General features: G+C 45.9%; 1 protein-coding gene across 5 annotated transcripts; it reads right to left on the bottom strand.

Moving 5' to 3' along the window:
- Positions 1–18,339: 18,339 nt before the first annotated feature.
- Positions 18,340–54,458, bottom strand: DUSP10 (dual specificity phosphatase 10). 5 transcript variants are annotated; one of them, XM_030499667.1, is made up of 5 exons: positions 54,449–54,458; positions 44,085–44,088; positions 41,890–43,715; positions 23,783–24,160; positions 18,340–20,661 (listed from the first exon to the last, which is right to left on the bottom strand). In XM_030499667.1, the coding sequence occupies exons 3-5, from the start codon at positions 42,683–42,685 to the stop codon at positions 20,396–20,398; spliced, it is 1,440 nt and encodes a 479-aa protein (XP_030355527.1). In that variant the 5' UTR covers positions 42,686–43,715; positions 44,085–44,088; positions 54,449–54,458; the 3' UTR covers positions 18,340–20,395. The 5 variants fall into 5 exon arrangements, with proteins under 5 accessions (XP_030355527.1, XP_030355529.1, XP_030355532.1 ...); XM_030499669.1 differs by lacking the exons at positions 44,085–44,088; positions 54,449–54,458 and adding an exon at positions 44,110–44,187 and having other exon boundaries at positions 41,890–42,729; XM_030499672.1 differs by lacking the exons at positions 44,085–44,088; positions 54,449–54,458 and adding an exon at positions 43,936–44,053 and having other exon boundaries at positions 41,890–42,729.
- Positions 54,459–72,089: the final 17,631 nt, after the last annotated feature.

Genomic DNA, 72,089 nt, shown 5'->3' with positions numbered 1-72,089 from the left:
ATGTATTTTATGTGCCCAAGTATGCTGTTTCTTGTTAGCATGTTGAATGCCTGCCATTCAGTCTCTGGGAGTGATTTACTACAAAGACCAGACAGACAGTTCTGTAGCCTGAAGAGAAAAAGTCTCATCTGAAGGTTGGGATTCCAGTTCTCATCTTACAGTGATGCTTCTGCTATGTTTTCAGAGATGAGGAAGAGCTCTATTATTTTCTAATAGACTTTGAGGCCCAATACAACAAAAGATGACCACAAGCAGAACTCTTCTCCAAGGGTTTGTGGAGGCCCTCTCCCTGTTCTTGCTGCAGAACCAGAACAGCCACTGCCATATTTAATATCCATTATATATCCTCTGATAGTTCAAGTGAATTAAGTGCCATTTTGGGCAAATGGCAAATACAGCAGTCAGCAGAAAGCAAAATAAAAATGAAGCATGCATCTTTATATAAAGCTTCATTTAACATCCTTTGAAATCAAAGTAAACCCTTGCATTGACGTCAGTGAGCTTTCAGTCAGACTCATACCACTGTAAATGTAAATTCAATCTTTCCAGTAGTAGAACTCATGTAATAAAACACATTTTTGATGTATTGAACAGTGCAATCAGACTTCCCTTTGATCATCCACAGCAATCATCTTCTGTGGGTTTTAAAGCGTGTTACAAAGGGAGGCGAGCATCATCAGCCTCAATTTACAAGCGACAAAGAAGAGGCAGGAGGAGACGAAATGATTAGCAAAGGCTGCCTAATACATCAGTACAGAGATGAGACTATAGCACATGCTTCCCAGCACCAAACTGGGCTCTTATCTAATAAGTTGAACTGATAGAGGACCTAGTTTGTTACCAAGATATCAAAACAATCCTTCCTCTTTATCTTCCTAGGCAGAGCTTTCAGAAAGCATGAGCTCCAAAAGCTTCAGACACGAATTCTAATCGATATGGAGGTTAAAAAACCCCAGCCAACCAAGCAAAAAAAGACACAGCCAAAAGTCATAAACAATAATGAAATGGTGCAAAAGTCCCTGTAAAAACCTCATGTGACCTCTTCATGGTTCAAAATCAGGCTCAGGTCTGCAGTGAAGTTTCACATATGAGGCTTGCATTTAACTGAGCAAAGGTTCATGGGAGCTATAATCTGCGTATCTCCTGGCTCCTTTCTCCTCCTGGGTTGGGCTCCCAGACAAGATGACATCTTCCATGACATACCACTTGGTCCCTTCTTGCTGAATGGGTCATCTCTGTGCCTCATCATATGTTCTCCCAAGAGGAGGTGGTCCCCCATTCCAGTCATCTGGCACTGTAGGGTAGCCACGGCTCCAATTCCCATGCAGAGGTTAACTAGAAGTCAGAGAGGGCAATAGCCCTGTGCACATTAGAGCCCTGCCCAGCTCTGGGGTCTTCTCCTCCCTCAGTGGCTCCTCTATGTGCTTGCCCGCATGATGCTCCTACCCTTTGGGCACCTAAAACCTGCCACTGGGCTAGTCAGTGATGGCACTGTGCAGCACCCCAGGGCCCTCAAAGAGGGGGAGAGGGAAAGGAAAAAAAAAAAAAAAAAAAAAATGAGAGAAGAAATGTGAAAATTCAGTTTCACAATTTTTCACATTGCTGTGGTCAGGTATAACCCCATATGCTGACCTTCCAGTCCACAAGTGTATAAGGAGGAAAATCTGATCAATTCATGTTAGGTCAAAGCAACCAGAGAATTATTCAGTCTTACAGAAAAAAGTAAACCAGATTCATTCAAACAAAGCACCTATTTAATATTTTGCACAATTTCCCCTGCTCAACACCTGTCTTGCACCACTGACAGTGATTTGCAAGTAGTTTGTTTTCCCTAAAATTCAATGGACAGCATGAATATAGCAACATCAGATCGCTTGCCAGAAACCTTCATCATTCATGCAAGGAAAAGCCTGACTAATTAATCGGTCTTTATTTAAGCACAGAGGAGGAAAGGCAAGCAGAGATACAGAGCCGCTCCGAAGGAGACTCTGTAAGGAAATGCTATTCTGGATATAAAAGATCAGCTTGCAGCACAGTGTTCAAAGTCAGAAGGGCTTAAAAACTGTTTTCTATTCCTGTTAGCAGAGCAGTCACAGGAGAGCTGGAGCCCGCTGCTCCCTGTGCATCAGCAGCAAGCCTATTTCTGTAAGCTGCCGAGTGTTAATACACACAGAATCACAGTGAACAGCCTGTAAACAGGCAGACAATGCCGGAGAGCCGGGGACAAATACACACAGTTCATCTCCGAGAGGAGTGGGAAACACCATGCACTCAACTACCTGAACCGTGCATTCAGAGGCACCTCCACAAGTCAAATCCTAAGCTGCCAGATAAATGTTCCCTTGGATGCATCTGCGCACATCTATGTGACATCCTATGGCAGGTTCAGTTAGTCTCAAGCGCTTGCTCTTACCTATGTTTCCCCCATGCAGTACCACAACTAGTGTCCTTCCCCCCTCTCTCACCACACGAGAACAGCAGTGCACATCACATCGCCTTCTAATATTTCACACACTCATCCAGAAAGAGCAGCACATTTTTCTCTGTCACAGGACATATAACACAGGGGCAAGCTACTGTTCCAGACCCTTGCGCTGTTATATTTAATCTTAAAATCCAGTCCCTCTCCTTACGTATTTCCCATTCATCTAGAGGACTGCAAGCAATAGCTTTCCTCTGTGTCAGAGGAAAAACTTCGCTTTGGTTTTTGAGATGTGGCTTGCCCCAGAGGAGGTCTCAGATGGCTTGGAGACCTGGCTGAAATACGTGAGGATCCTTTGTGCAGATGGAATTTAAGATAGCACTGCTTGGTTGACTAGGTCTTTCCCATAAGGAGGTTAACATCTTAAACTACTGTAGAGGCTGTTAAGATGCAGCTGGTGAACTAACAAAGTCTGGGGAGCAGGGCTGTGTCCCTTTCTCGCTGGGTGGTGGTGATGGCCTGTTCACACCTCACAGATGGACAGTTTTTCCATTAAATATAAAAGGCATCTGTATTTATTTGCAGCAGCACTTTCATAAGAGCTGCCTGAAGCAATAGTAGGACTGTGTCTCCACAGAATTTACTAACCATACATAATACACATGCTTTCTTCTCCTGGGACTCATTAACGGGGCTGGGGACAGACAGGGCTGAGACCCCACTTCTTGATGGCTAGGTGGGAAAGGGAGATTTTCCTACTTGAAAGGCTCAAGAATTGCTGCCATAATGTGCTGTGATTTAAGGCTAGGAAAAACTGCATCCCTTCAGTAAATGTACTTGGACTAGATTCTATGTATGTAAACAGAGAAAACCCTTACTCATTCTTATGTCACTAATCCACACACCTCATAATTTGCACAGGGTAGGGGGAGGAGAGGAAAATCAGCACACTGCTGCTTGCCAGCCAAAACATAACACTGATTTCTCACTGCTCAGATTTCATTAACTTTCTACAAGACAACAGCAGAGTATTTACTAATATGCATAAAGCCACACACAGACCCTTGCAGGTATTTATTTCTTTTGCTCTTCTATACCCACTATGTATAACTAGATGTCTATGCATAGTCACAGCCTTTTTTGGCATGCTACATTTTAATGGCAGGAATGAAAGTATGCCAGTGGCTGTTATTTGGGGGCACCATCCCTCTAATTCCTGTATGGTTGAAGCTCAAACATTTTACAGATCAGCATGTAATCTCTTAATGTATTTTCAAGGCAAGTCAGTCTTTCTCTGCATCCTTGTGCCCTCTCTGCTCTTGCAGAGCAAAGACAGCACAGTCATTATCTCCTTCCTCTGCTTTTCCATCCTTCCCTCTACCCACAAACACTTCAGAGGCACTGAGTAATTCTGTCACCGCTCTCTCACAGCTGCCTCCCTACCCCCTGCGAGAGTGTACCTTTAAATAAGAGCAAATAGTGAAAGAGCATCTTTGAGGAGGTGAGGGAGCCTAATGCACAAAGCATAGTGTCCTAGTTGACCAGTAGGAATACATACGCGCATGTCCCAACACACGTCAGATCAACTGAGTCATACTCAGGGACTTGGTAGGCTTCCACTTCATGAAGCAATGGATGTGCTTTAATCACCCATTGGCAGTACCCAAAAGACCGTCCACATAAGCAGAAAAAGAGAATTAATTAGTTACTAAACCTTTCCCAGGAACCACATTACCCTCAGACTTAATGATCTCATCTGCTGGTTGCTGGCTTTGGGGTTCTTAACAACCTCCTATTCTCCTGGTCCTCTCTCCCTGGGAACACTGTCTTTTTCATACACAGGCACATAATCGTCAAGGCCAAGCGGTAACATCCACTCTGCTCAAAGTTATTGCTCCACAAGTACACCATCATGTTATGAAGAGTCCCAGTACCCACAAATCTGTCTCATTCCTCCTTAATCGGGCCACATAAGTCTTTACGACTACAGACAGCAAGAAGGAACTGAACAAATATATCCACTGAACAAGACACACCAGATTTACCAAAATGTTTCTAAATGTTCTTGCCCCGGAGATTTTGCTACCAAGTACCCTGTGGACAGAAACAGATGATGTCCTGACCTTGCTGCCCCAGCACTTCGTATTTGGTAGGAGAGTCTCCCTGCCCCTTCAGCAAAGAGCAGCCAACCACCCAAATTGTGCTCTAGTGATCTCCCTCAACCAACATCTATCTCACCCTATCCAGCAGTGGGAAATAGTCCGCACCATCAGTCCCGACAGGTCCTGTTCACAGCACCACTTCCACACAATGTGGACATCATCATACCCACGCCAAGGAGCCAGAGGCCACCACAGCATTTCAGTTAGTGACTGCACTGCTCTGCTGCCATGAACAGCAAGATAACAGCAAGATCTCCTCCCTGCAAGGAAAGGGGAAGAGGAACATGAGAATTTCTCACTCTGTGGTAATGCTCTGTTGCAACCCTTCAAGAAAACACAGTATAAGCTTAGGAGAGCTTCAGGCTGCATGTTTACCTGTTTAGTCTCTGCAAAGCTGGAGAAAATGTAGATTCGGAATGATGAGAACTTGCAGGAACATGACCAGTGCCCACAGCTCTGCCTAGCCACAGCCAAAACCTCATCGTTTGGAAGAATCATAGAATAGTTTGGGTTGGAAGGAACCTTCAAAGTTCATCTAGTCCAACTCGCTGCAGGGACATCTTGAACTAGATCAGGTTGCCCAGAACCACAGCCAGCCTGGCCTTGAATGTCTCCAAAGGGTCATTTCGAGGAAGCCAGCTCATCGTTTTCTGAAAATAGGCCACTGGTGCCTAATCAAAGCCCCAAACACTTGTGAATAGCCCACACCTTTCTGCCAGGTAGCTCTATGACAGCTGTTTCACCACAGCTGCTGCTTTAGCCACTTCTATCAAAGCATGCATGGAAACTGTCACCAAGTTCCATGAGTTTTAGCCATTCCACAAGTCACAGTCTCCTGCAATTACTGCCATTTTATGATTTTTAATTGCAATGTTTTGATTCTATTCCATCTAATTAGATATGATTTTATGGTAAGACTGTGCTTTACACTAGTCACTGGCTGCTTAGTTTTATGTGACATTCAGCATTTAATGAATTTTAATTCCCATTTAATTTCTGCTTTACTCCAAGTTTATGCCACATTTATAATGAAAGGCTGGATTCCCGCATGCCCTTGGGACTCCCAGCCTGTAGGCCTGGAGAATGCAGCCCTCCAAGAACAAAGGCACATCTCACCATCCTTGTGTCACCAAGGTTCAAGTCAGGAGTGTCTGCAAGCTCGCCACAGGAACAGGAGGCTGAGCACACGGCAATAGAGACTTCAGTAACTCAGCATTAGCACTTCATGCGTGCATGAAAAGGTATCCCTGAGCACCTCCCTTTCCAAGGGAAAGCATCAGGAATGTCAGGATCTCTTGGGAAAACATACGTTAGAATGAACTAGAACAGTTATCCCAGTATTTGGTGAGACATTTTCGGGCAAGGTGCAGATGTCCCAGACTCCAGACTGTTTCCAAGTCACTTTCTAAGCACTGCCTAAGTATTGCATCAAGCCATCATTTTCTCTGATGGAAATTCTCATTTCCAACTGTCTATTTCCACCCTTTCCAATCAGTTAGAAAATGCTGCTTCTTGTGCAATCCCAGCCCTAACCTATGTCCTCTTAACCAAGTCTCCCCTTCATGATCAACCAGGGACAGATGAGGAGAGTAACTGTGGTAAGCTCATTATCCAAAAAGCTACTTCTTTATTTATATGTCTTCAATGCGCTTAGTTCAAGATATTTAATCCAACTCTTTCTCACCCCTAATTTTATGCCACCCAGAAACACGATTCAGCCCCGGCTGCCAGGAATTACTATGGTCCGAGTTTGTTTCAGGATTTATGAAACTATGGATTCTGGCAGCAGATTTGTTTGTTATTTTTATGGAACATTCATAGACTGCAAGTGATGACTGAGGGTGAGAGTGCAAGAGTGGTACTGCTAAAGAACTTCCTCCAGAGTGGCAGTAGCACAATATTACTCTAAAATAAATAAAAGGAAAGGTAGCTCAGTTTCCCTGCCCATGCACACAGACCAAGAACAACAATGCCTTTAAATCAAAACTCTGCAGACTGATCCAACACTCATTAAATTGCTTACATATTTATATAAAGCAGCATATTTTAATGGAAGACTGCAGATTCCAACCTACAGTTGGGTTTTACCAATGTTGAGATCCATTCATAACTGACTGACTCATTTCATATATGCCTCAGGTATCTCAGCTTTTGGAAACTACCTGGTTGGACTGGATAAGTGACCTGCCAATACAGATGGACTTACCTCATCATCCTTCTGCTGAGCCACCCCCAGCTATGGAGTTAACAGTCAAACTCAAACCCAAATTAGTTTCTCAAGTATAAATTTCAAGACCATGCTGTGCATTAGAAACGGGGGAGATTACAGGAACATGGTGCTTCAGAAATTGTATTTGTCAGGTTGGAGTAGCTTAGAAACAAGGAATGAGGTTTACTTCTTTCCAATGTAGAAGTTATTCACTGGGATTTCAAAACCTGGTATTGCTATCAGGATTGCAACGCAGTAAGGATATAAAAACCTCAACACAATTAAGGTAAAAAATGTTGTAAAGTACATTAATAAAGTAACTACATTAAATAATTATCCCCTTATTGGCATTCAAAAAGAAATCCTTTAAAGGATTACTGAATAAGCTTGAAATAAAATTGGTCAATCAGCCAGCTTGTATGTGGTCAGGATGACAGAAAGCAGACTAGCTAATTGTTTGTGGAGGGTTATTTCTGTGGCGTTCGACCTCGGGGTCAGTTAAGGGGAAGATGATGAAGCAGCAAAGCTGAGCAAGAGCAAAATTAACAGCATGAACTACCAGTAGAGGGAAAAACATGCTGTCGGTGGATTGAGGAGGACCAGATTGTACCATGTTCACCACCATCCATGAAGTCAGGGACTAAGTAACCAAGGGACAAAAAGCTGGTGCTAAACACGACAAGGCTTAGAAATCTGGATTTATAAGTAACCGCTTTCAAATAGGTGCACAGATTTAGGCTTGAACTCCCAAAATCAGTGAGTAATTTTAAAAGCATGGGTACAGAGAGGCAGACTTGTTTTGTAATCACTCCAACGCTGTGGCTTTGATAACCAGACTGGAATTTGAACTTTCGACACTTTTTTTCTGGGTTAGAGTGGAGCTGCTAAGGAAGAAAGAATGACCACCTTTTCTGAGAAATATTGCATTCTGTCTGGAACAGGGCAATTGAGAGGTCAAAACATCATAAGGAGGAGGAATCTACAGTGAAAGAAAGAAAAAGGATATTTTTCTTTAAAATTTATCTCGAAGTTTCCATTTACAGAATACAGCCAGAACCTGGGGAGAAGAGCATCAGGAACCAAGTGCGCGGAAGGAGCATTAAAGCTTCCTTTAGCAGAGGAACAGGCAGAGTTCACTTTTGAGATGAGTAGTTTGAGAGGGTCTCACTTTGCAGGAGGTTGGAAGCTTTGCGGACTTCAGCCCTCAGGCAGTAAAGAGAAAAATAACACACTTAAAAGCAGGTTTACAAACTCATCAGTCACCTGGACTTTGGTACAAGACATGGAGCTGTAATGTAGAAGCACCAGACTCTTTCTAGCTACATTGCTTCCCATCACCGAGTCTCACTGGGGTGAGAAACCATGTCTCTTGGAGAGCTGAGGATGCCCGTGCTCCCTTCATTGGGTCACCAGCACAAGAGGTGTCCCTTATCCTCCACCTTCCTGGTTTCTGAACTCGTGTTTGCTCAGCTGTGCCATGCTGAATATTGGACAAGTGCTAACTGGGGTATTCCAAGAAACGACACATACCTTTCCCGAGGTTGCTGTTCAATGTTCCTGTGCAGAAAATGCCATGACACAAAGACCGTGTGTCTCTTAATTTACTCAAACTGCTAATTGCAACGATGCTTTCGAGGAAATCAGGTTGCTAATGCTGCAATCGCAGGTCTGCAAACATTCTGGTAGTGGCTTTTGAAGCAATGCTATAAAGTGCTATAAAGGAGATCCTAGTTTCACCCATGTGAAACCAAAACTGCGCAAACAAAGACACAAAATTCTGAAATTTACATTTTAATAGGGAAATGTTGCTGGAAAATAATTTTAAATGATATCTTTTACCTTATCAGTGGAATTATCTGCGTGAAATGAAACAAATGTCCCTGGCAGCTATCCTGCAAACAACAGACAGATGCTTCTTAAAGAAATAAGAGGTAAATTACCAACTGAAGAATATATATTTGAATTATCAATATATTAAAATCCCTTTTGGGCATACTTTGCTTGCTTCTAACTCGACCTTAGATGGCAGCTTCTCCCTAGGACTGTTTTCATCATAATTATGAACCATTTTCCTCTTTTCAGAACGTTTTCAGCTGATTTTCTTATATTGTATTGCAAGTCTTTGTACCAGCTTTTACTGCTTGTTCTCTTTTATCACAGAGAAACCAACTTCAATGTGTTTTCTTTCTTTTCCAATTTTCTTGACTATGTTAAACAAGCCTCCTTTAATGTAGCACTAATCATCCCTAATGAATACCTAAACCCTTTTGCTGCCTCTCTGCATGGGATAATTGCGCACAAAGGCATGGGGGGGCCATATAGCCAAAAAGATGACAGGAATGTTTTTTCTCAACTTGAATTAAATGCTTTGAATTAAGAAGCCACGTGTTGCCTTTAGCCTGGTATTCAGGCACACCTTGATTTCTTACTAGCATCTTGCAATAGGAAAACTATGCTTTCACCCAAGCTCAGAACAAGCACAGCACTTGAGGTACAAGGCTGTCAGCATGTCCAAGCACTAGGAAAGAGGAGCTGAACAAGTCAATCATGAGCAATCAATTGGCTTTCAAGCATATGAACTTTGATGCTCCCTACATCTTGCTCTTTGGCAAATCAAAGCACTACATTGACTTCAGTTGCATAATACTGTTTCACAAACATATTAATGTTCCTGCTCTCATTAACAAGCATTCCTATGCCCTGACCACATGTAGCATCAAATGCTCTTCAAGCGCTCTCAGAGTGAATCCAGAAAAGTGCACTGGCATCTGCTCTTTGGGCCACAGCTCCTCTTTGACAGCCTCCAACCTAACTTCTTCCATCCAAACTTCTTGCAAGGAGCACTGCGATGTAAGCCATTCCCTCCCTCATTTTACAGGCAAAAATGCTGAAGACCAGCATGTAAATGTCTGCCTGCCTGGAAAGAGGACCAGAAGAAAAGAAACCATCCCTGACATAGCTGTCACAGCCTTGCTCCAGCCACAGGACCACCCTCAGCAGCATGTTCTTGATGTTGGCTTAGACTCAACAGTTTCCAGGGGTCCAATCTGGGCTGGACCCTTAAGTGGAGACCCAACACTGAATGCCCAGCCCAAACACATGCCCAGAGTCCATAGCAAAGGAGGAGTTGTGCTTCCCAAGGCTACAAACTTAAAACCCCAGTAAGGCTTTCTCCTGCTTCTTTCAGCACATCAAGGGAAGGCTTTTCCCAGTAAACAGCTGAGTGCTTCTAGTCCGAGTGCCCCAAAGGGGATCAGGCAAACAAACATTAGGAAGGAAGAAAAGAAAGAAAAGAAATGCTAGCATGGAGTATGTTGTTAGAAACTGTCATCCAGAAGGAGAGCTCCTCTTCCCTCCAAGTCCGGCAGGCTGAAGAGACTGAAGTAGTAGTCTGGGAAAGCTTTACACTCTGGAGATCCTCTGTAAGTAAATATTCTTTAAGATATCTCATGAGTGTAAGAATACATCATTATATTCTATAGAGAGAATTTCACCTTCACAGTAAGACCCAATTCAGGGATACATGTCTATTTGGTCCCCCCTTTGCAACCACATAGTCAATACATTGTCAACCCTCTAGGCAAGATGCAGGAGTCTTGCAAGTGCTGTCAGCCACTGACACAGACCTTCCTGTGCCAACCATAGCCCTCATAAAGCCTGGTTTAGCAATAGCATGACCAGAAGTCCATGCTGCAGAACAAACAGCCTGAAGACAACACAAACAGGACACAGGAGCATCTTTCTGTTGTCTCTCTCCCACCAAGGCCAGGCTGGACCCTTCTCCTACCTAGCTCCAACCATGAGTGAATTCTTGGACTGACCTGGAAGAGCAGCAGCCACATTAAAGGATGTCATCACACTGCTCTGATATCATTAACAGGTCTGGGTCACGCTCATGATGCAGGTAGTGGAGGTGCTGTGCACCAGTGGTCCCACCAGTGACCCACGCCAACCATGGGGAGGCACCTCCACAGCCTGAGGGTGCTTCAAAGTCTAAAACAAACAAGGCACTCTCTCTGCCCACATTTACTATTTGGGATTATTATCCTCTGGGAAATATTGACATTCCTTATTGGAAGAAATGCCATAATGCCATCATTTCAAAAACTGCCTGAACTGAGCCATTTATAAAAACAGTTCACTTACAGATGACCGAAAAGCTGTGACAAAAGTCAAAGCATTTCTTTCCAACAATAACTTCATTTCATTTCAGAAATGCATTCAGAAGATGAAGTCCTTGTTTGGGGTGAGCAGTTGAACGATTTCATGGCTAAAAAGGTCAAAGTGACACACTCTGACCTTATCAAAAGGATTTCTTTCCAACTGTTTTCTGGACAAAAATCTTATTAGAATTATGCCTTCCCTGCGATGCCTTGCTGTTAATGAAATTAATCATTTTCCTAATGAAAACTATTTTAATTTTCCTAATAAATAAAATCAAAACATCTCATTCCCAAAATTCTCCAGTCAGTTTAAGTTAAAAGAGAATTACCTAAGAATGCAACAGAAATACAGTAAATCAGCCTCAGATGAGCGCAGAAGGGTGCTTAAGCCTTGACACCCACCCAGCATGGAAAATTTTAGCCCCAAATAGCTGAAGTTCAGCCAAGTTATAAGGAACTGAAACCTGAGCCTTCTTGCAGTCAGTGCAAGGAAACCACAGTGAGACTAACAGAGCCAGCAGGGCGATGACAAAGTGCCCAGGTCCCCTCCATGAGGGAGCAGAATTTAACCTTCATGGTGAAAGGGCTGCAGGGAAGCCAACAGGGTTTAAAGGTGAGCAAAGCTGCCAATGGGCTGGACATACAGCCTTGTCTCCCAGCATTAGGATGCCAGTTGGACCCAACCGGCACCAGGATGCAGCTAGCATCCCTGGGGAGCTGAGGAGTCCAGGAGGATCCCAATCCCTTGGAGGAGCACGCAATGCCTCCTTTGTCTTCTGCAGGTATTCTACATCAATCAACCCAGCCCTTCCTGGACTAAAGTGGACTTTTGGCCATGTAGAAACTTCCTCTCTGTCTGTGTCACTGTTTCCACCTCTCTGAGCCAGGCCAATGATACCATAAAGAAATACCTGAAGCAAAACTGTTGTTTTGCTCCAGCCGCACTCCCAGGACCCATCTCTTTCCCTTGTCAGCAGCTCATCTCAAGAGGTTCAGCTACCCACTGCCAGAGGTGGTGTTCCTGATTCCTCACCACTCAGTAGAGACCTGGCATCGTCACTCAAACCAAGCCAAGGAGGAACTCTTCCTTCTGCACCCAGTTTTCCCTGTGTGTGCCATCCTTTACTTCTTAGCATCTCCTACAGGTGGTCCTTTCCACCAAGGTGGTTATGCCTTTTCCACTCTACAATCATTAAAAGCCTGATTTATTTTACCTTAAAGGTGAAGAAGGAAGCAAAGTGAAATACCTTCTCCAGCTGAAACAGAAAGGCAAGACATCATTATTCTGTGGGTGTAACCCATGTGCTGGGAGTGCTAGTGAAGGCATCTGGCAAACAGAAACATAAAATAGGAGAGGTTAAGGAAGCAAAAATACTACAGTATATTTCCTTGGGATTTTAGGATGATGCAGAAATCCTTTTGCCCAGTTTCTCCATACATGACCCTTACACTCTGACAGATGGCACTAAATCACAGCTCCTCTGCTTCCTCACATACCATGCGGAGTCATCCTAGCGAAAGCAAGGCAAAGGTAGCAGGAGTTTATTTCCTTATTCCCCCGTGGTTTATCTAGCCATATCTCAGGAATTCAGCTGGGAGAGACATGAGGTCTGATGGATCCTGAATTGGATGGCTTGCAAGAAGCAGCTCTTTGCATGGTGGTAAATGGGAAAGGGCTCTGCAGAAGCCTGTCTTGAACCAGGCTGCGACATTCCCACCAGGTCCACATCAGGGTGTGCTGTAAGATGCTGCTGTCTGGCCATTCAGTCTTCAAAGCCAATAGGATAAACACAATTAAAATGAAGAGAATAGATGAAGAAAACATTCCTAGCTTTCAAAGTGTCCCAAAACCAAATCTCCTGCCTGCACAATACTTTGTGACCTGCATACCATATGGGTGCAGAAGACTAAACCCCCATTTAGCAGCCAAAACAGTGGTACCAGCACACCTGTGCTTGCCCTGTCTCTGTGGTCCTTGTCTTTGCACTTTCCTCCATCCTGTAACACCAGGCAGGCAGCACTCTGTATTCCGTGATGCAGCTGCTGCCCCAAGCACGAATATCTCCCCAGCTTTGGCTTTCTTGTCCATGCAAAGCCCCTTCAAGCCCTGGGTTGTCTCTGCCACCAAAAGGCAGCCCAGCCAAGCAGGAGTCCCTTCAGGGCTGTGCTGGAAGCTTGTCTTTTCCAAATACGTCGAAAACAGAAGGCCAGGGCTGGATGCAGGTTTGCTGAGATCAGGGCTATTCTGGTGCAGACAGGCTATGTGCTCCTGATAGGGAGGATTAATGGGCCAGGCTGCTCATCCGTTGCAATTAGAAACAACGCTATGACTATTTTGGTGCCATTTCTCTGCAGAGAACTCAAACAGCTTATCAGCCCCTTCTGTATCTCCATGTAATCATGGCTTTGTTAGAGGTAGGACAGTAAACTGTCATATGTATGCATTACTTTTCATTTAGAGCCACGGTACAGAGGACCATTTGCTAATGCTCATACAGCAGTAGAAAGGGGTTTAGTGAATGGCACTTAATAAGACTTCAGTATTTTCAGTGCATATAGGACACCTGGACACAATGAGGATCTGATTTGCTCCAGCTTCAAGGAGAAGAGCCTCAGCATCTGAAGCTGTAGCAAATCATCACATTTATCACCAGTTGAAGTTTTAAGAAATGGCTTTGTGACATTGGTAAAGCAAGAGAAGTTCTAGCTCCTAGGCTCTGTTCCTCACTCCCACCTGTGGCCACAGACATCCCTCTCATCCACCCCAGCTGCAAAATGGGATAGACAACAACCTTGTAAAGCATGAAGTCTTGCCTCCTGCTTCCATGGTGTCATTTACAAGCACAAGGTGACACTTAGGGGCACAGAGAACTCCCAAAAAAGCCCAATCCCGTGTTAGAGCCAACATACCATGTTTCATACAGATCCTATAGAGCTCTAAACATTTTATCTGCCTAGATTCCCTGACAAAGTTTCCATATCTGTGATTGTGCACCAAATCCTCAATACACAACAAAACAGCTGGAACACAGCTGGACTCCCCACCATGACCTGGCAGCCCTCACCACTCCGGGAGCACAGCTGAAAACCAAGGAGGGTTTGGAGAAGGAGCACAAACTGTCCATGTGCTCCTCAGCAGCCGTTTGTTTCCTGCTGGAAATGAATCCCTACAAGCTGCTATTGGTAACTGCAAAAGTTTGGTCTCAGGTGTTGGAGTATTACAAGACAGAGCAAAGCAATGAGAGGCAGGTGCACAGCACTGCATCAGACCTGGATGCCTTGAGAGGAGCTTTCAAATGGATGCTAGCAGGGCAAAGCTTTGTCCAGGACTGTCAGACCTTGTTCAGACCTCTGAACACCTAAACAGCTCAAGGCAAGCTGCTGAGCTGCCAATATCTCATGTTTTTCACACCTGCACCCCAATGGATTTAATAAATGACCAGAACATGCTCTTGAGGAAGCCACTGGCTACACGTTTTGTATCTGTACACGACCAGGACCAGAGGTATCTCACAAATCCAGTGTCTCTCTATTAAGAGTCCACAGATAAACCTCTGTCCATCCTTATAGCAACTTACTACTCTGCTTTACAATGTGATCTTCTTTAAACGCTCCACTGGCGTCTGCCAGAACTGCAACTTGATATGAAAACCCCAAGTGCCAGACAGCTCCTTCATCTCTCCATGACAAATAAATCTTCATGATAAATCCAGGCTCTCCAGTGTCACCTCTTATATATAGACAATCAAAGGAGTTAAGGTACAGAAGTGTGAAGACAAAGCATAAGAGTCAGATTACACTTAACCTCTGGTTTAGTGCTTTTATCTATCAGAACTAGTTTGTTACATGCTTTAAACTTTACTCCCTGATTCATGTTAGGGTTTTTTAAGTGTTGCTGTACTGCACTGAACTCTCCTCTCCCAGATACAGCAGTTCTTATCCCCAGGAATAAGATTTCAGGTTATTCTTCCTTGTCACTGAGATGAACCCAGACCTGAGGCAGGAGCTCACAGGCTCACTATGACTAACTCGCATCATAGCCAAACAGACAGGCATCTCACAGTGGAAGATTAAAGCCAGACTGGATCCAGCCAAACTCAACAGGAGCTCAGACAGCTTCTGAGGCAAGAAACCACATCTTTGCAGACTCCAGGATACTGGCTCCATAAAGATGCAAAGAGCAGATCAGTCTCTGAATCAGTAGCAGCATTTCTGGCTGCATACTGGGCAAGCCCTAGTGCACCAACCTCCCACCCTGGGCAGCACCAACACCAGACCCAAGTGCTACCCAGCAGGTGACTGCAATATCCAATTTATCACCCCAGCAGCATCCCTAGTTTCTAGAATAAAGTGGTCGCAACCTTGCAAGCAGGAAATGCTGCAGGAGAAAGTCTGGGGCTCTGGCTTCCCTAGGAGAGATGCTGTGTGGATAATACCCCAATCAAACCAGGAGCCCATCAGAGTCACTGAAAACATTCATCCCACTGGAGTACACCTTGAAAATGATTGGCTTTAAATTGCTTTCCTCTAGCCTGAGGAAGTGCAGAGTTGGGAAAGATGCAGAAGACACCTAAAGCAAGACAAGAAAGAAGGCTGCTCCTCCATCTCATGCTCCAGTGGGACAAGAGTCCAACAGACTGGAGATAGCAGAAGAAACACCTCAGCAAAAGCTGCACTTGACTAAGCAGAGATTAACACTGCACCCAGCAGTGGGAGGATGCTGGGGGCTGGCAGCACCCAGGACCACTCCTGGGAACACCTCCCTTTGCTGCGTACTCAAGGGCAAAACCATCAGCTCTAATTATCAGCTACTGATGTCAGGCTGTGCTCAAACAGCTCGAAACCTGCTCACCACTAACCTCCTCTGTGCTACCTACAGGAGCAGCAGGCAAACATGCCACAGGAAAGCAGATCCCTGCTAATGAGACAGCCACCAACCACTTGTTATCTTTGATTGCCTCCTTAATTCAGTCAAGAGACAGCATGCTTTATTTTTGTCCTCCCTACTGAATCAGCATCTCCAGTTCCCAGAGGCTTCCCTGCTGCTGGGAGACAGCTCCACCATGGGCCAAGGGGGACCTGAGGCCAAAATGCTCCCACAAGTCTGCTCAGCACTTTCCCACACCCCCTGTGTCTCCTATCTCAGTCCCATCGGCTCCTGTGTGCGCTTTTGAACACATCTCCCTAAAACAAGTCAGTGGCAGATCTTGTGACCATAAGGTAACAACACACTTCCTACACAATTGCTTCATCCTGAAACACTCCTAGCCTATATCTGTCAAGCAGCTAGAAAGCAGACCTTTGATTCATCCTTCCCTGAAGGATGTTAGCACATTGGTGAGAGGCAAAGTCATAGGAAACCTCAGAAAATCAACTGACTTGACAAAAAGGGGGATTTGGCTCAATCCCTGGCGTGACCCAGAAGAATAAAGTGTATGTGATACTTAGCACAGAAAGTTAAACCATCTCTTGGCTCTGAAAGTCCAACCTTAAAATTGAGATAGCTTGCAAGATCAATGAATTGAACTGCTTTAGCTTTAATAGAGATTTACAGCGAGCATTAACACTGTCACACACCGACAGTTCACTGTTTGGTTGAGGTCTCAGTTTGTAAGGAGAAGGAAATAGCCAGAAGCGGTGCTTACTCCGAACACCCTGCCATGCTTTGCAAGCTGGATCTCAGGGACCTGCTCGAGACCCGGGTCTCAAGGGCAATGCTCTCAAACAAGCACTCAGGGTCTGTCCCAAGCTCCCGAAGGGGAAAAGCGGAAAACAAGTTATGAGGTAATCCATTTTCCAGGACTGTACCTATTTTAGCACACCTCGCACACAATGCTGATGCTAAGTGGGGACACACTGACACCAATGCATGCACAGGAAGTGCTATGGAATGATCTTCCCAATCTGGGCTTTGATTTAACGGTGCCTCATCTCAGAGAGGCTGGGAGTGCATTGCAGCCAGCAATAAGTGCAAGAGATCAGTGGTCAAGCCTCGATTCTGACCTTACAGTCAGAAATAGCCTTTCGGTAGGTTTCTATGTCAAAGCAACACCAATGCCTGCTTAAACCCCTTCACAACCGTGGCCCCCACCCCTTCAGCCTTGCTTCCTCCTAGAAATGAGGGCAAATCTATTTTTCCCTGACTAGGAGCACGATGCTCAGACAGGGGCTTTCTACTGATACACAGGCACATATTTGCAGTGCATTGTATCAGGTACCTGACAAGGAGGCATTCCCAACACATATGTACACAAACAGGGCTCCCAGGCCTCATACAAACCCTAACTGAATTTCTCCTGCCCTCAGGCATAAAGATGTCAAGTGATCAATCACTAGCTTCAGTAAATTCTGCCTCAATAACAGCATTCCCTTCGTGGGACATAACCCTCCTGAGCTCCTCTCCTCCAGCCCAGCTCCAGTCGCCTCCAATGGAACAGGTCCGCACAAAGTAGAGGTTTCATCCAGACCACCTCTGCTACTGACAGACCCACAGCATACTCCGCTCACTCACAACCTCACATTGCCCTACCCCATCATCTCCAAGTTCATCACACTAGAAAGCAAAACCAGGCACTACTTCTCATCATGATGGGCACAAAAGCTGACAGGGTTTCTGCACAGGGAGCAAGGCTTCCAAACTCCACATCCATGCATACAGCACCAACACTGCTCAGCCCTACCAAGGCAAACACATCAGATCCTCCCTCACCAGTAACTTACTCAAGGCTGTGAGGGTTATTCATTAGCTTAAATAAGAACCAAACACAAGAACTTACATGGCTGCGAACTCGATCCTGATCCAAGGCAGCATGTGGTGGCTGAGGCTGAACAAGAGGATGCTCCGGGTCACATCAGTGAGGCAGTTCCTTACTCCTGCTGGAGATGCTCACATCAGGCCATTTAGCACAGGAACAAGAAAATAGTAGTAATAGGGAAAACCAATTTTGAATCAAGTCCTCCTTTGTGCTTAGGAATAACCTATTTCCCTGGTAGAGCTTATGGCCATGAACACAGGCTGCAAGGACCAACTTTTCACCCATCCCTCAGCCCCACTGCAGCTACTTTTGCTTCTCTGGCAAGAATCAAAGAGATTTTCTAACCTCCTCAAACAATCTGCACCTGCAGTTCATGGGGAACAGCTGAAAGAGGTTGGGTCCTAATGAAAGTAAAGGGGGAAAGGAAGGAGACCATCTTTGCTAAGGGACATCATCCTTCCTCCTGGAGCACCAGGGCTCCCAAACAGCAGCTTCCCTGTCCAGCCACTCAGCCCCACAAATGGTCACAGCCTGAGAGGTTTTGCTATCTGGGCACCACGCTGCCAAGTGCATCTCAACAAAAGGACCAACACTGATGGTATTACAAAACAATTATAAAAAAAATCAATTCCAGTAGAAAAATAATTTAATAAAGGGATAAGTTTCAAGAAAATATCTGTATAGTAACAACATTTTCAGTAAAATGTCCACAAAAATATACATGTCTAGTGTGATCATACATAAGTTTTCTGACAAGTCCTGTTTTAAACTTGGTTCGTCCATCTAAGTTTCCATCTAGGAAAAACCTTCACTGCTACCAGACTTCCTGGGATATATCAGTTTGCACAAACAGAGTGATACGAGAAATGTTTTCTAAGTGACTTTAGGCTCACACAAATAAACTTTAGAGTTGGTAACAGTCCAGAAGAGATCAGGTTATACCATACCATTGAAATAAAGTAAATACAAGGAAAGTAAAAGTCAGGTGTCTCAGGGACACACCATCAGGCAGAAACATCAGCCCTACAATATGCACCACACAACACTGACACAGCTGGAAAAGGAGGGGGATGAAGGAAAGATGGGCAAGAGAAAGGGGAAAATCCCAGGAGGAGGGACCATGGAACTGCTAGAGGAGGGGGCTATAGAGAGGCCAGGGAAAAGCACACATGAGACCAACATACTTCTAGAAACCGGACAGTGTTGTAACAGAAGATAAGCTAATTGCAGGAATATGAAAAGGAATTGGTGGAAGAAGTTTATTTCTTATTTTTCCAAATGGCTACTGAGCTGTAGAAATAACAGGTCTGTCCCAAAGAGCCCTCACCAATAGTGCTAATTCAGCCGAACAGCTCCAAAACTGATGCACTTCCAGGAGAGAAAAATCCGCTTACAGAAAGTGAAGGATGCAGGAATACATGAGGAAATAAAGAGAACACATTCCACCAGCAGAGGACAGGAACGAAACAGGGAAGAGGAGATGCCAAACAAGAGATATCAGTTCTGTCAAAGGGAGATGTACACTGCAACAAAAAAAAAAAACCAAACCAAGAACAACAGCACAAAAATCCATCCCATAGAGAGAAAATGGAAAACTGCTGAAGAAATAAAAGGACACACATTTGCCAAAAGATTTTTTGTTTTATAATCAAATTTTTTGTTTCTTTGTTTTACATAGACAACTGAAGCACACCAATATTTTGTGCGAAAAATAGTTTTAAATAAACTTTGCTCGTTCTCCATTTTTGTACATTCTGATATACATATGTAACAAGGTTTATGGCACTGTAACCAGGATCAAAATCATATAAAGGAACGAAATAATTGCTCTCATTTATCCTTTCTGAACCAAGCCTCTGCCATTACACTAGTAGACTTCAAAAATTATTATCTTCTTATTAGTCGGCAGCCAACTCATAATTGGTTTGAACACTCAAAACAAACCCCAAATTATTATTGCACAAGAAGCCAGTGAAGGCATATGGCATAGAATGATCAAAGTCCCCTTACTGTTAAAACCTTACACCCCAAAATAGAAAAATAGAACTGGAACATGAAACACGCCAAATAAACTTCTTTTTATTTTGTCTTTAGGTTGAGTCAGGAGTGTGAAAAGTGCCTTGCAGACTTTTGAAGCTGTTCCAATTTCCTTTGCATCAGTGAGCATTTTGCTAGGTTATCTTTAGCAATGCCTTTGCAGAACGAAGGCCCTTCTGTTTCAGGGGGGGGGTTTATTTCTGCTTTGTTTTGGCTGTTTGTGTTTTGTCTTCAACTTAAGTTTCTTCAGTCTATGAACCTGCACAGACTACTTAGCCATAAACTCTACAAGTAGCTGGAGAGGAGGGAAAAATAAAAAGGGGGGTGGAGGGAAAGCCCAGTATTTCTTCTTCATCTTGTTTTGATTTTAAAAAGTACTCCTTTTGCTCCAAAACCTCCCTGCTCTGCCGGCATCTGGGAAGGAAATCACAACAGCATCCCAAACACGGCAAAGTTCTTGGATCTTTTAAAAACCTTTCCTTATCAAAAAAAAAAAAAAAAAAAAAAAAAAAAAGGTTTTTATTCACAAAAAGTTTGCCACAAAACCCCCCCTTTGAAAGCTAAAAAGAAAAACCCACTTCCCACCCATCACTGCCCCAAATCAGGTGAAGAACAGGTTAGCCCCTTCCTTGACTGCATCCTCACCGTCACACCACGGTCTCTACGCCGATCAGCTTTGGTGTGAGGATGCGCGGTGTGACACCGTTGTTTAGATCTTCTTCAAACTCCAGTAACTGCCCCATAAAGTTAAGGTTTGGGGAAATGATTGGTCGTTTGCCTTTCACAAATTTATAGGCATCCGTCATGGTCATGCGCGTGTGCTTCATTAAGTACGCGATAACGATGGTGGCAGAGCGTGAGACACCGGCCTGGCAGTGGATGAGGAGACCTTTTCCGCATTGATGAGCTTCCTCTGGAAATGAGAAAGACAGAAGGAAGTAAGATTTCTGCCAGTTTCAAAGTGAGAAAAAGCTCAGTGCAATTAAGAGTAACTTAATGTGAAAAGTCCCGGCATTCGATTACAAGCACAGCATCATCTCTTTCCCTTCCCCTCCAGCTCATCTTCCTTTGGGGCTTCAGAGTTACTGCATGTGAAACACACAGGCCAGTAACACTGAAAGTCCTCATGCTCCCTTTTATCTCTTGATTAGGCAAACTGCACATTGAGAGACACTGCTGAGTTGCTTATGTATGCTGCCAGGGAGCATGAGCAGCAACCCATAGGTCAAAGCCTGTGATGAGGCAGCTCAAGCTCAATCTCCACCTCTGTCAAAATGCTACTGCATTACTTGGACACTACCTTTTCAAAAACCAGCTATTTTCAGGTTCAATTCCTGTTGTTCTTTGAGCCTTTTGCAAAGCTACTCTTGAAGCAGCCTCAACGGGGCACTCTGCTGTGCTGTCTCTGCAAAAGCAGGAGCTAGATACACACAGTCATGCGCTCACATGCTCTTCACCATGATACATCACTTAGAGGGATGCAACCTGGGCAGGATTAGGGAGGACAGAGCCCCTGGAACTATGTGCTAATAGGACACAAGAAAGAGGAGAGTTACTCCACACCATCCTCATCTTCCACAGCTTGCTTCTGGTATCTCCCACAGGAGATAAAACTTCCAAGATTTGACACTTCAATCCATTTCTTTTGTTTTAATCTACAGGAGAAGCATGAATTTAGTTTTCAAGTTTTGGCATGAACCCAACCCCACCAAGAGTATGGTTCATCCTGAACCCCACATGTTCAACCTGCATTGTGAAAGCATAAATGAAGCCAGCTTCCCTCTAGACAGTTTTGCCAGTTACTATTTCAGAAAGATGAAACTCTCTAACGCATTTTGACACACTTTCCCAAAGAGTTTTTGATGATTTCACTTCCTATGGCTTTAGTCTGAGCTAAACCTGGGTTTGGTTGTGGTTGTTTCAAGACATATTTAAAGAAACAGAGGCCAAGGATCTGCTGTTTAAACATTTCCAAATCTTCTCAAATGCAATTTAAAGTTTACCCTGAGGAAGGGAAAGCTTTGACTAGTTACTTCCCCAGCTGGCTCGATTTGCTATGGAGGAAAAACTCTCAATGGAGAAATATTTGTTTATTAAAAACACAGACAGACCCTCAAGCTGTAATTATTTAAATGGAAAGTAAAATGGGGTTTGAAACACTTTCTAAACCTTTACAGAGCAAGGCCGCTTTCTCTGCCCTTGGCAAGGTCACAAGCCAAACACTATCTTCTAGCCGTTTCAAGAGCTCTAATCCTGCGGTTCATAGGACCCTCAAAGGACCTCAACAGAGCTTTAGAGTTTCTTTACGTAAGCTTAGCCTATTGCACCTCCCCATCTTGTTGAATTCAAAGTTTAAGGTTTTACTGGACTTCTTTACCCAGCTTTTCTTCCCAAAGGATCAAAACGAGGTTCCCTCTCCCCTGCCCTCAGAGAGGCTTCTCTTCACCCAAAAAGGGGCGTTCACCTTAGCATGAACATGGCAATCAGCACTACTGGTAAAGCCAAGGTTGTGTTAGGAATACTAGGGAAGATTTGGTTTTAAGTAGAGATCCTTTGGTCCTCTACACTGTAGAGGACAAGCCCAAGGGCTCCTGGTAGAAGCTCTCAGTGGTAAGACTCAAGCTTTAATGCTGCACCCCATCTGAGCTGCACTGTCAGCAGTGATTTGCCTGGTCACCTTCACTGAAGTAGCATGGCTTCAGACTGCGTGCATCAGCGCACAATGACCCCCTGCCAACCCAAACGCAGCCAGAGCTGTGGCAAGCTGTCTGCTTGAGAGCAGAGCGCCCCTGCCCAGGCATATGGCAGGGGCAGACGGGCTCAGAAGAATATGCTGAGCTTGGACCTCCTGCCCTGGGACCCAGTCCCACAGCCGGGGCACAATCCTTGCCGAGCCCAACAGCACAAGCAGGCTTGAGTTTCAGGAGCCCTGTACCCACACGCTGACTCAAGTGCCATAAACATTAATGGTCTGAGAGCAGGGAGGAAGACAGCTCTGCACCCACTTCAGCATGGGGTCAGCTAAGGACTTAAGCTGTGATCTAGCACAGCACACTTCCTTAGTTTAGCCCTCCACCATCGAGCCTGAAGTATTGGTAAAGATGTGAGCCAAGCCTCAGCCAGCACAAATATATATGCTGATATATAATTTTATATATCAATTTTATATTCTAAAACTCACATATTTCAGAAAACCTCTCAGGACACATACTTGTGCTGGGGAAGCGCAAGTGGACATTGATTATACTGCAAAAGCTGTGCCCACAAAGACATATAAAGGAGCAAGGGAAGGTCCTCAAAAGGTTTCAGTATTACAAGCTGATGTCCTCATCAACCAGCCTTGCTCAAAGAGGCCACCTGGCTTTCGCCTAGACGACCAACCAGAGATGAATGCACCCCTAAAGTTGGCTGAGGGTTGTGCTGTGTGGGTCACAGCGAGGTTCAGAGCAACATGGGTAATGTTGCTGGGTTATTTCTTCAGCAATCTCCCCAGCAAGCTGCATGTCTGTGGTGAACTCTTTCACATAGCCTACAGGGTTTAGGAGTTTACTAATACAAGTTTTCATCACAATCCACTCACACACACACTCTGGAGTTATAAATCCAATGGTAGAAACAAGTGAAGTGTGAAAGTTTGTCAGTTACTCATGCAATTAAGTTAGGAAAGACTCAGCCATCATTAAGAACAGTTACTATGAAAAACTGGCTGGAAGCCACCATGAGAACTAAGAATGCAAAGGAATCAAGAAGAGGGGATAAGAAAAGTGACAGTTTTCTGGTGTTTCATGGATTTGGAAGCCTGGAGGTAGGCATCACTATTGATGATGTACCCCCACACTACTTCACAAGATATGCCAGAGATGAGAACAAGGAGAAACATGAGGTGCTGATCAGCATTTCTGACAACCTAAAGAAAAGCAAATCTGGCCTCACAGAGCCTTCAGGGTAGTCAGTGAAACATGAAATTCACTCTAGATCCTTACAACAGGTAAAAAAAGAAACCACCAAGAGTATTTCCAGTGAAGGGTAATTACCAATGAACTCGAAAGCCTCTTCAAAATACTGCCTGAGATTCTGCTTGTTGCTGTCAGTGGCCGGGAGCCGCTTGTAGTTGAACATGCCTTTCTCGTAGTGGTACAGGGGCAGGTGGGTGGTCACGTTGATTACGTAGCCGATGTTCATCCTCTGCATCTTCTCCAAGTCCTGAGCATCGTGCTCGTTTCCAAGGAAGAGGAAGGGCAGGATGGGGGTGAGCTCAGCGTTCTCGATGTCTGGTGTGGTGGGGATGGACTGAGGTAGCGTGGGGGGCACGGCGGATGCACCGACCCCGCCTCCCCCCTCCGGGCACTCTTGGAGCTGGAGGGAGTTATCGCAGAGGTTTTCGTGGTTCTGCTTGAAACCGCTGAGTCCTCCTGGGAAGAGAGACCAAGCAGATATGTTGGTTACATACCCCGAGGTCAGCAGCACTTTGGAGACACCTTTCATGAGAGCACAGGACTGGAGCTGGCTCTGCTGTCCCCACTACCACTGTCACAGTGACTGGTGCTGGGCACAGCTGCCAGCGATAAGGGTGGCATGAATCAGCAGCACACATTGTCCTCCCCGCCACGAGGCTGATGGTGCCAAGGAAGAGGCAAACACCCTTTGTGCAACATCAGACAGGACCAGGGGAAAAGGCTTTGCGCTGACAGAGGGGAGTTTAGGTTAGACAGAGACTGAGATTTAGGTTAATGACTCTTCATCAGGGAGTAGTGATAGAACAAGGGGCGATGGGTTCAAACTTAAACAGGGGAAGTTCAGGTGAGATATAAGGAAGAAGTTCTTTACTGTGAGGGTGATGAGGCACTGGCACAGGTTGCCCAAAGAAGTGGTGAATGCTCCATCCCTGGCAGTGTTCAAGGCCAGGTTGGACAGAGCCTTGGGTGACATGGTCTAGTGTGAGGTGTCCCTGCCCATGGCAGGGGGTTGGAACTGGATGATCTTAAGGTCCTTTCCAACCCAAGCTATTCTGTGATTAGGAAGAAATTATTCATTATGAGGGTGATGAGGCCCTTGCACAGGGTGCCCAGAGAAGCTGTGGCTGCCCCATCCCTGGCAGTGTTCAAGGCCAGGTTGGACACAGGGGCTTGGAGCAACCTGCTCTAGTGGAAAGTGTCCCTGTCCACGGAAGGAGGTTGGAACTGGATGAGCTTTAGGGTCCCTTCCAACCCAAACCAGTCTATGACTCTATAATCAGTGTGCTGAGGCTGCCTCACCTATGAGCCTGTGGGAGAGGCAAAGAGATGTGACAAAAGGCATTTTCCAAGAAGGAAATCACTAAAACGACAAGCAAATGGGCTAGCATCACAACAAAGCAGCCCAGTGAGCCAGCTGGGACAGGCTTTTAGCTTTCCCTGTCCACAGCAGACCTGCCTGCCGGGAGCAGCCCTGCAGGGCATCCCTGAAGGGGGTTGGAACTAGACGATCTTAAGGTCCTTTACAACCCAAAGCCATTCTATGATTCTATGACAGGTGGGCACAGTTCACACTGGCATCGGTCCAGGCAACAGGACATATGTATTTGTGCAGGAGAACAAAAGAAAACCTCTTCTCCTAACCCAACAGCAACTGAGGTGCTCACTTCACATGTGGCAAACATCTCTCCTTTTTCTGTTCTCATTGCCTGAAAATATCTAGCTAGAGTTATTTTTAGGACATTAATATGGATTGGGAAATGGATCTGAGTGGAGAGGGAGAAGTCACTTCTTTACTCTTTTGGCTCGTGCCTCCCTGGCTCTATTGCACATCTTGCTGGCTTTTTAAAGCAGCATTTCCCCCCTCCCTCTCCTTTTGCCAGCTCGGCAGAGCTGGAACACCAGGACCAGACCTTCTTTCTACACCTCATTCCGCAATTACATCAGCCTCGGGCTCCCCACCTGCCCGGTTCCCATAGCGATCGCAGAGAGCACACAATGACATCAGCTGGCACGACATCAGCTCTTTGAGCACAAACAATACAAGAACTACTCTGTGTAACGCCTTTTGGTAGGAGAAGAGTTCCTGGGAGCCGCTGATGTAATGCTAACAGGTGGCTCCTCCAACAGAAAAAGGCGGAAAGAGGAGAAATGCAGTGATATATCCATCCCCCTCCTCCCTCCTCGCCCACAAAAGCGCACGTTTCTGCTCTACCAGGATACTTGGAGTCATGCACCGCGTCGGGACGGGCCAAGTGTTCAGACTCAATTGCACTTTGTTAAATGCAAGCCAAAAAAACACAACCCAGAAGCGGAGGGAGAGCTACGCTGAAGTTACTCGAAAGAGCTACGCTAGCCAAAACAAATGTGAATGTCACCATCCCGATAGTGTTATTTTTAAAATAAATAAATAAATAAAGGGTTATTTGTCTTTTCCAGGCTCTTTCACAGCGATTTAGCAAAGGATTATTTTAAAACAGAGCAAAACTCGCTGTCTCAAGGACTCTGACTCAGACACAGCAAAAGGCTTTGACGGCTATGTCTTGAGTGCTGCATCTCACCGTGTCCACACACCTGCCCATAGAGTGGGCATCTCGGTGCTCTGTGCAGTACTCAATGGGTACTCACAAATACAAACATCCAATGGGATTCCCAAGAAAACCCCTGAAAGATAATTTCCTTTAGTGACTCCACAGGCAGAGGTAGGATCCCACTGGTTCATCATTCAGGTGGACACAGTGGTGGTGCAGCAGACACCATCCTGCTTCACCAGCTGCCTTGTAAGATACAACAGACCTAGGGAGCCTAGAGCAAGCTCTTTCCTCGCCCCCTATGTCCTCTCATCAGGGCCTCTGTCTGTCCTGTTGGCCAGAAGGCACCATTAGTCTTGTTATCAGCTCTTCCTTAGTGTGAGCTTTGGTCCAGTAGATGCGAACAAGGAGGACAGGACAAGAGACCATACATCATGTACAGCTCCTCTGTTATCACTATGCCCAGAAGAGACCAAGAAGTGCAGGGCAGTCCCCACCACTCCAGCAGGAGCATCAGGCCAAAGGACAAGAAGGCAACCCCAAATATGCCATGTAAAAGGTGCCTGAACAAATGGGACAGACAAACACTCAGTAGCTTTACCCACAATTTCTTTCCTGACATTCACCGGTGAAGACATCACCTTCCCTAATGCGAGTCCATGTCCCCCCCTCCTTGTTCTCCTCCCTCATGTAGGTAGGGAGTTAAAAAGTCAATTCAAGCAATATTTAAAGTACCATACCCAAGCAACTCTCAGCATGTCCCTAGAACAACACATTACTGAGGAGATGATTACTAACCTGAACTGGCTCAGACATGTGAACAAGGGAGGACTAGACAAGAATACTGGTACCCAAAAGATGCAGTCACAGGGAAGCTGAACTCCAAAGCCAACAGCAGGATCTTAGCTTGGACCTGCACTGCCATAAGAGTCATGCACATCTCGTGAGTGCTGTTCCCTTAATTCACTCTTGTCATGCTCACCATGCATGATCCTTGCTCCTAGCTGATTTATGAGGCACTAGTGTAATTTAAGTGGAGCTCACATATGCATAACATTCTGGTTTTTCTAAAGTTTGAGACTACTTCCCAAAAAAGGTCCAAGCAAAGTACATTACAACCAGTCAGAAAGCGTCAAAGAGGGATGGACTTTCCACGGGAAGGTAAATACAATGTACACGGCATTCAAGTGCATCTGTATTGCTTTGTCAAACACCTCCTATTTCAGCATTTAAGTCTTCATGCAGTGGAGGAGAGGAGGTGGGAGGGAAGAGGCTGTACCTGGAGAGGAGGCCAACACATAGCTACTGCAAGCCTGGTCTAAGAGTAGATTCATTAAACTCAATATCACTGCTCCTGACAGCAACTTCAGATCACAAGGAAGCTTAAGAGAGACATTGAGGTGCTGGAGTGGGTCCAGAGAAGGACAACGGAGCTGGTGAAGGGTCTGGAGCACAAGTCTCATGAGGAACAGCTGAAGGACCTGGGGACCCTTAGTGCCATGGTTTAATGATGGACTTGGCAGTGCTGGGGTAATGGTTGGACTTGATGATCTTAAAAGTCTTTTCCAACCTAGTTGATTCTATGACACAGAGACTCCACTCTGTTGTAACAGAAGCTGTTTCGTGGTTGAAGCTGCTCAAGCCTTCCCAAACCAGGGGCATGAAGGAAGCATTACAGAGGGCTGTAATAGGGAGAGTGGAGAAACACAACCTGGCAAAAGCTTCTAACTCGCACAGAAGTAAGCTGCACTTTAAAAGCAGCTTTTCAGCTGTTATTTTCATCTACGCAAAAAGCCTTCACCATACACAGGCAGCATAAGCAGAGAGGCAATACGATATATCCACCAGGAAAGACCATTAGCATACATAGCAGTGCAGTTTGAGCAACAGCCATGAAGCCTAGATTCAGCTCTGTAGCCACCTTTAGGGATAAAACAACAGCTAGATAAGCTGCCAATGTCCACTTCTACAGAATGTCATGCTTTAAACATACCACACAGCTTTAATAACCAAAGAACAGCAAAAAGCCTGACCGCCCAGCCAGTCTGACACAGCCCACACATGGATGCAGGTTAACATCAAGTGCTTTTGTGCACACTCTGCTCCAAAACAGCTGCTGGGCAGGCTTTCAAGTGGAGGCTGAACCTACTCAAATCCTAATGAAGATGGACATGCAAGGATGCGCAGCACACTGGGGAACTCAAGGTATTTGTTCCATAAGGAAATGATTCAATGAAGCAGGACACTTCATGTGGCAGATGGCTTTGCCTATGTAGCAAAACACAACAGAAGACAGAGAGCTCTTGCTTGCCACTGATGTGAAACAGATATTTTTGCAGTTATCACTGCATGACATCTTCTAGCATCCTGCCCTGCCAAAACAGCGAGTGACAACAGACTTTGGATTGTCCAAGACCTCAAAACTTGTAGGAAGTTTCAAGTCAGCACTGCACATGCTCCAACTATTCACACTTGTTTGTTCAAGTCCTTTGCAGCCATCTGCCCATAAATATCTCTCTTAATGCTCCTCAAAATCCCCTGCTGAACAGCACCCGGGCAGCAGCTGGGCACAGATCTCCCAGCATTAAAGCCACCCAGGGGCCCAGAGCTCACAGCAGCGCTACGAGGCCAGGTGAGCAGATGAACAGGAGCCAAAGCAGCTCTGAACAAATAGAACAAGACAAGCAGCATGGTGCTTGCATAAAAACCATGCCAAACATAGTGTCTGTCATCTGCCATCAGAAGAGGGCAAATAGGATGCACAACTGACACAAAAAGTATGGCAGGAACTAGGCACCCAGCTTTTACAGAGACCATGACCTTACAATAGAAACAGTCATATTTGAAGAAAGCAAGAACAATAAAGCTTACCTGCACAGGTTTTATACAAGTGTTTTAGGGTTTTTTGTTGGTTAGTTGTGGGTTTTTGTGGTGATTTTTTTTTCCTTGTTTTTAATAGAAGATTGAGAATTACAGTACAAGGAGTACAGTACCACCTGCCTCTCCTCTGTATCTTCTTTGGCACCTCTCTCAACCATCGCTGCTGCTCTGTGGCAGTGTGACTACAAGCAAATAGGATGTGGGTTTACAATACATTCTGGTAGATCTGCAATATGTTTTCTACCTGGAAACAGGCTCTAACCCCACAATAAAGGGAGTAAGTGACCTTGTTCCCTCTGTGAGAGCGCTCTAGAGAGGCAGTTAACCATGCAATACCCTCACCATAAAGCAATACCTTTGCATTACCTCATCGGCATGGCCACACTTTGTTCTGAGCGTGGCAGGTACTGGGTGTTCCCACTACAATTGCAAATGGGAACATATTTTTAATACATGACAGGCTGCAGATGTGGGATCCACATTTAGACAGAACACGTGGTCCCGGGAGACAAATAGACCTTTTATACAGCTTTCAAAGCTGTCCAGGCGGATTTCTGGATCCACTCATCCTCGATTACAACACCACAAAGCCAGCTGGAAAAAAATAAAACCAACAGACACACATGCACATGCAATTGCAGGATGCTGTGAAGCATCAGCAGAAGAGATGTTTGGTCTGTAACTTCCCCTCCTCTTGCACTGCTGGGGTCTCACAGGGGGAGCAGCAGAGAAATCAGGATACTGGGGTTCTGGCCACCAAAAGCTTCACTCAGGAACGAAGCCAAGTGTTAAAACACCCCCTCAGCATGCACCCTGTCAGTACCAACAGCAAACTGAGCCCCTATGGCTGTGTTTGAGTGTGTGTAAGGTCAACATGTTACAGTGAGCATTTGGGGCACAGGACGGAGTTATCCAGACAATTGGTGCGTATCTGTTTAAGATGACGCTTTGAATTTGTGCAAGTACAGCCTGTTCCTTTAAACCTGTGACCTCATTTATTTACATTACTGCAGAAAATCACTGCCAGAAGCAACAGCTGATGACAGTCTCATGTATTTTTCCACTAAGACAACAATTAAACTGCTCCTGTGTTATTAATGAACAGATGACTTTGTGTCAAGTTGATTCAAAGTGCAGGATGCCTCGAGATTAAGCAAACGTGATTCCAGCATGTAAAAATAGAGGTCAGGTACTGCCCAGATGCTTTGCCCACCAAGATGCTGTGCCTTTCCTCAGCCTGGCAGAATGGTCCAGGGCCTATGGCCACCCTCCTGCTGTGCCACCATCAGTGCCCAGAGGTCCTGCTGAAAGGTGACACACTGGGTGCTGAGCCACCATCGCTTTTATGTCAGTACTCAGGCTGCTCCTGTACCATGGAAAGTAGTACCAAGTGAGATGCACTTACCTTTGAGCACCATGTTTGCATATCTTTTTTTCCTTACTGTCACATATTCTTCCCCTTTGGCTCAGGCTACAGTCCTCACTGGCTTCGGCAGGTAGGTAGCATTGCTTTCCTTGTGCTGACCTTCACACGGCAGGTTTATGGAGGGGTGAGGCTGACTGAGCTTATTTGGAGGCAATGACTTGTCCCCAGGTCACACATCTATGGTAGGAGTGCTTTCCCACGCACGGTGAACCAGCGCACTCCAGCACAGAGATGACCCAAAGGACACCACTCCCCTCCGACATGGGTAGGCTTGAAGCATCACAGCTTGCTTCCTTCCACCAAGGGAAAAGGGGCTTTATAGGCTGAAGCAGAATTCAGCCAGTATAGGCCTAATCCACTCCGAGGATATGGGCAACCACCCAGACCACCTCTACATACACCAACCAACACACCCATGTCTGCAGAAGTTTATGGCTGTGCACAACAAACCTTGTATCTCAGCCATAACCAAACAGAAGGCCCACTACCTTATCTCCACCACCACCAGATAACATTGAAAGAGTAAAAGCAGGAGAAAAGCACCTAATACTCCCTCCTTCTTGAGCATGGGTAGGACTACTGGGTACTAGCAGGGGGGACATGAAGGCAATGGGGTTGCATGAGAGACAAGACCACCTTTCAGTGAAGATCTAGCCATCACACTCTCCCACTGCTGCTGCTGGCACCATCTTATGATGGTTCACAGTGCACACTGGGGATCATTCTCTGTTCATCCCAAGGTTCCGAAACAAGAGATGCTCAAATTCCCTGAACAACTCAAGACAGCTTCTTCCCTTGTTCAAGCAAGGCTTTGCTTCCCACGCCTCTTCTAAAGCAATGGGGCTAATCCAAGCAGGTCACTGTAGGAGTGTTCCTGCTCTCCAAGGCAGATGTCCTTCTCACCACAGCTGCTGCTGAACAGCGCTCAGGGCTTGCCCACACTGCTGTAGGAAGCTCTGCATGGTTGAAAATATTGTGTTTGGCCCACACAGCAGGAAGCTGAGATGAGAAGGGCAACTCCCTTCTGTCAATAGAGGTGGGGATCTATCGGACAACACTCACCCAGGTGACACCAGGAGTTGCTCCTTTGATTTCAAGGAAATTGTGGTTTGGGGGGTTTGTTTGCTTGGTTTTAGAACACTGGAGGGAGATTTATGTAAGGTCAAGCCCACAACAGAGGGAAGCCCATCCTCTGCAGTACAGGGAGACCACAGTGACACCAGCACTGGTTTACACACTACCATTCCTGCTGTTAAAGAAAGGGGGTAGGGGGAGGAAGGAACAAAAAAATCCATCCTTTAACAACATAAGCCTCCACATTCTCCTTAACAACCCACATTAACCCCATTTCCCAAAATCAAAGGCATAACTAAAAGTTTTTCTACTTCTATTGCTGCTAGCAAGTAAAACAGGTCTGACTTCCTGGTCCTGGGAGTGTATTCCTCACCTGTTTGCAGGAGGTTTAAAAGACCCTGCACAGGGTTTCCTTCCCTGTTGCCCACATGGCATTCAGCATCAGCCTTGCTGCAAAAGATTAAGCTTTAACCAAACATAAAGAAGTAAAAGTAAACATAGCTCACAAAGCACAGCTTCCACCTCGACACACTCAATCTAATCTAGGCTCTGCCTCTAACCAAGCCGCCAACGGCACTTCAAAACCAGGCAAAACCCTGCGTTCCACACAGCTTGCAAGGTCAGTTTTTTTTCCATGTGGAAACTATCCCGAGAGGTTGGTTTGTACACAAATCCTGACCTAGAGGAGTTACAAGCACATCCTTGACACAACTGCTTTGAGGTCCCTGTAGAAGTCAAGAGTGTGACGCCGGATAAAGAGGCAAGGTTTCCCCTCAGCACCAAGGCACGTGTGCATGTATTTGCATGCTGTTTCTAATTCCATCTCACTATGGCTCACACCCTTTGCCACAGCACATCCTCTCCCACTGGCCTTTTCAGCCCCTTCCCCTGCCAGGCTGTACCAGCGATGCTGGCTCTGCCCAATTCCACTCTCAGCTCCTCTCTCCACCACATTGTCACCCCCAACAACTCCCACACCTCAATGCATGACTTCTTTCCACCATCAGCTCTCATCCCTTCACTCTTCTTCCTCGGAGGACCACTACATCATCCAGATTAGCTCAAATTAGAAACAAACAATAATTAGTTTTTTTTAAACCTGTAATTAGGAAACCCGTCCTGGGATTTATTTCTATTTTTGTGCCTTAAACTTAGTTTTTCCTCAGATCCTAAGTTTTGGACCCATGCAAATCCCACATGTCTCTTCCCTACCTTACTCACCAGTTTTCCCAAGAGATGTCACCACCTTCTGGCCTACTCACCAGCCTGTCCAGAAGCTGCTGTGAATACTTCTGGACCACATCTGTGAGTTCAAGACAGTGGTTCCAGCTTGTAACTGGAAATTCCCCTATGCTGAGTCTGCCCATTTGAAAGGAAAGGAAAAATAACACCAAAAATATATTAACAGGAAAATAAACCACAAGTCAGCATCCTTCAGAGTGCTGTGTTATCACTGGGGAGCAAGTCAGGAAGGTGAAAGGAGAAGACCTGCTCTCAATTTTGGTACAAGGATTAAGTTATACAGGAATGTAAATAGAAATACGACAAGAAACCCCGCATCCCAAACACACTATGATGACAATTCTGCAGCCACAGTCAAGGACTGGACTTGCCCTCCCTGGAGGGCAAGCGTTTACAGCAGAAACTCAAAATTAGACACATTACAACTTCTCATAGCAAAAGTATGCATTCCCATGAGGATGTAGGCTAACATGAAGTCCAATTAAATAATCGCTGGAAATGTCAGCGTAAACCCTGAAGGAATACATACTTCTACTGTGAAATGCTCCCACTGGAAATCATATTAACAAAAAGGTCATCAAGAAATGCTAAAGCTATGTACAAAGGAGGCAGGGGAAGCGAGGGGGGAGGGAACAGAAACTATGTTAATGCAATAAAGATACCACAGATGGTCTTATATCGACAAAGAGCTATGGGTCTGCTTTCACAGACAGAGGTAGAGCAGACCAGATTTGTCCAAGACACCAGGTTTGTTTTGGTTTTTAACCTATTCCTAGTTTTCTCCCTGCCCATCACCATGTGCATCCCTCAAGCAACTGGAGACAGCCAGTTGCAGTGCGGTGCAAAGGGTTTTGGCTCAGGACATCCGAGCAGGGAGAATGGTCCCAGCACCATGTCAGACATCTGTAATCCTGGATGCGTAGGAGTGGATGTTTCTGTTTAACTCACATGTTTTAGAGAACACTGACATTTTCATGGTTCAGCCATCCATTTATTCACTTTACCCTTTTAAGGGCAACCTCTTCAGGACACATTACCATCGTTTCTAACGACAAAGAGCAGGCTGCTTTGCTTCTCCTGAGGATGAACACAGGCTCTTTCCTGGTCTAAACCACTGCCCCTCCACATCAGAAATACCAGCAACACTTGCATTAATACGAAAGGAAAACGGGGTGCTGATATACCACACCAGCACTTGGGAGTGCCATCCATTCCTAATGGATCTAAACTCTTTTTAAAATGAAAAGTTTCTATCCTCTCGGCTAGAAATAATAATAGCATCTGGCTCTGATCTGACCCTTTCCAGCAAGGTATTTCAAAGTACATGAAGAAAACCCAGAGAAAATAAAGAGTGCTCTCTTGACATAGCAGCAAACTACTGGAACTAGCATAGTGCCAGCCAGGCCCCACTCTGACAGCCCTGCCAGCATTTAAATCCCAATCCTAATGGTCAGGGACGCAAGGCTAGATCCTAAAAATCCCAAAGGGCAAAACAAAGGTGACCCAGTTTGTTTCCACATACTCCAGAGTCAAGGGGGGAAGAAGAAGAAAAAAAGACATGTTTACAGAATCCAGAGCTAAATAACAATCAAACAAAGAATCTATTCAGCCAGATTAAAAGCAGCCCAGGTCTCCTCGTCTCCACAGGTGAGTTAACACTAATGTTTCCCAGGAAGCATAAGCACCGTGTTATCCTTCAACAGCAATTCCATGCTGCCTTGAAGGACAAACACAAACACTTGGGAAGCTAAGACTAACCTCATCTTAAACGATCACATTAAGTGGTTTTGTACCTAAAATATGCCAGCAAATTCTAAGTGGCAGCAAAAGGTTTGTTTTTAGTTTCCACCAACTAAACAGACCCCCATTATCTCAGCAGACACCGAGCACAATTACAGCCCATCATCAACACAGTACATGTTAACTGCTTTAACAACAGCTTTTCCTTTAAAACATCAACTGCTTACATAAGGCTTAACATCACACTTTGGCATAGTAAGCTGGAGACAACCAATTCAACTGATGTGACAGAAGCTTGCAAGTTATTTTCTAGTTTCCAAATCTCTTTAAGCCATTGTCAAAAATATCTATATATGATAATTCATATGTGTACAAGCAGTAACGTTTGTTCTTTTTATCACCTTTAGCTAGAAGCAGTTGTCTGTTGCAGTGAATCAAGTGGGAATTAACCCAGGCATGCTGTACACTTTAAAGCTAGATCATAATAAGAGTTAGAGACAACATGTTCACATCACTTTATTATTATTCTCTGAATTTATTTGTCCCAATTTCCTTCTTCAAATCTATTATCTTGGCAACAAAGCGATGCACATGTACAAAGCAGCACAAAATAATAGTACAGGTTGGAAGGGACCTTGATGACAAGAGGGACTAAGTGCCACCCAGACCTACAAGGTCCCGGTTGCTCCCCCCAGACTTGCTGGCTCAGGTCTCTCTGCACACACTCCCCTGGGACATGCTCTATGGGGCACCTCTAAAAAGAAGTGCCAGGAGATCATAAGCTTGTGCCCCTTCTGGACCTTGATCTCTCCACTGGGAGTAGAGCTTTCCTTCAGAACAGAGGTAACCTGCTCACCCAAGCAGAGAAAGGCATGAAAACAAACCTTAAAAGAACGAAAACCACCTACAGTTTATCACTTTAGCAAAAAGAGAAGAGAAAGGAGTGCTCCTAAGTCTGTCTTCCACTTTCTGCAACAGTCAGTTGTGTTGTTCCCAAGGGAACACGGTGATGGCGGGTGAACCTGGGTCAACTACACTTCACACTGATTGCAACAAGAGAGATAAGCTCAGTGTAACAAACAGTGCAAAGTACAGAAAAAGAAAACCCAGACAGATTAAAATAACTTATCCATGGCCTCACAGCAAGTCTGCTGTGTGCGCTGTCACAGAGCAAGAGAACAACTATTGCACAGCCTTGGCCGGAGCTCCCCTGGCCAGACATCTAGGCACAGTTATCCCTCTAGCCAGACTACCCCCTTTCTGCACTACAGGGGAGACAAACTTACTTCTCCCACCTCCCCCTCTTCTCCTTCAAGCCCTAAAATGCTGCTGTACAGTTCCAGAACCAGGTCAGAGACCACCTTCTGGAGGGACACATGCTCCTGGGGAATCAACAGCTTTCAGAGCAGGGGAGGACACACCGAAACCAACCTCCAGTGGGCAGAGATGCTTCCGGACAGGAGGATGCTTTAATCACAGATATTAACTGAAGCAAAGAGCTTCCTGTACTAAAAAGTCACAAGGCAGTAGGGAAACACAACTACAAAACCCCAGCTTACCAAACACCTTGGTGATAAGCAAGAACCTCCACAAGAGTATAAGTTTTACGGTACAGAGGTGTTTAAAAAGTGCTGAAGACGGGTTCAGGTGAGTACCAGGAAACAAAGCTCCAGGCCAACAACTGCTCACGACAATTCAGCCTTGTGATTGCTGTAGCCAGCGCCCTCCCAGGCCCACCAGACTTCCCAACAAGGCTATGGCACCACTCATAATCTTATCTCACACGCAAAGGGACAATGCATTAGGTCATCTTCACGGATTCCCATACTCTATTTCTTTAAACAGCATGACTTCTATAGCCCTGCAAGCCTCTGCTGAGTATTTGAGATATACTTCCCCCCTGGTTAGCTGCTAAACATGCAAAACAGCCAAATGTTAAAAGTGTGTACACGCTGCTCCTATTTATGGCATTTCTTCACTTCAGAGTTGCTTGCATAAATAAAACCCTAATTATAACATGGCTTTTCACACAGTAAACAGTCACAGTCTAAAGACGAGTGGCTGATCCCCACTTCAAATGCATTGTAAAGCCAAGGTAATCTCACTACAAACTTTTGTGCTCCTAAGCATAGTAAAAACATTGGCTGCTGCTCTGGAAGGCAAACAACCCACGTGTATGTCTAGTAAAAAGGTCCATCTGTATTAGCTAACATTCAGCTTCCATTCAAACTTCACATACAGCTTCTCTACCACCTTGAGCCTCTCAAAAAAGCCGTGCTCACCTTCATAATAGAAAGGCAGAAGACACAGCAGCAATCAACTCTATAAAGATTTTACTAGTAGAGAGTCTCACCTCCATCAGGGTAAGGGCAGCACATGAGGCATCCAGGTAATTCTAACCCAACATCTACCTACCAGGAACATCGTGGGAGATGTCCCTCCAGCTTAAACAGAACTGGGGATAGATTTTTCTTTACAAGCCTCAGAGATACTTGCCTAATGCAATAGTTTGCTTCTTGACTCTTAGTTTGGTTTCCAAGGGTATGAGAAGCTGAAGAGCTTAAAAAAAACCCCCACAACCAAACACCAAAACAAACCTCCTTCCTGTTCCTTCCTTTCCAAGTCAGTGTCATTGCCCTCTTCCCCCCAAGGACAGTTAAAATGTGACGGGCACTGTGCAAGCCACCACTTCCAACTCTCAGATGCCATCATCTGGGAGGAAATGCTACACCTTCCATTCTATTACTGTTGAATAAGCAAAGTTTAGAGGTACACTCCTCTGCAGAAGCATCCCTTCAAAATACAGAAAAGGCTGTGGTGGTCTACAATCACAGTATTGCTCCAATTTATCTAAATGCGAAAGGTGCAGACATACGCAACTGATTTTCAAGTGTCGCAACCAATGCAATCATTTATTCCAGTGGAGAAAGATACTTTTTTAAGCTCCAGCAATCAGAGCCTGAAAACTGAAGGTGAAATCTCAGCCCTAATAGAGCCAGCAGAAGTTTTTCCCCCAGTGACTGATGGGGCCAGATTTCCTCTGCAGCACAGAGGGAACACACTTTAGTTTGAAGCACATTGGACGCTTCACACGCATTGCTTAACACTTTAAAATACACACTTCCCTATTAGAACCATGACCTAATAATTATTCAGTGGAGATCTCTGGTGGAAATAGGTGCCAGGCACGTGTTTCGTTGGTCAGCTGGATTTGTTGACCACTGCGTCAAGTTCTGGTCTCCAATACACTTGTGCAGTGTCATCCAGTTAGGTCTTAAAGTAACACCAACACCGTTAAGTTACATAATTATAATTAATGATGTCCTTGCAACAGATTATGACCAGGTCAGGTATTCCAGAAGGCAGTATTTTACATGAACATGGGACAACATAAGCCAGGTACTTATTCCTTTTACAGCTGTCTCGATCTCTCTACAGTTGTTCCAACTTCTGATAATATGACTTTGGTGTGGTAAGAGATCTGAAGCTATTCTTAGACCGTGGCAGAAAGCATGAAGTGGTTTGCTGGCAGGTCTTATACTCCCTGCTGTAATGAGAGCAAGTCACTTCGTTTATTTCCCTGTTAGATGAGCTATGAGAAGACTGAAAGCCAGAGCATAAATAAGCTCCTGAGACCAGGAACAGAGAAGCAACCAGTTGTTATCACCATCAGCCGGTTGCTCCCTAACCCCCTGCAGCAGTCCAGTCATTGCTTTAAAGCACATGGCAGGGGGGAAATGGATTATTTCCCTAATTGCAATTTGCACCTCTGCTTTTGAATTTGCTGTTTCCCTGCAGTTAAACTCAGAAGCCTTTAAAAACTAACCACAAGACTTCAGCAGGTTCACAAGGCTCCTGCTGCTGAGGCTTGAAGGCAGAGGAGGAAGGGCAGGATGAAGACAATACCAATAGACACTGGCCAGGGAGACAAAGGCAAATGCTCTTGTGTTAAAGGCTGTTGAAATGCATGGGCACAGATGCTTCAGTTTCTCTTTTTTGTTTCATTTGCAGATTCTATTTAACTTGGAAAACAGAGATGTTCAACTCCAAACCTACGCATCTCATTCTAGGAAAAATACTACTACTTTTCATCTGAATGCAAATGAATTTTCCACTTCCTACTTTTAAATCCAGTGGCAAACTCAAGCACACAGACCCCCAAGGCTCCAGGTCACTTTTGCGTTGAGCTGGGGTGCTCTGGGAGGGCAGAGATGCCTCCCCATTGGGTTTGCAGGAAGGAAAGGGACACAACCCCTCCAGGGAGAGCCAGGGCTGCATTGCCATGCTCTGCCTCCCCAAATTCAGCAACAGCTTTGCTACTGGCCTCAGGCAGAAGGAATGCTGGGCTCACACCAGTAGTTTTTTCTCCTCTCCTTCCCTAAAAAAGAAGAAAAAGCACCACAAAAAGGGAGGCCTTTAAGTTTCATGCAATATCATGGTCTTGTATGAAGGTGTGTGGGTATGGGGGGAAAACCTAACTTCTTCCTGTTTTGTATACAAACAGACTGAGGAGCAGCAGCTTCAGCCTTGACAGCTTAGCCTGCTGCAGCCCATTTAGCAGCACTGTGAAACAGATATTTGTTTCTTTGTTTTTTTTTTTAATAGGGGGTTTATGCCTGTCTCAAGTGCTATTGGTTGTGAACAAAGAAATGAGCAGATCTTTGCTTCTAAGGAGCTGAAATCATAATTATGCAAACGTTTTATTTATGACAAAAAAAGCACTCCATGTTAAAGGAAACAGCAGAGACACACAGGATAGGAAGGGAGGAACACAGGTCTTAAAATACCCCCATAGCACAGCATACATAAAACCCCAATGCTCTCTTGTCATAGCGCTAGTTTATATATTGGTCTACTACATTAAAAATAAATCAGGCCACCTCTTTTTAACTTGAGCCTAATAAGGTGCTCCATACATACATTTATCTATAGATCACAGCCTGGCCTTTGGAAGCAGCGCAGGGTTTCTCTGCTGCTTAAAAAGACCCAGGCACCCAAACCCAAAATGCACATGGGGCCACGTTGCTCCCCCCAGCACGCTGTAACTCAACCCTTGGCTTCACTGATCGGATTTGCCCCAAACGGCAACAGGGCTGACAGGCAGCACCAAACATGGAGAAGGTGGCACCGGATCAGGGGGACATAAACTTGGACAGGCAGGCTAGCAACCAGTGTTTGCAAACACAACACAGGGAGGGGATCAGATGGGCTGGCAATAAATTAGGACCAGATTGCAGCGAGCGAAAGAAAGCACTGGAAATAAGAGACGGAGGCAAAGAGGGCTCCCCAGCTACTGCCGGCTTCATTTCGGAGCCTGAACACAGCCATGCGCTGAAGCACGATGGAAAAATCCCTATCTGACAAGTGAAACTAAACAATGAGGGCTTCCAGCACTGCTCCCCTGCTTGGAAACTTCACCACAGCCTTCCTAAGTGCTGCTCTGTACTGCACTCAACTCTATCCGACCCCAGAGTGAGTCCTGCTCCAAAAGAGGGGAGGGGAGTTAAGGTGATGGGGATTCTCCTCACTCCACGCTTCCCCATGTGAGGTCTGCTCTGGCCCAGCCGAACACTACATCCAAAAAGCAAAGGATTTGGGCTTCCTCTATATTCTACCATGTGTCCATATCTGTCGGCAGAACAGTTTGGGGAGGGGATTTCTGCTAAGCAGGTCTTTGAGGCAGATGCTAACATTTCTCAGGGTTGAGAACCAAAAATGGACCAACCAATCCTACAAGGACTCGGTTAAACCCAGTGTTGGAAGGTGGGAGAAGGAGCTGCCCACAGCCTGCCTACAGGCCCAACAGCTCGGTGCTGCCCAACTACAGATCTGCAGCTCCATCTCAGCCAGGGTCTTACTTCAGGCACTGAAAAACTGCCAGTTTGAGGTCTATACAAGTTCCAGTGTATTCAGAGAAACACAGAGTAAAAACACCCTCAGCATCCCACTTTTCTAAGAATAGGAAGGCTTGCAGACTACAACCATACACCTAGTTGCAAGGCTGTACAACAGAATGATTACCACCAGAAATGTAGGACTCCAGCAGTAGCCTCACTCTGCAAAGCACCTCCTCTCCCTCTTTTATGGATGAAGGGCACCATCATGACCCAAGACACTCAATAAAAGCAGACGAGGAACCTATAGCAAGTATCAAAGCAAGCCCAGCATGACCATACACTTGCTGGGAGCAAAGAGAAAGCACAGTGCAATTTTAAGCTTCCACAAGATACACACACAGTGGAGGATCTCACAGGACCCTTAGCGTCTATAAAGCTATGAAGAAAAGGGATAAACTATCAGCCTGATCCACGTTACACAGGCTGGAACAGAAAAACTGAGTGAATTAAATAAACACAGTACAAGCTAATCAACAAATCACAGAACCATAGATTGGTTTGGGTTGGAAGGGATCTTAATCTTCCACAGTTTCTCAGTGCCACAGCCAGTCTCTGCCAACCATGCATGCCTCTGAATGGCATTAACACCCAGGGGAAAGGAGATTCAATCTAGAGGGCAGCATTGTGATAAATAGGAGCTAATGAATAAAGAGAAGAAAGGGAAGTGTCCTTGGATGCTGCCTTAATGGGCTTGTTTCCTCCAAGGCACTAAGGGATAGAACAAACACCACATTAAAACAGGAGCCTTTACAGGAAAGCCATATACACACACATACATGTAAGTGCAACACTTTCAGATCGCTTTTTAGATGAATTATCTCTCTCTGTCCATTATTCTGACCCCATACCACCAAAACAAGGCTTGAGTGCTCCTCAAGTTTTGCTGACTGGTCCATGATGCAATGCTTCAGACCAAGTGGCCTCCTGACTCTTTCCTCCTCACTTCTACTCTCCCACTGTCCATCTCCAGCACCTACGCGTCCAGTTTTACATGGACTAAAATAAGGCTGCTAAGTAAAGGTCAGTCTGACAAGCTAAAAGAGAAGTATACCCTCCTGGACCTCTGCCCCTTGGGCTATAAATACTCGGAGCAAGCACGGGGGGGGACATTCTTTGTCTGCACAGACAGACACCAGGAAGCACGTTTCCTCCTCCTTCCAGTTCCCACCCCCTCTGCTACTCAAGGACAACAGTCAGAGAAAAGCAAGCATCTCCTGCTACTGGCTCCATGATTTATCCACGGAAAGCATTTGCTTTGCCATTGGTGACTCAAGGCATGCAGGCCTTCCTAGAGGTAAACACAAGCTTTCAAAGAACAACCATCAGCAAGGTTGACACCAGAGGACACACACTGCAAAGGGAACCATGAGACAACGTGTGGGCAAAGAGGAGGATTACCTTTTAGGACTAGGGGTTCCTTGCCTTCTCGCTTGAGTGACTCCAGCACTATGTGGAGCGGCTGGGAAGGCATTACTCTGCTTGGCTCATTGGTATTCTCATCATAAACTATGATTTCTTTGGAAAAGATCCTCTTGAAGGAGTCCTTGCCTTCCCGACAGGAGATCAAGTCCAAGACGGTGATCTTGCCCTGCTGGAGCCTTCTCCGGCTGATCTTGTCAGAACAGTTAATGTGGACAGCCCCTTGAATGTGGCTCTTATTATACTCCATGAACGGCCTGCAGTCAATGATGACAGGGCCTTGGTTCTGTTGGTGGCTCTTGCTGCATTTGGTCATCTTCTTCGCCAGGTCGTTGGGGTAAATGATTTTGATGCTAGCGAGTTGCTTGGTGGAGCCTGAGACTGGGCTCCCCACGCTGCCCAGGGGGCTCAAGCTGCCGGCGTTATCATTGCTGTTGACCATTTGGTTGGCAGGGCAGGCGGTAGAGGCTGCGGCGCTGCTGGTGCTCGCTTGAGTTTGGGCCTGAGTGTCCTTGTCGTACGTTGCCACAGTGCAGCAACTGGCACTGCTGCATCCACAACTCAGGGAGCGTGCAGAGCCGTTAGATGAGGGCATATACGTGAGATTAGCAGTCTTTAGGGACACGACAGCTGTGCCGAGCAGACTGGAATGGCTCTCACCGGCAGAAGAGGCAGATTCAAGATAGCTAGAGTCTAAACAAAGGTTGAGATCCTGAGGTCTCACTGGCCTCGAAAGTGCCACTACTACCCTGTCGTCTAAAGGAGATGGAGGCATGAGGAGGCTGAGCACTAGCAAGTTAAGAAGAACTCAAGATCACCCTGCAAAAGAGAAAAGGGAGGGGGAATGGGAAGAAGAAAAAGGTGATGAAAACAGATCATGAAATCACATAAGCCCACAAATACAGCAACTTACTTTACCAACACCTCTTATCCATAGGTAACAACTCATCAACCCCTCTGACAGTTACCAGCTCACAGTAGTTGCTAAAACCCCTTTTCCAATCCTGAAACAAATACTTGAGCTATCTGCATGCGTGCACATGGCATGCAGAATACACGCGCCTCGCCGGGGCTGTGCAGCTACACCCAGGAGGAGGCATTTGTCTACATGCAGATGGTGCTGAGCTATTCTGAAATCCCGGGCTGCAAGCAAGGCATGCAAACTGATAATGACAGAGAGGCACGTTCTCTTGTTCCCCTGCTTACTGCAAGGGAAGCAACCACAGGGCTGACTCTACAACCGGGAGGAACACACAGGAGAGGAACGTGTCAGTGGTGATATGCAACTTTTCCAGCAAGCTGGAATAAAATTAGCTTGTGAATAAGTTTGCTGAGATGGTTACAAACTTGAAAACATAAAGCGAAACAAAAAACACCCAGGAGAAAACAGGAGATTTAGGTTCTGGAGATCTTTACAGAAAGTAAAGCTTCCATCCCCCCTGTTAGAGGTTAATCCAGTCCCAGTTAAGCCCCCAGCTTCAGGCCCAGGAAGGCTGTTCTCCAGCAGTCCCAGTGAGAACACGTTCCCCCCTCCTCAGCACATCTCACAGCTTCTAGAAAGAGGGGTCCCCTGCGCCCCAGCAAGGTCACAGCCTGCCCAATCTTTGACAAGAGACAGCACACGGGATGAGAACCCCCTTTCCATTCGGGAGGGCAGCAGGACGACAAGAGCCACACAACCTAAGAAAGCCCAGACACTGCTTCTCCGTCCCCGGCAACTTTCAGAGCAGCTGCGGCTCCCGCTAGAAAACACATCCCAGCACCAACTTCCCGAACTCCGACAAATCCCTACAAGCGGACAGACACTGGTCCCCTCCATCCAGCCCCGCTGATACGGGGCACGGAGATACCCCATCCCGCCCAGCAACACCCTGTCCCGGGGCAGCCCGGAGGCAGCCACCGCGACCCACCGTGCTGCGGAGGTCCGAGGGGCCGAGCGGGGCTCACCGGTAGGTTTTCCATCCCGTTTTTCCCCAAAACCTCCCCTCGCCCTTCCCACTGCTTAGAAACCGGATAAACACACACCGGGAGCGCCTCTGATGTGATGCTACTAATACAACCGAGGGAGACAACCCGGCTCCTTTTACCGGGCGGGGGGACGAGACGAGCAGCACACGGTGAAACTCAAGTTTCACCCCGGGACCGTCACTCCCCGGCCCCGGGAAGGCAACGACTCGGCTCGTCCCCTTCCGCACTCACCGGCGGGGCGCGCTGGGGCCCGGTCCGTCGCGGCTGTGGCTGAGGCGGCTGCCGCCGGTGCTGCGCGTCCCGCCCGCCGCCCCGCGCCGCCCGCACCATCCTCCCTACTTTCTCTTTTGCTACCGCGTAAATGTACGGCCCGGAGGAGGGGCGGGGCCTGGAGATGACGGGCAGCCATGATGACCAATAGCAGCGCCGCCGAGGGGCGGAGGGGCGGGGATAGAGGCGTGGCCGTCCCGCCCGGTGATGTCATCGGCAGCCAATGGGGAGCGGCGCCGGCTGGTTGACTCGTTGATAGGCAGCGGCAGCGCCCCCCGCAGGTCACTGGAGGCGGCGCAGCGGAGCGACCGGTCACCCCGATCCGCACCATGGAGCGGCACAAACCGGCCGCTTCGGCAGCGAAAGGCGGCAGTACCCCGGTCACCGAGCCGCACCGCCCCCGAGGAGCCTCTTAGAGCACTGATAGAACCACTGCAGGCTCCCAGAGCCCGCGGGCAGAGCTTCCCACAGGGTATTTACACCGACCGCCTTCAAGCAGGACAGGGAGAGCAAAGCCCCGGAGTGCCGGGCACTGCAGGACATGGGACTGTCCTCCCCAGCCCCGCAATAAGCACTTCGGTGCCGTACAAGTGGTGTCACATCAAGGAGGCTGCTTTTTAGATGCTTTTCTGAGACGTCCTCTAGCAAAAATAAGCTTACACAGATAGTTTTAATAGAAAAACAACTTCCAAAAATACGCCTGCACAAGATACTTTAAGTATAAAACAATTAACTTCCCTGCACAGCAGCTCTAAGTCATGGGAAAAGAAGAAGATGCCCCCCACATGCAGCTTGGGGCTGGCCAGGTCTGTAGGTCCTCACCTGCCTGACTTCTCCATCTTAGAGATGGATCCAGTTGGTCTGTGTTACACAAATTCAGATCAAATCCATGCTGCCAGTCCATCTTTGTCCGCTCATCTAATCCATGAGCGGATTAGACTGGACTCTCCCCCACTGTAAAAAGGGAAGCAACACAAGCCTGAGGACAAGATTTTAGGGACCTCTTATGAGGACAAGTATAAATCCCTTTCATCCTTTCTCTCAAACCTTGACCTGGGTGAAATAGTAATGAGCTCTCACCCTTGCGACGGGTACACTACAAGGCAAAAGGTGAAAATTGATTTTCCAGCCATATGGATTAACTCAGCAAACACTAGGAGGGTACCTGGCAGCAGCACAAGATTTCTGCATCTCTTCCTTCTCCATTGTGCAATCTATTTGAGCATTTTCTGGTTCAGCAACCACATCCCATTACGTATCAATCCATCACCCATCGATTCACCAAGCCAGAGACAGGAAAGTGGCCTCACCAGAGTGATGCATCCCACCATGTCCTGCCTCATGGAGGGAATGCCGGAGAGTTTCACCTACAATGGGGAATGCAAACCCTTTGAGCTAAAACAGCAACAGTGAAGCTGAAACAGATAGGATGTTGGCAGAATGATAAGAGTCCAAATTAGCTTCCAAACATTTTGATTCTGGGGCGTACCTGGAGAATTCGTATTTCAAGTGGGATTTTCAAGTTGTGTCTACCAAACCAATGGGAACTCTTACAAAAAAAGTGTAAAATGCAGCAATATCAGCATTCAGCAACTCAGAGCAAAAAGATCTCATGAAAACAGGTAGCAAGATTTCAGAAGCATTGAATACTTGATTTTTTGATGAATGGTTCTAACAAGCATGTTACTAAACAGCAAGTTGAGTCTTTCTCACAGCCATCCCTCAAACTAAATGTTCCTCGCAGGACAGTGACTCACCCAGCATAAACTGAGGCTTGTGGTTTCCAGTGGTGTGATGCCCCAGCAGGGCACCAGTTCTCCTGCATGCTGGAGAGGAAAGGGAAGCCAGGGGAAGGCTCTCACATGCAACAGCTTCAGCTCCTGCTCTCACTGAGAGCAAACATGAAGGCAAAGACTTGGAGCAAGTCAGTCATGGAGTGGCTTCATCTTCACACCAAGACCACAGTCTGGAGACACTGCCTTCTGAAAGCTTGCAAGTCACCCTGATACCCAGCACAAAGGTAAATCAGGCTTCTCATACCAGCGTGCAATTGCTACATAACAGGGACACAGCAAACAAGCTGATGGAGAAATACACCAGTATTGAACTCTCCCCACAAACATGGTTCATTTCCCCGGAGGTGCCAGCGTGAGACACCACATTTTCATGCTTTCTATTCCTCTTTGTCCGTGGCTTGCTGAGGTTGGCACTGGGCTCACTGCAGAGAGAAGGGTTAGCTCATGCTGCTCTCAAAACAGCCCTTTCAAGCCACGCTTGGGCTTGGGGAAGGAGCTCCCCATGGGCTTGTGTTCAATTCACCACCTGAAATGGTCCTTCCAACCAGGGGAGCTGGAAAAGATGTTTCTGTGTTTGGGCATCCTCCTAAAGCAAACATGTGCTAGAAAACACTTAGAATCATTGATTTAGCCATCTTCTGCTTTCTGACCAAATTTCTCAGCACTAACAGTGCGCTGAGGAACTGTGACTTGTTTATGGAGGGGCTCACCTCGCAGAAGAGCCGTGCAGAGCTAACCCAAGGCAAGCAGCACTCTCTTCTGAAGGATACTCAGCCTTTGCCAAGTTTTCTTGCAATACAAAGGGAGGCCAAATGTAATTTTGTCTCATATTTGACTTAACTTTCTATTTTTCTAAGAATGTTGACTACAAGTTGCTATTCATCCCCGGTTTCAGAGGATTTCCTACAGAACTTTCACTGACTTCATCCTTAATACATTTTATTAGCCTATGACATAAGATTGGCCTTTTTCCTGCTCTCAGAAACCACAACCCACTGTGATTTTCTTTTTCCCTGAGCATATTGAATGAACAGCTTTCTAAATGCTTGCGCTTTCTGTGATTTAACACCCATAAGAGACACGACTTATCTATCCCCAAACAACTAAACTTCTGTTTTCTGAAAAGCATACAGGAATTCTTACTCTGAAAGCTGGCAGATCTCAGTTAAATTCCCATTTCCCACTGGATTTTGACTTCTATTTTCCTCAAATGCTTTTGCCATCAGGGTGCACTTGCTCGGTTATTTGTAGAAAACCACAAGCAGACAAAGAGAAATCATCTCCGAATTGAAGCAAATCCTCACAGTATACTAATTGCATGAAATCCAATCAAACCCGTTCAGCCTCGCAGAAAGGGTAAAGATTGCTGGAAACACGTGCTGAATATTTAACAGATGTGGAAAAGGAGCCATCAAAATTCTCGCCAATAATGCAGACATCCCTTAAGTGCTCTCAAAGCAAAGAGTCCCTTGTTACTGAAAGATTTATTCCACGTCAACCATTCTTATCTTCCGCTCTACAATCAGGGACCTTTTCTCTTGTTTAGGATGAGAAAAAGATATATATATAATTACCTTCACTAACACAGCCATGTACTGCACCCGGCCTGTGTCTGAGCAGAGGGAGATCTGCTGTCCTGCCCCCCCAAACATTCAAATCTCCTCCAAAGTGATGTGTGGAGAAAGGATTTGACCCCATGTATGAGACGGTGCACCCCTCCACCATGACCACCACAAGCTCCAGACTGGGCACCTCCGTGTCTGCTGCTGTCAGCACCACCTTACCATTGGTAGTATTACTTTGATTTTAGGAGCAGAGTAACAACCAAAGGTAGGTGTTCAGCATAACAGGCTATGGAAAGACAATAAAGGACAGTCGCCTGCCCCTCCTGAGAGTGGGATTAAACCAAGCAAAGAAAGTTCCCGATTTTACCAGCAGAAATGGGAAGCAAGAGGTTGAACAGCTTGCCCAAACAGCTGACACCATGGAACAGTAAACTGGGAAACCCGGGGAAAGCAAAGGTGCCAACCAGCATGGTATTTAAACTGCAAACCAGTATCTTGCACTTCACCAGGTATCACATGCGCTGACTGAAAGCAGATCTCCCTGGGGCCAGACTGAACTTCTACCTGTTCACTGCTTAAAGTTTGCCCATTGGTATTTTAAGCGCTCTTTGATTCTTGGTAGGTTTTAATGCACCACATCACACCTTCCTCTGTGAAACACAAACATTTCTCTTAACTGATCCTCTAGCACGAAAGGAAACATAACCCCTTTTAGACAAAGTGTTAATCTTCTAAGGAAGGGGGTGGGTATAAAACTGGGCAAAAAATGAGTTTATAAGGAAAATGAGATGCAGTAGTAAATATAAACATGTATCCCTGCACTCCTGCTTGCTTTTTATGGTTTAGCGCCAGCAGGGAAGCTGCTATAAAATGACCTAGGCAAGAAATTAAAACGCAATAGCTATAGCACCGTAACTCCAAGCTAACCCAGGAGAATGCCCTGTGAGCATCCCTGTCACCCTAATGCCAGCACAGCATGGGGATGGCTACACGCTGGGAGGAGTGGGAAGTGGTTCAACACCTTCAAGACGTGGTGCTGAAGTGAGAAGATGATCTGTGCTCACAGCCTTGTTTATTAAACAAAGCCTTGTTCCATTAAACAAATGCAGCTACAGATTGACATTTTCATTTCTCTACACGACATTTACCCAGGGCTCCAAAACAAACATATTTCCATTTACCTGGCAGTGTATGCCACCTTGAAAGCAACAGGGGAATGGTTAAAAAGGAGTTTGCTTCAGTTAAGTCAAACACCTGCTTGGGTCCAACTTGCTCATTTGTATTTAAGTTTCAAGCCCCCCCTGGCTGCAGCCTGGCCAGGAACCTCAGCAGGACACACATAGATAGTTTGTTTACAGTCCTTTTACCCTTATGATTTCCCTGTTGGGTTAGCACAGTTACCAAACTCTGCAGGGTACATGTACCATAGGGAGCAGAACACACTCCGGTCACAGTAAGTCCTCAGGTGTGCTCCTGGAGCTTCCACACCACCAACACACAGCAACAGCAGGAGCATGTGGTGATAGAACAAAGGGTAATGGGTTTAAACTTAAATAGGGGAAGTTCAGGTTAGATATAAGGAAGAAATTCTTTACTGTGAGGGTGGTGAGGCGCTGGCACAGGTTGCACAAAGAGGTGGTGATGCTCCATCCCTGGCAGTGTTCAAGGCCAGGTTGGACAGAGCCTTGGGCGACATGGTCTAGTGTGAGGTGTCCCTGCCCATGGCAGGGGGTTGGAACTGGATGATCTTAAGTCCTTTCTAACCCAAACCGTTCTATGATTCTATGTCAACAGAAAGAGACAGGCAGCACATGTGTGCTGCACAGGAGGGGACATGAGGGCCAGGGAGGGGAGAAGTAAAAGAGTTGAAAAGAAAAAGGGAACTGCTTTCTGAAGGTCTTTATTATAAACTGTGTTCAGGCCAGACATGGTCTAACTTCCTTTCCTTAGAGATTGGTGAGATCCCTCACCCTGTCTTTCCTTAGGAGAGCCAAAGGGGAAGACACCAGTGATGGGGAGCAGAGTGAGAGGACTGGAGGAAGTCCAGCTGGAGTCACTCCTACAGCTCTGTTCAGCAATTTGGGGTCATAAAGCCTAGTCCCTCCTGGCTTCAAAAAGAGATCAGGCAAGGTGAATTATTCACATCAGCTCTATTGGAAAATAAGCACATGAATAGTTGCTGCCCTGACAATAACTGTGAGCTGAGAAAGCTGCAGCGCTATTGACAGCCAGCTGGGCCAAACACTGCTCTCATTGCACCCAAACCGCCCTATCGATTCAGTGAGAGCACACTGGTACAAGGTCTCCTTCCCAGGAGCAAATATCTGATTGTCCTGTCCTGGCAGGCTGGGAACTGCAGATGGACATGCACAAGGGTAGGTGAGGGCACACCACAGCTCACACCATGGGACAGGAGGCTTCTGATGGTCCTTCCCAGCCCCTGGTGAGAGATGCTGTAGGAGTGCTCCCGGGTAAACCTGAGCCCTGCAAAGCTGGGTAAGGCCAAGCACTCTCCTCCCTGTGGTGCCTGCCTGCCAGAAGTGACAGCTCTTGCCTTTTGTGTGCTCTCTGTCCCGGTTTTTCTTCCATGGGCCAATGCAGCTTCTCCCTCCTGAGCCACAGGGGTGAGAATACTGTGTCTTGCATATTTCTGCTTCCACCCCCATGTACAAAGGGGAAACAGGATGGGAAGCAGGATGGGAATATGACCTTTACAGCTTATACACACTTGGAAGCGTACCAGAACAGATCTTCAGAGATGCTTGTTTAAACTGCCACTGTAGCTGCTTCAGCAATGGTCCCCATAAAGCCCCTCCTCACGAAAGGCAGCTCCTGTCTTATGTTGAGAAGGTTCTTGTCTTCCAGAACAAGCTTCCACATCAGACCTTCCACCCAGACCTCAGTTTGGCTGCAAACACCAGCTAGGCTTTGAAGGTCAGGGCTCTAAATGCTGTGCAGCCTGATGAAGCCCTGAAGATACACACCTATAGGAGAGCCGAGCTCTTACCAGCTCCACTCACTGCCACGAGTAACCTGATGACAGGTGAAATCACAGCCCAAATAACCAGCAGTAGCAGTCCTGGTTTGCAAGCAACTTTTTAACCCATCATTTGGTGGCTGAGTCACCTCCAGCTGTGTGTCAGATATGGGGAGCTCATCCCACCAAGACAAGAACCATCAGAAGATGCACGGATCCCTCTTGTTCTCCTCACACCAGGTCAGTTCTTGCCTTTGCACTTGTGCCAAAACAGCAGAGGGGCAGTGGTGAGCAGAAGAGCTTCAGTGGCAAATCACCACCCATGCAGGGAAACCATCAGAGCCTGCACCAGCCTTTCTCAGGGGCACGAACGACAGGGCACACTTGCCTGTTTAACCTGGGGTCCCATCCCTCCTTCCAGCCCATGGGAAGTGAGGGGCTGGAGGACACGCACAGGCAGGCAAAGCGCATCAGTCAGCAGTGCTGTGCTTTGGCATTAGTGGGTGTTTCGCAGGAAACTAATTGAACGATCATAAAATCACTGAGTGTTTGTCCTAAGAGAAAATCCTAACTAATCTGTTTACAGCAGAGGCTTTGTATTGGAGGTTGCTGCTCATTTAGATTAGTATTCAGTTCCAGCTTCCACCCCACCCTATTTCCATCTGTATTAGATGGAGCTGTCAGCATCTTGCCTCCAATGAAAAGAGCATCAATATTCCTTGGCAGCGGGCAGGGAGGCTCTGCACAAAGCCACAGTTTTAACAGTTTAGTGGATGTGCAGACTCATGAACCTGGAAACTTTTGCTCATCCAGACTCGATGGTTCAGCCCAACCACCTCCCTCCTTCGGTGTAGTCACCAACAGAAGGGAAGAACAGGTCCTGGTATGACCCTTGTTGCTTCTGCATAGCCACACCTATGACTGGATGGGAACAACTCCTGAACCACACCAGGCTCTCCCCACAGGCTAGAGACTCATTTCTCATAGTACATCTTCAAGTGACTCCTCTCCTCCTGCCTGGGCTTCAAGCAACTTGCTTTCCATGGGATAAATGGCCTCATCCTCAGCTTGGTAACAGAAATCTTGAAACTGGAACTTAGAAGTCAGTGGGAAGAAAGAGCTGGGATCTTATCGAGATCAACTCTATTTCTGTCATGTTGACTGAAATAGGCAGTTGACCTTGTTCTACTTATGACTACCACAGCACAAGCCACAGCTTGCTTTATCACCAGCACAGGGCAATCCAGGTGCAGCAGAGGCTCCTCAGCACCCTCTGGCTGCTTCACAAATCCCATGCTTCCCACCATGGTTGGTCACTCCCTGCGCAGCCAGAGTCAGGCAACAGGGAAAGTGGAATTCATATTAATGGTCTCCAAACTTTCGTCTCATTAGTTATTGAGCAAAGTGCTCTTGGTCACAGGACAAGCTTGTTTCCCTCCTCCTCTGCTTCCCTGGGGCAGTGAGCAGTAATTATACTCACCATCTTCCTTATGCTGATAAAGCAAACCAGTTTAACTACAGAGTGTGCTTCCCTTCCCATTCTATTGTACCAAATGAGCTCCAACAAGGGTTTATGCAGCTTTCACTGCAGAGATTTTCCCCTTGAAAGGATGACAGTTTAATAAAAGCATCTCCTGGCTCCACAGAGCCTCTCTCCCATTGGAAAACCACTCCTGGCTTCCTTCTGCTCTCACAACTCCAGCTGGGTCCCACAACACACCTGGGATCCCCCTTAATTTGATCCCATTGACCACAATGGGTGATGGGACTTCCCATAGTGGGTGCAGGAGGCCAAGCCCTTGCTACTCCCTGCAGGAGAGGTGATGGGGGACACCAGCTCACAGGTTGATGGTGCCAAGTTCTTCCCTGGGAGGTCACCACCACTTTAGGCTTAGTGCCATGCATTGGCCTTGCTGAGCCTCTGAAAAGGTGTTGTACCAAGGGGAACAGCACATTCTCTCACCATGGTTCAGGTGTCCTCTCTTGTGAGGTGAACATATTAAAGCCACTGGGAGATGAAGGAAGGACATTGAGGGTTAAAGACAGTAGGAGAAAACTACAGATCAATTTGGCTTTTACTGGGTGAGCCTGTCTCTGTGACTCCTGCTTGTGACCAAACTTTGAGCAGGCAGACTACACTCTTACCATACAAATCAGTAAGAGCAGTGAGACAGTATAATCAGCTAATCAGTGTAATTGATGCTTGCAATTGATAAAGATTTTAAGGCAGATCCTGCTCAATTGGCTCATGGGATTGAGAGACTTCCTAAGAGACTTCTACCACTCTTGGCAGAAAGAAAACAACGTGATGTAACCAAGAGAGAAGAAGGAAGCTGGCTCCCTTGTGTCCACTTGTGAGAATACAGCAAGCAGTATTTGGCCATAAATATAGAACTTGTGCAAAATGCTTATATTTGCTTGGGAAGTAGATGACCCATGCTCAGATTAGCCTGGCTGCTCCTAATAGGAAACGGCAGTGCCCTTCTCTTACATGACAAGGTACTAAAAGTAAAACCCAGATTATTTAGGGTTAATATTAACATCCCAGGCGTTACTTACAACTTCTGTTTTCCCACGCTGATGATCCTGCAACTGATGGATTGTGAAACCACAGCGCAAGGACTCACACAAGAGATGTCAGCAGCAGAGATTACACACTATGGGCTTGCTTCCTCAGCCCACTGAGGATTACCACCACACCTACCATCTACTTACATACCTCCTTGAGAGATTCATTTGTTGGCTGGACCAATAATCATTTTCCCCCCGCTACCTGCTGAAAGCAACGTGGCATTCAGCTAACAGCTGACCAGTCTTTTGCTTATTCCAGTCCAATTCCTGCAGTTCTCCTCACCTCTAATGAGATCCTTGTGTCTTTATAAGTATCCTATTCTCACTAATCAGCCACATGGCTACAAAATCCCTACCAGCAAGCAGTGGCCTTAGCTCCAGATTCCAGATCACCCTGCAGCAGGTGCAATGTATTGTGAAAACATCTCTTAGTAAGACATTCATGCCATAGTTTTGGGTTATGTGGCTCTGCTGAGGAAGTCTCTCAAAGAGCATCACTGTAGCTTCACTTGTGTCTGCTGGTGGCTTTGGTGTGCTCAGCCCTTCTTTCTCTCCGCAGCAACAAACTGCAGATATTAAGAACTGGATGGGCAAGCTTTAATCACAGCCCCCTCCACATTCACAAAGCAGCCTCTGAACTTGTGGTATTCAGGGAGGCGTGGGACAGGCTCACTACTGTAACGATCATTAGCACACACCACCGTATTGCTCCATCACTTCGCTGTGGTGATCACTGTAACACATGGCTGTGGCTGGAAAGAGTCACTCCAGATGAAAGCAGTGGTAGTGCCAGTCCCCCGCAGCTGAGTCAGCATTGCCCACAGCACCCACATGGCAACAACCCCACAAACCCCCAGGCTGGCCTCCTTCCTCACCAGTGAAGAACAGAGTGAGCTCATAGTAATGGATCTTGTATGTCCTCAGAGCATTAGCAGCACATTGACCAGACCTCCATGCCACCAGCATGAGGTGAGGAAAATAGGACCCGGCACTCTGCAAGCCAGTCAGATGGTGCCATAGTCTGGAATTGGCCCTATGGGCTCCAAAGAAACCATCTGAGAGACAAGACCCCATCCAAAGTGGGGGTCACTGCTGGCATTGAGATCCCAGGTGACTTAAAACCAGACTCTTTAGGTCATAAAAGAGCAAGGAGCAGACCCAGAAGGAAGAATCCAGGGCAGATGTCTCTCATCCCCCAGATCAAACCAGTAAGAGTGTGCCAAGACACATATCTGAATTCCAGTTCTTTGTGAATCCTGCATCAGCACCAACACGCTGGGAATGGCTGATGGCAAAACCAGCGCCTGGGTGTTTTTCACTATTGTTTCCATGTTCTGCTCTTCTTCCTAAAGCCCCGCTGAGCTTTGCTTTTATAAACATGCTTAAAGAACACTGCTTCCCCTCCCTCTTCTCCAAAATAAGGCCATTAATTACACAGATCTAATAATAAAGATACAGTAAACTTGCAGGGCTTTGTATGTTATTTATGAGGTGGTGACTCAGCCTTAAAGCACCGTGGAAGCCAGTGTAAGCGGCTGTAACCTAGCAGAAGAGAAAGGTTTGATAGCAAAGGCAAGTAAAACATTCACCTGTACACCATGACAGAGCATTGTGCAAATATTTCTAAGCCGTGCCAATCATTTGTGCTGCATCAGACCAGTCAAGCGGATTTCCTCAAAGATGAGAAGGGTTTTTTCCTGGCTGAGTGAGTACATTTACTATTAGTCTGATTAAAGTAGTTTTCAACTATGACTAATCCCATCTGGCCAGCAAGAAAGTAAATAACAGCTTGCTTTTTCCCCCCCATCAGATGCTGTGATATTATGGTAAACACCATCACTCCAGGTATAACATGGGGCTGCTCTGAATCCTATCAAGGGACTTTCATTGAGGATTTTAGTCCCCTTCCTTTCTAGGCAGCAATACCATGTGGCTGAGGCACCCTAACCACCCGGATGAGGCACCCGACTGTCCCTGCCTAAATTAGACACTGCCCCCGGATCACTCCCGTGCTCTGAGTCAACCCCCTGTCCAGTGCTTATCTGCATCTACTAGAAGATGCAGAGCCAACACAGCGAGTAATTACTCATGATGTTAATCAAAGGAGTGTAAAAATAAAAAGTGATGATATAATGAAGTGTAAGATTCTTTCTTGGTGAGTGTTAAATAAGTCATGGTCACGCAGCCCCTGCAGGAGCTGTGAGTAGATCAAGGTCTTCAGGTGGGGCAACAGATACGGGTGTGCTGAGCCTGTATCCATTGTGGGATCCATGTTCAGCAAAAGGCAGTTACCATCCCTTTCAGAAAACTCTCTTACCATCTCCCTGATCCCTTTTGGTTCTTCTCCTTCCCAAAGAGAGGATTACACCCTTCACCTGGTGTAAGATATCCCAGTTCCCCTCCACATCCTGGCCACAGTCTGTTTCGCTGCTTGGCCAGGGAAAATCTACCCAATAAGCTGTGATCAGGCACACGTGGTGCTTCAGAAACACCACACAAAATCACTAAGGAAGAACAGTTCTTCCAAGAGGTATTTCCAGAGGCATTGCATAGACATATGCATTGACAACAGCGGCTGCCAGATCCCTGCATGTCTGTACAGGAGCAACACGTGTTCAAGAAGATTTATCTTCTCTATTTCTTTACTTCCTACAGTGCAGAATGACCTCTTCAGAAATAAGCACTCCAAAGGGACTTTTCCTGATGTATTACTGAAGATGTACTTCCCTGCCCACATGGGCAGCCTTACATCATGATTCTACTTCTATTTGCAGTAGCAGCACTGCCCAGGGGCTGTTGGAGGACAGAAAGGGATGGGAACTGGAGTTTCATTACCCTTTTAAGGGCATAGATCATTGACTAAACAGGTTCCAAAACTAAAAATGTGAAGGATTGAAACTTATGGTAAAAAAATAAAGTAAGATAAATTCTCTCTGGCGTCGAGGCCAAAGAGGGACCAGCAAATGTCACAGCTCAGCCTGGCTACGTGTCCCATTAGGCACAACTGAGTACAATGGTGTGTTTGTGTGCTGCTCTCTCTGGCACACAAGCTCTGGGATGTGTTATACACTCAGTCTGCCCGTTTTGAGAGCAGAGAACAAGCTCTGGGGCCACACCTGCATAATTTCCCTTGTAGCTCTGTGCTGGCTATCTGCAAGCTTCATGCGTAAGTCTATGCAGAGCTAATAGATGGGGGCAAATCTATTTACTGTAGATTTTGCCAAGAAAGGGGAACTTACACTATAAAAACGTTACCTTGTGTGTGTCCAGTGTTGGAAATGAGCAACTCAATGTCAGTTTTTAGCTCCAAACTAATTTTAATGGGTGAACTGTAAGCACTCAAACAACAGGGTAATGGGAATCATTACAAGCCCTTATCTCAGCAGCTCTGCCAGCTGCTGCTGTGATGCTCTGCCTCGCTTCTAACATTATTTTTTCTCCAAAGAGTCTTTGCCTGTCGCCTAGTTATCTGCAGGACAAGCAGAACAGGGATTGAGAAACGTGCAGTGGAATTGTTTCAGCCCCATGGAGGCTCTGATAATGAATCACCAAAGCTTTCCCTGCCAGGGAACGTATTTCTAATCCCAAACACAGCCTGAGCACTGCTTCTTCTCTGCCCTCATCCTCCTGCTGCTCTGTCATCAGGGTGTCAAGCCCAGAAGAGAAGAGGCGTCCTGCAGTTCCCAGGCATCCTGGTTTTCTGTCCTGTCCACTGGCCTGACTCTTGAATCACACCTTCATTCCCAGTAGGGGCTCAGGTAGCACAGGTGTCTGTAATAGGGATAACTCTGCTCCTGGAGAAGGAAATAGTGATGTTCCCACCTATAGTTTTAACAACTATAGCACCCGTTTGGCTTCTGATTTAGATACTGTCTAAGCCTGACTGCACTGCCTGTGATTAGCACTAATTGTAAATGTCAGGGGAGTGAGCAATGTCCCCCCCAGAGCAAACACAAACAATTAGCACTCAATACACACATAAAGAATTGCTTCATCAGGCGAAGGATGTATGCAACTCACAGACAATAAACAACAGGTCTCTTCATCTGTTCCATTTGTCACTGCGAATATAAGTCATCCACAGCATTTCTTAAAAGACTGCATTGTATTGTAAAATTATACATCCTTTAAAAAATAGATGAAATAAAAGCTTAGGAAGGCCGTTGTGTGATCTTATGGATATTTCATTCATGACTAATGCTATTCTGGCAAATTTAGTGTAAATAAAACTTCAGCTCGGGCTCAGGAGAGTGATAGGAGCTTCCAAACATGCTGTCATCCTGGCTGGATCGATGTCCTGTAGCCTGGCCTGCTGGGCAACAGCAGGAACCTCGAGCTCAGAGGACGGGGACATGCACATTCCACTGAGGTGTTCCAAAGAAACACGGGTATCAGGAAAAGCTCAGAGATTTTAGTTTAAACTGCAAATTTTGGTGTATCATACACAGTGCAGATTTGGGGAGAGAACAGGAAAGGAAAAGGAGGTTGTTTTAACCTGAATGCTTGTTCAGCCTATTAGAAAGAAAAGGTCTTGCAAAATTCAACCCTAGCTCAGTGCAGGATTTGGGAACATGCATGGGTAAGCAGCTGGGAGGCTTTGTTTTCAGTTTTTTTCCTTGATACTGCTGCCTTCATTGCTCTATTTGCTGAGGTCAGTATATAAAATGGAGCCTGCAAGCAAAAAGGTGATAAACGCAACTTTTCTCCTTGACAATGTCATGCCTTCAGACTTCTCAGCCATAAAACTCAGTAAGGTCTGAACAACTATGCATATTAAAAAGTTTCAATTTACATAGTGCATATAGGTGTGTAAATAACACACACACACCCCCCTTTTGTTGCTATACAAACCCCTCCATGCTATACAAACAAATTGGCATTACAGGCAATCCCAGTGACCCTCTAATACTGATACTGAGCCTCTGAGAGCAAAGAGATTCAGCAGAAGACTGAATGAACCCCTCAGTGGACAGCCAAGGAACAGCTACACTATCCAAGCCTTGGCAACCACTCCTGAAGGCGACTCATTAGTGCTTGTGATTCCTTCTAACAGAGTTGGTAGGAGCAGTCTCATTAGCCCTTTAAGTGTTTCATTCACTCTCTTAATCCTGCTTACCTCCTGACCTCAAGACTCTCTCTGAAAGGAACTTCCACGTGTTAATTATGCCTGGTGTAAAACAGAGTGTTATTACTCCTCATGCGTTTGCTGCCTCCTAATTTCTCTGAGATGCTCCCACACTGTGAGAAGCACTGTAAAAATCTGGTGACCTAACCTCACGTGCCTGTTAGCCAAGTGAAAAGGGCTGTGATAATCTCAGGCGGGTTTCAGTGAGCCATTTCCTAATCTTCTGGTTTGATCTTTCCCATTACAGGATCCTTCCTGCTCCTCTGTGACTTTATTCCCCTGCTAATGACAAAAAAAATGCCTAGGAGAAGAGTCACATTCTGGTCCCAACATGAGCTCACTTGTCCCCGTCAAGGGACAATGTTGCACAATTTGCAGTCATTCAGGATGGCGCTGACTGGAGCTGATCACTCATGGTCAGACTTTTGCAGCACAGGAAACACTTTAAGGGAAAAACATTTGTTATCATGCTGTGGAAAAGGGAAACAAAAGGTGATTCATGAGCTTTAATCATTTATAAATCAAAACTGACACTGAGGTGGTAATTTATAGACTCATAGAATGGTTTGGGTTAGAAGGGACCTTAAGATCATCTAGTTCCTATCCCCTGTCATGGGCAGGGACACCTTCCACTGGAAAAGTAGTGCAGCATATTTGAAGTGAATACTTCCAGCACTCCCCTTCAACCTGCATGCAGCTCACATCCTGTCAGCTCCCAGAGAGAGGATTTTCTATATATAATATAGAAAATACTATAGATAATACATAAATAATAATAATAGATATGAGATATATAACTACAGATAAATAATATAGAACTATACATAAGCCTTGTGGGGCAGTGGAAGAGAGGTTTTGATGAAGTGCCACCACCAACAGAGGGTATAACATGCACCTAAAGGTTTCATGGTGCCACAGTTTAATAGCAGTCAGATGAATGTGCTATGAAACATGGCCATGCCCTATGACACTGCAGTATCCCCTGGGTCTTGAGAGATTTTGGGCTGCAAAACACCTTGCTGGTGCAGTACCACAGCTCCACCACCCCTTCAGCTTACTGCTTAGACAAAGGATCTGAGCGCAGGCTATAGGTAACTATAAATGCATAGGCAGGATATAGGTCTCTCAACTTTTCAGCTCAGATCTACTTGACCAAATCAGCCAGTTTAGTTTTGTTTTCCTCTGAAGATACCTCTTTGCTGGCAGAAAACCGAAGGATTCACACACTTCTATGCTGATGAATTATTTTTTCCAGGCTTGCAGGCTCTCAGATTCAAACGGATACCAGAGAGCAGTTACCACCAAGGGTGTAAAGCCAGGCATTGGTATTCCAGGTCCTGCAGAGTCAGAGGAGCATGATAATCCAACAGTAAGTAATCCAGTGCTGCACACCCACTGACAGTAGGAAGACCGGGGACAGTACTTCTTGGGACTGTGAGTGCTGCCAAATGTCTCAGACTGCTCCTTTCTGCACAGACATCGGGAGCTAAATATCACAGTGCATTTAAAAGCCTTTTTTGCCTCCCAGTTCCCTTGGTGCATCATTTTGCATAGCCCTGTGGAGCATTAAATCCAATTCAATACAGCTGCATGGAAAATAGTAAGCCTGCCTGAAAGTTGATGTGATATTAGGAGAGATCTCTGTACATGGTAAAATACTCAACACCCCCCCCCCCCCCCCAATATATACACTATCCATAAATCAGTACATTAAAAATAACAACACGTGTTAGTATAAAGAACTATGTTAGACTCATCTGACCCCGCTTAGTCACCACACATACCCCATTTGAAAAACTGGTATGAGTAACTGGATGGAAACCTGAAAAAATGAGTAACCAAGGCCAATGGTAACAATGAGGCCACTGTCCCCTGTCATGCTGGTCAGAATAGCTCCAATGACCCCAAGGGAGTTCTCCATCTTTATGCCACTTGAGGCTCATGCCCTTAATTACAAAGGGAGAGTGGAAGCTATCAAGAAATCCCTTTACAAATCCCAAAGAAGATATTTTGCCATTACTACCAGACCCTGTAGTAACAACCTACTGATTGAAGGCTTCGCTCCACATAAGCACATGCCTTGAGCATTTCTGATGAACCAAGGACAGAGCCATTGCCTCCAGCTTACATGTTGCATTAGTATCTGCTCAGGATATGTGTATCTGGAGAAGACAAAACCTGGGAAAATAATTACAAGGATTATATTCAATGGTGCATGAGTGGTGCACAGCGTTCAAGAACCTGTCTTCCAGGTCTGGCAATGAAATAAACATCCTGGCCCTACTGAAGATACCAAAGATTTGCCACTGGTCTCCATCCGAATGGAAGAACTGAACATCATGCAGGAGCAAGGCAAAAAGGAAATGATAGTAAGGGTCATGCTGGGGTTGGAACTAGATGATCTGAAGGTCCTTTCCAACCCAAACCATTCTATGAGATCACTATGTCAGAAGCCTGGCTATAATCCTGACTTTCAAGTGACACTTTTGTTAGCGCTGTGTGGCCTGCATTACTGTTCTCCCGCTTACTGGAACACCAGGAGCAGAAGCACCCTCCTGAATGAATGAGACATGGAGGATGGCAGATGACTGAGCAGCCTTCTAAAATAACTCTTTATATATAGATATACACGCACGGATGCACAGAAACCAGCGGGGTGGAGCGCTGAGGGGTTTGTTCTTTTTTTAATTGCAAAGTTTCCTTGAGTGCTTAAAGCTCAGCATGGACCAATACTCACTCCACATCCTTCTCCAAATCTCCCTCCACCTTCTTCATGCAGCTGATCCACATGGACTTTTCAGGCTCACAGAGTTCCCTGTTATGCAGAGACCCAGCACAAGGTCCATGTGGCACCTCTGTCCCATCTAAGCTTTCAGCTACATCTAATGTGAGCCTGAAACTGTGACGAGGGCTCCCAGCCACCCAGATTTACCTGCAATCACCACCACTGTCCATCCTTATCTGGGAGATATTAATAAAGCTGCCTAAAAAGCTCAGTGCTTCCTGATACATCATGCACCAGAGTGCAAGAGTCGTGCAGCACTTGCATCACCCAGGCTCTTGCCACACCATCCCCCTTCTATCCAGCGTAAAAACCCTGCCAGTCCCGCAACACCTCTCTGATGTGGTCATGGTCTTGGGACACCCCATGTCTGAGTCGTCCTGGCCTGAACAGTTGCCTCAGGAAAGGTTCATGGATGGAGGAACAACCTCTGAGTCCATCAGATGTCCTCCAGCCCAGAGAACAGCCCACGAAAGCACGTGGGAGGTGGCAGGGACACGCAGATGCATTTCTCATCATAATTTCCCTAGCAAGTACATTAGCTTCATAGCTCAGCTGACTTTCCCCAAGACAGGTCTTTAGAGCAGCATAAACAGGGGTGGCTGCATTTGTAGGCAGAGACTCTGCACCCATTTATCTTCTGGTGTGGATGTGGCCCCTCTCTATTTATCCCTATTTTCACAGAGGGCATTTCTACACCAGCACTTCAGTCACCTCTTTGCACCAGCATTGAGCAACCATGATCAAGCATACCAAAGAGGACAATAAAAGGAAGAAATCTACCTCAGAAGAGAAAAAGCACACCAAACCTCTGAATCCAGAACACTAACTTTTTCCTGCAGTGCCTTGTGATACATGGGCCGTGCAATGCAGCCTAGCCAAATGGATGCCATGAGGTCTATACAAGGTTCCGCTTTGGATCATCCTTCTTGGAAAATCCCCAGTAGCTACAGACGAACCTGCCTCTGGAAATCCCCTGCTCACTGCAGTTCAAACCCTTTTGTCTATGGACAAAACCCAAGCTGTGTGCTTCTCTCTCCTACATGGGTACCATGAGGCCAACCCTGCATCCTGCATGAACAACTTTTGGAAGGGAGATAAAGCAGAGGTTATTTTTGGCCACTCAGATAAGAAAAGAAGTACAGGCAGAGGAAGATAAGGAAGAATTATACATGCCTCAGCTGGTATTTATTGTCCTACCAGGGGCAGGGGGAAGATCAGATTGAAGAGGCAGCAAGCAGAAGAATCACATGCATCAGACCCAGCTCTTCCCCATGCTCCCAAGCCCTTCTGCAGCCCACGCCAGGCAAAGGGGACATATCCTGACCACGGGGACCAATGCTAAGTTCTCCACTATGGAGAAGTTGCCTTAACCAGCACAGTGCTGGCAGGATCATTCCCTCATCCCACTGGGCTGACTGGAAGGAGCAGTTGCAGCCCTCCACATCCTGGGTGACCTGGTAGCTGCAGCCATCAAGTAAATGTCATGGCCATTCACAGACCAGCTTTAAAAACTACCAGCAAACCTCAGGCATAGCTGCAGTCGCTGACAGATGCCCCTCTCCCCTGTGCCAAGCAGATCTTGGCACAAAAAGGAGCTTGGCCTGATAAACTGAGGGCTTCCCTTCAATGAAATCAATACTGGCAGCCACAACGAGCGTGTTTGAGGGCAGACACGTGGCTGGCATCATGCAGCACTAACGTGTTAGCCTTCAGCAGTGAGGAGAGCTGCCTCCTCCCCTCATGAAGGGTTAAAGTGATGTGACCTTATGCATGGAGGGGAACCCAGCATGGTGCCAAAACCCAGGTCCCTGCTGCCAGCCTGACACTGCCCTGCATCAGGGACCCAACTCCTCCTTGGCCAAGCTGCTGCACAAGTGGATCTGCAGGAAGCTTTCCATCACAGCTCCTAATGGGACATAAGGAGAAGCAATTTTAACTCAGAACATCAGTCACGACTCGTTTGCCAAAACTGGAGGAGCGGTGGTGTTTCTGATGCCCACTGCAAGGAGCTCACGACAGGCTCTTCTCTTGCTGCCTCATCAAAAATGGAAACTGAAAAAAACCTAGAATAGTGTGCAGGCACATCCAGAGACCTAATGGCTTGCAAACTGCTGAGACTCTCCCTCCAAATCCTGGGGAAGACGGTTAAGGAAGAATACAAACTGTCCTTCCTGGCAGGGTCTTGCTGAGTGGTGGATTGAATGCAACCTCTTTGCACATTACATGATGCTGCCACTCTCCAAGCTCTTTCTAAGCCTCAGCTCTTTGAGCTATTTAACATTTTGATAAGATAAGTCAGTACAATCATTGCCACTTTCTAGAGGGAGAAAAGGGGACAAAAAGTGGGAAGCATCAGTCCATGGCAGTGGAAATGGGTCTCAGCAAGACTGAGTTAGACCTTAGACTTGCCATAGAAGCAAATCCAGCCTTTTCTCTGGTACTTCTTACAGTTTTGGGCTTGGATTTCCGAAGGTAAGTGAAAATGAAAGGAGGTTGTGGTCCTGTAACTTGAGCAGAAAGAGGAAGCGATGCTCAACAGACAAAGCTTTTATTAAATAAGCTCTAGGTCAGACCAAATTCTGCATCATGTGGGTGCTTGAATAGCACCATTTCCTTTATCAGAACACTGCCAGTCAAAAAATAACACTGGCAGTTTTACATGACTGATGGTGGGGAAACACTAACACTAGTCATTTACTGGTCATTTAGCAACTAATGGGGATGGAAGTGAAAGGGGTGAACTCTGACCGAGGCAGTGCACAGGCAGTTGAGCACACCTGCAGCCAGCCCTGCACTAGTGTGTATGATACCACTGCCACGCTGCTATAACCCTGCTGGTTTTGGTGATCCAGGTGGGATCTCGGGGTTACCCACTACAACCACCCGCTCACCATCTTGCCTCAAAGATGCAGCTGACCTTGAAAGCAGGATCCCATCGCTAGTATTAGTAATTACAGAGGGGAAGTGGGTGGGAAGTTGGAAGCAATTCCCAATCCAGCCATCAAGCTGCAGGGACTTCCAGGTTCTCCATTCACCACCCTGGAAGGGATGTGATGAAACACTGGTGCTGTACAGGCTGTTTCCTGCTGAGCTGCTGCCTGCGCACTCAGCACGGTGTAAAACCCACCACCGCAGCATCACGGATCTGGGTCAGCATCTTGACGCACCCCGTGGAAACGAATCCTCCCTCCTTCCACATGGGATCTAGGGTATGCATTGACATTGCCTTTTCTTCATATCCCGTTGTTTGACAGGGATTTCCACCCACTAGCCGTGACACACACCCACCACCACTTTTTGGATGCGCTCCCAAATTCATTTCCAGACCCCAGGAGCCATGGAGCAGACATTCTGAAATGCAGAAGAGAATTCACATGGCACAACATGCCTCGCAGCCAGCATCTCAAGTGAAGGAAATCAGGGCGTGCCCCAGATTTGCTGCAACTGCCCTGGGAAAGGTTTTCCAAAAGCTACCGTCATGAGAGTGCTTCTGCTGCACTGAGTTTGTTAAAGCCTCCTCCCAATCTCCAGTAAGTATTTGCCCAAGGTCCACTGTCTGTGTCTTAAAATTGATGCGAGGCTGGAAGACTCTGATAAAGGAAGCATGAGATAGCAGCAGCAACAGATATCAAAGGTCAGAGTTAAAATATATTGCAGGCCCAAGCAGATTTAGCCAGTTCATTTTCAGCTGCTTCCCATCGGCACACCACACTTCCCCCTAAGTACTACAGCCAGAAAATAGACACAGGCTCCGGTATCCATGGAGCAAGGTCAGTGCAGAGATGAGACTCCACTGTGGCTGTGCCTCCCCTGCAGGAGCCTTGGGGAGGATGCACTGGAGCATCCCAATGGACATCAGGTATCAATGCACCAGGGATGCAAAGGCAACCCTGCTCCCTTCCCCAGTGTCCAGAGTCTCGTGGCTCCACTACCATGGAGCATTTTCTCACTCAGCCAAAGGCCTGGTGGATTCGTTTCTATCTAAACCATCTCACAGCTGGAGAAAGATCTGAAATCTTTCTTCCAAACTTTCAACAGGCTCATAGATTAATTTTCAGCTCACAGCCATTTCCATCTCTTGTCTCCCTGCTCTGCATCAGAAACAACAGTTACATGGGCAACCACCTCCCTATCATTAAGAGCTGCATCCTGCTCAACTGGGAAACGCAAATGGCAGGGCTAATTAAGTCTAGATAGTAACAGGAAAGGAAAGCAATTCAGGGGAACATTGTACCTCATTCCCCACTGCCCCAGATAAAATGTTCTCCAAAGTCACTACTTTGGATAAAGAAGACAAAAAGTAGAAGCATCAGACAGATCTCCACTTAAATCAGGATAGTGAGTAGAAGCCCATAGACCTTTCTTAGCAAGATGCTAGCAGACAGAGACCAACAGCTGCACACAAAAAGCATGGGGGGATTTATTCCTCTTGGGTTCAGGGAGCTGGGCTGCACCATGGTTAACAGCTCGGTTCCCAGCTTATCCATCTCTTGGAAACAAGTCCCAAAGAACCTGACCTAACTGCTCCCAGACAAAACCAGTTCTTTGAGTTGATTAGGCATGACATAATCTAGGGTTTGGAAACATTCTCTCCAAACTGAAACCTTTTTTAACATTAAATGAACTAAAACATTCTTTTAAGGAATATTTTGGTTTGTAGAAAATAGAAACAAGGAAACCAAAACCTGCACCAAATTTCTGCCCAGCGTGAAGCCTCCAAAGCCTTATTTCCTAACAAAAATAGGTCCACGACAATGTTCAAAACCTTTAATATCCTGCAAAGATATGGTAGCAGTTACTGACAACGCTTAATTCAAAAGAATCATATCTGATCATTTTGAGTCATCCAAATTACACTGAAAATCTTGCAAAAGCAGGCATTTTGCAAGACTATCATTATTCTGCCCCTTAAATAAGCCTTTTTAACAGGAAGACTCTTGGCGGCACCACGACAGCCTGCTGCATGAAAGTTAATCAGAAGGAGCTAATTTCAGATCAAAATTCCCTTTAACATCCTGTGGCCTCGCTGGAAATGTTCATTCTCATACAGGCATTTTAAAAAGACCCTTTTAAAGAAGCCAACTGTCAGTTTGACCCACATTTGTGATTATTATTTGTCCTGCTGAGGAGAACAGCCAGTGTGCGTGCTGCAGAGGGCTAGCAAAGCAAAGGGCTCTCATACAAGACAAGTCCGGATGAGATTCCTGAATCCATTCAAAAGGCTGGCCTGACTAGAATTTCCTTCTGTATTTGGGAACTGCTAAAAGACAACAGTAGGTATGTAGCCCTTTCTTCTGCTTTAGCTTTGGGGCTAAGGAAGAAATGTTGTTCTTAGCACAGAAATCCATCCAAACAGACCACATCTGAAACAATCTCAAGCACTAAAACTGTTTTTTATCAAGAAGTTGCAGTAATTCACTTTTTCCTATTGGATGACATTAATAAGACAGTAGCTCATGGCAGAGCAACAATCTAAACACTATGGATGATTTTAAAGATTCCTATTATTAGCAAAGCTAAGAACCAGCCTGCTCCAAATGCCTTTGTCTTTACCATGGCAGAGGTAGTTAATGAAGAAGAAATGAGGAGACAAACCATACTTTCCTCCACTTTTTTGGTCTGGAAATGTGTTTTTTCAGACATTGGTATCTGGCATGGGACAGAGCAAGAAATGGTGTGGACTCAAGAACACATTCAAGTTAGCTAGGAAGCCATAGTCACCTCCAATGTTTCCAAGTTTGTGTCATAATAAACCCCAAAAGTCCAAATTTTAGGTTTTCCTGCTAGCTAGAAATGATTGTAAAAGAAATCAATGTGGAAATAGCTCACTTCTACAATGATATCACAATATTCAGCGCTGCTGTCTTTGATGTGTTTTAATATTATCTTTCCCTTCAATATAAATAGGCTGAGTGAAAAGTAGTAAGAGCAGGTTGAAATGAAATGCCTTCATCTCATCCAATCAGTGCAGTCTGTCCAGCACTGATCAGAAAAAAATGAGGATGTCCAAGCGACCACCGGCCCCCTCTGCCACCCCCCCAATGCTGGTGTGCTCCCACAACACTTGAGACTCCCTTTTCTGATGCAAATGTGGTTTGCAAACAACCTCTGAGCCATCTCTGGGGAAAACAGCCCCAAAGCCTCCATGATGAGGCACACATACACAGGCTGGGCACTCTCCCGTCAGAAAACAGGTATAAATTCAATGCAAGGAGGAACAAAAGACATTTTACCAGGGGTGTAACAACCTCTTCCTTGCTTTTTATATCCCTATGTAATGATTTCATGCTCAGATTGCAAGGGGTTCTTTTTTTTCCCCCCTTAGCTGTGCTTCGGGCCGTGCGGATACTACCGCAATGTACGCGTTAAACAGTCGTTGGCAGTATACTATAATCACCCAGGAATGCACTGGTTGTCACATGGGGCTTTGCTCAATACAGCTGTTAGCTGGCCCAGCTGAACAATAAACATTTGAAGTATGGCAAATGTTCTTCAAGGGGGAAGGTTTGTTATTAATGTAAATACAAAAGGACTCTTGAAACAGCACCGAGACTTACGGCTTCACTTGAGGAGTGCCCAAAGTTATAAAGCTGAAGAATACAGAAGTTGAAAACCAAGATGTTATTTCCCTGTTATTCAAAGCAGTGAGAATTCATTTAAAAATATCTGTATGACCTCAGGGGAGTCACAACCGCAAAACCCAGAAGATTAAAGAAAACAAGCTTAAAATACCTTCCTCGCAGAGTCATGCATTTCTTTCCTGATTGTAAGAAGTGATGGGCAAACCTCAAAAGGTCTAGAGGTTTGGATTCATCTCCAGAGCAGCTGATGCCTTCTTAAAATCCCCCTCAGGGAAGACTTCTGTTCACATTTATTGGGAACAAGAAATATGGTAAGGTTTGAGCTCATTCCCTTGCACTGCCAACCCAAGTCCTTCATTACCTACTTGCCCACATTGATTCTCACTAACACAAATAACCAAGCCTCCAAATCCAATACCGCTAGCAGCAACGTTGGCCAAACCACAGAGGATGTCAGAAGCTGTGAAGAACCCCCAGAGAATTGCTCAGATGGCATTTACTGCGGACAGAGAATCCTGGAAGAGATTAAAACCATTGACAGCCACAAACTGATAGAAAATGCAAGAAGCAGGCTTTCTTGGAGGGTGCAGTTCTCCCCACCAGAGATATTCCTCCCATCATGCCAGCTTACCAATAGCTGATTGCATTTGCACAGCAACCAGCCAGCAGCTAGCTTTTTAAAATGTATATTTACTCTGAATTACATGTTTTCTGGTGTCGGTTTTAGAGACAGATAAAACTTAGCTGCAGCAATAGCTTTCAAATCAGCTATCATCCATGCCTCAGTCAACAGAAACCTTTAATTAAAGCATTGAGTTACACAGGTCCTGGTTACCATATAACTAGCAACATCTTCAAATATTTGGATTGTAAATGATCTTCATAACTCGGAGACAGGCATCATCTTTCCTACTTCATGTCGAAGGCTTTGCAGGCATTTTGTAGGTGTCTGGCAATAGGGAACGACAGAAGGAAGCGCTGATAAGGCGCTGCAGCTCAGCAATAAGGTAGTGCAGGAAAAATACAGTAGATACATAATGATTTGTGATCTCTTATTTTCCTTGGGTTTGGAACAAACTCTAGGATCTCTGCACTTAAATTATCCCAGACCTGGATTTGATGGTACTCCCAGCCATGAAGATCATTTATGCTTTGGTTGAAAGCACAAAAAGATGCTGATTTTACAGTCCTTACTAGCCAGCTGCTTTTAATAGTATAGAGCTATTTATTTACAAGTGATATCGTAAGCATCCTATTTAATTTTGCTCTTCAGATTCAGGAGAGAGGACTTGCATATTAAAAAAGAGCACTGGACATTAGGAAAAGTATTTATGGAGTAAAAGAACGACTAAAGAGATTCCTATTAGCTAGATGAAAAACATCAAATGTGCTAAATCAGTAAGTATTCTGATTAGTATGCAATAAGTATCTGCTCAATCTAAACAGGCTGAGCCTGCTAAAACACTCCACAGGCCAGATGTAAAATGGTACTTAGCCTATTAAGTAACTTTAAATTCTTATTTATATCAAAGCAGTAGAATTTTGTATATCTATATTTATAAGTATCTCCTATGAATTATTTCTGCCCCTTATTCCTTTACCTTCAGTCACAAAGTATAAACCTGTTGTCTACAATCCACTACTAAAATACAGGTCAAACAGGACCCCTCATGAAGGAGTGAACAAGAGAAGCAGCAGAGCTGAAGCCCATCAGTGCTTGTGGAGCAAGCAGCAGATGAGGAAAGCCATGTTCTGTTACCAGATCTGAAACCTGCCTCCTGTTGGATTCTGGGCAAATCCCCCAAGGCTGGGTTCTCAGATTACTCAGATATCTTAAAGTACAGATAAATACACAGTGGGATTCAGGTTAATCTTCACTGAAACCCTCAAGCACCTACCCGTTTAATCACTGTGGGGGAAAACGCTAAAGGCTTCCCTGCCTGGTACTAGACATATGGCTATCTTTAGAAATCCTGCCTACCTCATCCAAAACTGTGAAATAATTATATTTACCCATTCCAAAAAGCACTGTGAGGTCTCTGGGTTTAGGTTTCATTTTAATAAAGCATTTCAGTAGGGGAGGAGCATCAAGGTTTAAAGCTGTGACCCAAACCAGAATCTCTACCTGTCACCAAGCCCTAGAGGAACACATGTTCATGAGATCCCTGTTGGACCCCAAGTTTATCAGGTTCATCAGAAAGCCTCTGCATGATGTGAGCTGCTTTAGGGGAACCTGGTAATATTCACCCACTAGATGTCTCCTCCACCTTCCATTTTCCTTGAGGGTTGAATCCAGCAGGTCCTCTCCTATGGTCATCATCTCTCAAAAATGAAACTTTAGGGATGTCACCTCCTACCCTAGCCTTTGTATAACTGCATTTTTAAGGCATCTGACTGAAGGGGAGATTCAGCACCTTTCTCAGCCCATCTCCTACCTTCTCACGGGGCATTTAATTCCCAAATGCAGTCCAAATTAGGAAGAGTGTTGGTGAAGAAGGGAAACAGAGAAAAGAGGAGATCTTCACCTCTCCCCTTGGAGCTCTGTCACCATGCAGTAAAAATTTCACCATTCATGGGACTAGCACTGGACATTAGGAAAAGAGGGAGAGAATGAGCATGGAGGGGACATCAGTCTGGTGCCTGGTCAGGACAGACTGGTCCCGGCTTGTGAAGCTGTGTTTGGGTTTTAATCAATGAGCACTCAATGTTAAGTGTCTAAACAGCCACTGACGGAGCGCTCATCTGGGCCAGTGCCTAAAAGGATGCTATTAAAATGCAGCAGACATTCCCTCATTAAGAACCATGCAGCACAAAGTGCCCTGTTTTGCAGGGCTAGGCATGAGGCACATTGTCTTGCCTTGGAAGGGTTTTAAAGGGTTAGGTATGATCCAAAGCCCATTCATCTCAATGGGGAGGTTTTCACTGATTCACTAAGGTTGGATCAGGTTATTATGGTAACAGAACTTGTTCTATGCAGGGACATATCCCCAATTCTGTAACAGGTATACTTCTGTTGGTTTGGGGTTTTCTTGTGGGCTGCACTTTTAAATCTTAAATAACTGTATTGGTTAATGAAGCAAGAATGCATTGTGTGTTCAAAGCAATGCAGATACAGCTAGAAGGGCCCCCCTCCTCTAATTAAAACCATCCATTTGCTCTTTGTGTACAGAGAAACATAACGCAGCAGGAAACTACTGTCATATGAAATACCCCTTTACGGTAATTGTGGTTAAATACTGACTTTTTAACAGTAACATACTTATACAGGTTTGGCAACAGATCACAGAATCATAGAATCAACTAGGTAGGAAATGACCTTTAAGATTATCAAGTCCAACCATTACCTCAGCACTGCTAATACCACCACTAACCCATGGCACTGAGGGCCTCATCTACACGGTGTGTGAACACTTCCAGGGACAGTGATTCTACCACTTTCCTGGGAAGCCGGTTCCAATACCTGATTACCCTTTGCTCGTTAATAGTCACACCACCCATCCTTGTACTCCTCATGGGGTGACTGTCCCTTCTTCCACAGGTGATAGATTCTCTTTTTCCCTGAGTACAAGCACTATCTCCCTGTTCAGTCAGGCTGGTCTCTTCCCCACCGGTTTGATTTTTGGGACCTAGGGACTGCCTGCTCCTGTGCCTTGAGCACTTCATTCTTGAAGAGCGTCCAGCCTTCCTGGACCACTTTGTCCGTCAGGGACAAAGTGTTTCCCAAGGGACTCTCAACCAGCATCCTAAACAGGCCAAAGTCAGCCCTCCAAAAGTGTAAGGTTTTGCTGACCTTCTTCCTGACCTCACCAGGGATAGAAAATTCAATCATTTCATGATCACTTTGCCCAAGACTCCTCCAACCATCACATCACCCACCAGTCCTTCTCTGTTCATGAACAGCAGATCTAGCCAGGCATCTCCCCTAGTCGGCTCACTAATAAGCTGGGTCAGGAAGTTATCTTTCACACCCTCCAAGAATCTCTTGGACTGTTTCCTCTCTGCTGAATTGTACTTCCAGCAGACATCTGGTAGGTTGAAGTCCCCCGTGAGAACAAGGACTAGCGAGTGCGAATCTTCTCCCCATTGTTTGAAGAACACTTCATCTGTAGCTTCATCCTGGCTAGGTGATTTAGAAGCAAAAATAAGTAATCACTTTTGCTGGAGGGCCACCAAAATGGCAGGTTTCCCAAGTCAATCAGTCCTCCCAGGGCCTAGGAATGCAGAAAGCAATTCAGTGCTGCAAGAAATATGACAATCTATTTATAATCGCACAGTGTGTGAGGCTGAGAGGAGAAACTGCAGCTGTCATAGAAGGATTATGAGTGACTGATTGTTTCTAACAAAATGTATTGATAGATCAGAAGGAAGTACAAGTTTAGCTGCCTGGCTGATTCTCTTTCCACCGTACAGGTGTGGTGCCAGCTTGAAAGACATCAGGTGCTACAGCTAAAAATGCCATTTCACAATCTCCCCCTTGACATGGCTGGGTAGCCTTTGTCAGCTCTTGGGGACTTACTGCATCAGAGCCCATCCAGCCTTTG

This window comes from Strigops habroptila, chromosome 10 (assembly GCF_004027225.2).
Source record: "Strigops habroptila isolate Jane chromosome 10, bStrHab1.2.pri, whole genome shotgun sequence".
Lineage (NCBI taxonomy): Eukaryota > Metazoa > Chordata > Aves > Psittaciformes > Psittacidae > Strigops > Strigops habroptila.
The sequence above is the reverse complement of the archived record's forward strand: the minus strand, read 5'-3'. Positions and strand labels throughout refer to the sequence as shown.

What these genes read in the sequence shown, in the direction of transcription:
- DUSP10 (XM_030499667.1), bottom strand. Translation starts at nt 42,685, where the DNA reads ATGCCTCCATCTCCTTTAGACGACAGGGTAGTAGTGGCACTTTCGAGG. An exon ending in GGAACCCCTAGTCCTAAAAG is followed by an intron (nt 24,161 to 41,889) that starts GTAATCCTCCTC and finishes CTCTCTTCCCAG; the next exon opens with GAGGACTCAGCGGTTTCAAG. An exon ending in AGAGGCTTTCGAGTTCATTG is followed by an intron (nt 20,662 to 23,782) that starts GTAATTACCCTT and finishes TCTCATTTCCAG; the next exon opens with AGGAAGCTCATCAATGCGGA.